Raw genomic sequence first — 72,089 nt, 5'->3', positions numbered from 1 at the left:
TTTCAAGAAAGAGTGTCCTAGGCTGTTGAGCGGGGCTCCAAAGCAGGGTTCTCGACCGACGACACCAGCACCATCAGTTACACCACCCGCCCTTCCATCTCGGGATGGGGGTCATGTAGCTAGGGGTTGCCCAAGAGGGGGAGGACAGTTAGGAGGCGAGCAGGCTCGATTCTATGCTTTTTATGCCAGACCAGATGTTGTTTCCTCAGACGCAGTGATCACATGTATTGTTTCAGTATGCCACATGGAGGCTTATATATTATTTGACCCTGGTTTCACTTATTCATATGTATCATCATATTATGCTCATTATCTGGATATGCCCTGTGAGTCCTTAGTTTCACCTGTTTGTGTATCTACACCGGTATGCGATATTATTACTCTAGATCGTGTGTATCAGTCGTGTGTGGTAACTATTGGGGAACTGGAGACTAGAGTTGATCTCTTATTACTCGGTATGGTTGATTTTGATGTAATCCTGGGTATGGATTGGTTGTCTCCGTGTCATGCTATTCTGGACTGTCACGCAAAAATTGTGACGTTGACGATGCCGAGGTTGCCAAAAGTTGAATGGAGGGGTTCTCTAGATCTTGTTCCTAGGAGGGTAGTTTCTTATTTGAAGGCCCAACATATGGTTGGAAAGGGACGCTTGTCATATTTGGCCTTTGTGAGAGATGTTGATGCAGATACTCCTATTATTGATTCAGTATCGGTCGTGCGAGACTTTCCGGATGTATTTCCTGCAGACCTGCCGGGTATGCCACCCGACAGAGATATTGATTTTGGTATTGACTTGGTACAGGGAACTCAGCCCATTTCTATTCCACCATATCGTATGGCACTAGTTGAGTTAAAAGAACAGTAAGGGAAACTTCAGGAACTCCTTGAAAAGGGGTTTATTAGATCTAGTGTGTCGCCTTGGGGTGCACCGGCTCTGTTTGTGAAAAAGAAAAATGGTACTATGCGGATGTGGATTGATTATAGGTAGTTGAACAAAGTTATAATCAAGAATAAATATCCATTGCCGCATATTGAAGATTTATTTGACCAGCTTCTAGTCCTGAGGGTATGAAACCCCGAATTTTGGTATCATGCGATTATTTGGAGGTGACGCACATGTGGACGTGCACCGAGGGGATTTTGACTTGGTCCGTCCCGGGAAACTGTAAAGTTGAATAATTTTTTGTTAGCTATATGCTCTCTATGTGTTGATAAAATTTGACTGTAAATCATGTTAGAAATCATGCTTAGGCTATGTGATAGTACTGTTGGGACCCACAGAGGTAGTGTACTTGTTGAATTGCCTACTAAATGCTATATGTACTCAGTCTCAGCTTTTACTTGCATATTTTATCTCAGTCTCTGTTATTATTATTGATACATCATATCATTGTTGTTTGGGCTGATTTCATGATTATTAAGAGCCCAAGAGACTGGAGAGGTTTATGACTGAGTGAGGCCGAGGGCCTAATTGTGAGGATATTATTTTTGGGATCGGGCTGCACGCCGCAACAGGCCATGTTGGCTTTATATATATTATACTATAGCACGTGAGTTAGCCGTGCAGCACGTGAGTTGGCCGTGCAGATCCTTATATTATTATTACACGTGAGTTGGCCGTGCAACATGTGAGTTGGATCCTTATATTATACTATAGCACGTGAGTTGGCCCTGCAGCACGTGAGTTGGCCATGCGGATCCTTATATTATTCTATAGCACGTGAGTTGGCTGTGCAACACGTGAGTTGGCTGTGCGGATCCAGATATTTATATTACGGCACGTGAGTTATCCGTGTAGTTTATAGCGCTTGGGCTGTAGGAGCCCCTCCAGAGTATGTACACTCCCAGTGAGCGTGGGTACCCATTGAAAATGAGTGATGAGGGCTGGGAGCCCAGGGAGTGATGAGGGCTGGGAGCCCAGTGAGTGATTGTTGTCCTACGAGGTTGTACTTGATTTCCATTTGTTGTTGCACTTAGTTGCTATCTGTCATTTGTTGTGAAATCTCTGAAATATTGTTGACAAACGGATTACATGAACATGAACTGTATAAAAATTGATTTGACATTAAAAGTGCTAGATTTGATAGCATATCTATTCTTTGCTGGAATTACTGGAAATGAACCATAATTGTGTAGCTTGTTACTATCTTCAGTTCCTTATTTATTATTGTTACTTGCTGAGTTGGTTGTACTAATACTACACCGTGCACTTCGTGTGCAGATCCAGGTGTTCTCGGACATAGCGAGTGTTGATCCTTTCAAGTGGTTGATATTCAGGAGATTTTGAGGTAGCTGCCATGTTCCGCAGACCTTGTCTCTCCTTCTCTATCTCTTTGTTTACTGTAATTGGTCTCAGACTTTTATAGACTATATTTTCCTGACTTGTATTCATATTAGATGCTCATGTACTCAGTGACACCAGGTTTTTGGGAGTGTTCGTATTGTATTTAAGTATTATATTTTCAACCTTAAAGAGAAGTTTTGGTTTATTGAGATTATTGACTTGCCTAGTATCGAGATAGGCGCCATCACGACAGGTTGGGATTTTGGGTCGTGACAGCAACCTGATCCAAATAACATACCCGTGGCGGCGTGCCATCCGATCCACACATGATAATAAATAGGGAAGTATCCATCAAGCCAAAATGCTTATACCTACAAAATACCCGAATGCCAACCACATGCACGCCAAGTGCACAATACCAGCAGATAGTGCCATACACTACAAAACTCAAGCACGACTAAGGTGCAATAAATGACCTGCATCTCGAGATCCATCATGCCTATATCACCGCAAACTATACGGGATCTCAATGCGAGTGCAAATAATCAAACTGCCTCATAACCCACATGGCACAATAGAGACTATACGGAAGGGCTGACAATAGAAATAACATTGAAGGCCCGAAGACCACTCCGAAAACAACGTTATGCTGAAATAGACACATCCAGGCTGATATAGAGCCCAAATTCACATTTAGATCCATCCACGGACCTCAAGCCGATTCTTATCGTACCGCACTTGGCTAATAACCTTTCAAGGATCCACAATAGCCCTTTTTCCCATGACACAGAAGAAAACCGTCAAATCCGAAACAAACTTCCATAGTCCACAACCAAATGAATCGAGCGCCCTTCAGACATAAATTCTCACATTAGCGATAGTACCACAATCTCCATGCTTGGTTTTAAATCTTTAATCAATCAAGTGACTACATGTCACACTTATACAATCTTCCCGTGGGGTACGCTCCCATGACCTTCCGCACCAAGTAGCAAAGTCTGCACATCCAGACCACCAGTCATACAATGCTGTAAAGCGAATCGAAAGTCCTCAAATCAGTACACAAAGACTCTTACACATGGCACCGATCTCAGGTGATGCTGAACACAATACCAGTTTACCCTAAACATCTGAATTCTTTCCTGCTCATCTGAGCTAGTGAGATTCTTGTCGACACCAAACTGTAACCCTGATCCTCGACGTCCAATTCCCATGCCGCTCACTGCACCTAACATACCAATACATAAGAGTACAAGAATTTCATCATGACTCCTGATCCACTAATAGACTACACACTCCATCACATAGAAACCTTTTACTTAACTCATTTCAGGAGAACCATTGCAACACGCGACTGAATTCCCATAACCACAGAAAATACAACCCCAAGTAGTGGTCTAAACCACCATGACTCTTTCGGGATCTATCTAAACATAACATGCCATAATAACTCGAATGCCTCCAAGTAAAATCAATTATGGTGGCCGTCAATACTCGCACGTACCGCCACAACCACCTGTAAAACTTAACAAGTTAAAGGAATTGATCATTGCCACCATCATGCCTATTCAACCATTGCTAACCGATCTGACTGCTTCAAATTTACTCCGGACTTTCCTTAGGAAAAATAATAGCTCCATCCAAAATATGACAAACCCAATCTGCACTCATCGAGAAGGACCCCATTTCACGAAACCACGTTGTCTCAAAACCCACAAACCATCTCATACCCTCCTTGTGCGCACATTCGCATCCTTAACTGGTGCACCCATTCTGATATTTCCTTTATGAATTTGAAGTTATTTTCTCCCATTCCTCCCATTCTACACCGCAGACCGATAATAACATAGAACACTTCAAGCCCCTTTTTCGTAATACGCTGCAATGCTCAATTCTAAACCGTACTACGGACTCAAAGTCCTTAGGCACCACACTTTAAATTTTGAATCCACTAGGACTGTTGTTGAGAGTCACACACTATGACTTGTTCCCAAATATGATCAAACTCCAAGGCCCCGCTACCATATGGACACCTTCTCAAAGAAGCGCCCGACTGACTCGCTTTCCTTGTACATCACATCTACACGAAGCATAAACTCTGAGTCTTCCCAAATCCTGAACATGAATCAATAAGGCCAAATATAGCACACATTCCCCAAATCCTCTGCTCAAATTACCACTGATGTTTTCTTTCTTTAGTCGTAATAACCTGACATTACACCGATAACCAGAAACCTCATAAGTAGACAACCACATAATCAAATCGTAGACGGTGGGGATCTCCCATTTAGCTTGAAGATACCATTGAATAACCCTGGAACCCATCAAGACTCCCTATTCCCTATTGACATGATCTTGCACAACCAACCCGCCAAATTTCTCGCAACCTTTTCGTTAAACATTTCATGAGCACTTTGGATCACTAGCCACATTCACATATTCGATCCCTTACCGGATACCCGGTAAAATCTTTCGTAGAAGATCCATCAACACCACGCAATCGCTAACCTGCTTACAGGAGATAACTCACTTATGGAAGTCACATGCCGACCTCTCCCCACGACGCTGCACTGTGAACAATAAACCATTAAACCTTCTGAAGCCCGTGCTCATTCACCAGTTATTCAAGTCTGTTCACTCCCCATTGACATCAACTAAAGGTGCGACGATACATTCCAAACCAAAGTCATGTTGCATCCCTCTTCATATTAAGCAACTCCCTCCTGTCGTATCCAATCCTCCTCAGTATAGTAGCCAATATTCCAAATTAGTTAGTAGACCTAGTCACTGCCCACCATGAATCCCAAATCACTCCAAACTTTCCTCAATACGTGTGGTTATCCTACCACGTAACCTATATGCTACCTTGCCACTCTCCCACTTTGGTCAAACCCTTTTCTTTAAGCAACTACTCGACTTTTGTTTCTCATTCTTGACCTTCTAGGAACCTAACCACCACAAGACACCTCCCACATGTCCTTCCTCATCCTTCGATGTCGAGTTGTTGCCTTAAATCAAAATCTATCTCTGTAGCACTTGAACCAATCGGTCGCTACCAACTTTAAACCTTTCCGAGGATCATCTTTCTTGAGCCATCATTACTAGGAACACCGCTTCGGTCCTGAACCACTGCACATCGTGGTCTCTAACAGTCGCTTCCCTGACATCATTTCACAATACCCTACCCCAAGGGCGAATTGAAGAAGACCATAACACCAGCGAACTTAACACATTCCATCAAGGACGATGTCACCACATCACAGATGAAAATTCCACCGCACTCGAAAATACCAAGTCTTGTTATCCCATCGACCCAAACCTGAGCATTCGTAGTCCGATTTCCTGTCCTCCGTCGGAAATAAAATACCGAATCTCTAAATCATGCATGGTGTAAAACCTACTTTCAAGTCATTCACTGCCTCGACGCATAGACAAGCATCCTACCATTACACGAACACTGTGCGATATCAATGCACGAATTATCATAACGATCAACGCCAAATATCAAAACCTTGGGTAATACTGATATTGAGCTGAAACGACAGAGCGGCCTTCCGCAAGGCGATGACAATAGCCCAATCAAATATGCAGGGAGAAACATCCCGCATCACATCTGTAGTACCATTAAACTTCCTCGATTCCCAATTTATAACAAGAACTTCACGTCGCATAAGATTGAATAGCAAGGAAACGAAGGCATAAGACTCAAAGGAATCGAATCGCACGATGAGGAATCAAGAAGGGAAGTGCTCCTAACAACCCTGTAGCCTCTCGAAGATAAGTACAGACGTCTCCGTACCGATCCGCAAGACTCTACTAGACTTGCTCATGACTCGTGAGACCTAAGTGAACCTAGTGCTCTGATACCATGTTGTCACGATCCAAAATTCATTAAAGGTCGTGATGGCGTCTAACACCGCTGTTAGGTAAGCCGGTCATAATTAATTAACTTAATTACTCATTTTAGTATTTTTGAATCAAAATTATCTTCAATTAAATAGTAAAGATACAACTCATAGAGTAAGTGATAAATACTTTAGAAACTAAATTACTAAACAACCCATAACCACTCCCAAAACCCGGTGTCACATGTGAATGAGCATTAACTAGGGAGTAAAATAAAATACAACATCTGTCCGGAATACAAATTAGTCAGAAACAATATAAATAACTCTAAAGGAGACTCTGCTGGCTGCGGATCGTAATATAGAATGCAACTCACATAAGTCCTCGCATTTAACCACACCTCTATGCCTACAAGCCCGCTAGACATATCTGTACCTACACAAAAATGTGAAGCAAGTGTAGCATGAGTACGTAAACAACGTGTACCTAGTAAGTATCAAGCCTAATCTCGAAGAAGTAGTGACGAGAGGTCAACTTTGACACTCACTAAGGATCAATAATATTAAAATAGAAATATTTAAATCAACATGATTTATAGGAATAACAATAATTTATTTTAACCAGCAGAAATAATTAACTCTTTCAATTCCAATAATTTCCAATTTATCAGTTAGCTTCACAAGCTGCAATAAAATATTAAGATATCGGGTAATTATTATTATTAGGCACGATTTCCGTCGTGGTCATCCGGTCCGATCCAGAGTGTCGTGTACACTGCCTAGGGACATGCGGCACGATCCATAAATGCATCTATACTACTGAGGCATTCGGCCAGCTCCACAAGAAAGGAGGACATTTTCTTATGAACTTCCAGAATGAGAAGTTATTATAAATATAACACATAACGATGTGCAATTTCTTTTAACAATAAATTAATTTATACAAACATTCAAGTATATGAAATTTCGATCCTTCACTATTTCCCTTAACAATTTACAATATAATCCCAATATTTCAATTAAATAGAGGATGCAATTATCACAAGTATTTCATGATTTGAGTCTTAAACTACCCGTACATAGCATAATTAGTAGCTACACACAGACTCTCGTCACCTTGTGCGCACGTAGCCCCCACAATTTACAATAATTATTAGTTAAAATTACTTATGGGGTAGATTCCCTCTTACAAGGTTAGACAAGAGACTTACCTTGTCTCAAAGTCCACTTCTCAATCACCACATCGCATTAAATTCTCAATTCGATGCCGAAAAATCTGAAAATATCCAAATGTTATACAAAATAATTAATACATGCTCAATAATTCGAAATTAGACTCGGGCCCACGTGCCCAGATTTCGAAAACTTTTGGAGAAATCGTTATCCATAATCTCAATAACTCAAATGTACAATTTCCATCCAATTCTATAACCATTTTCGTGGTTAAAATCTCATTTTTATCAAAACCTAGGTATTTCATCTAAACCCTTGATTTCCATGATTTACAGGTTATAATCTTTCCATAATCTATGTAGTTAACTCAAAGTGTGTACAATTAACTTACCTTTAAATTGCTAGTTGGAATCCCCCCTCAAAAACCTCCAAAGATCGTCCAAGAAATGAAGAAATGAGCAAAAATGCTCAAACCTCCGTTTTAAACACTCACTGCCTAACGATCTTCACGTCCGCGATTGGAAACACCGCTCCTGCAATGATTTCTTTGCACCTGCGGTCTTCGCACCCGAAGCAAAACTCTCGCGCCTGCGATGGATTTTTCATGCCTACAGTCTTCGCACCCGCGGTGCCTAGCCAGCCCATGCATTTTCGCTTCTACGACTCTTGCCTCGCTTCCGCGAGCTCGCACCCGATGCCCAACTGCTTTAGCTCTTCCTCCAAATCCAAATTCGATCTGTTAAGCATCCGAAACTCATCCTAGGCCCACGGGACCCCATCCAAACATACCGACGAGTCTTAAAATATCATACGAACTTAGTCAAGCCTTTAAATCACATCAAACAACGCTAAAAACACGGATCACCCTCCAATTCAAACTTAATGAACTTTGAAACTTCAAACTTCTACAATCAATGTCGAAACCTATCAAATCACGTCTGATTTACCTCAAATTTGTCACACAAGACATAACTGACATTACGAATATACTCCATCTTTCGGAATCGGAATCCGACCCCGATATCAAAAAGTCCACTCCAGGTCAAACTTATCAAAAACCTTCAAATTTCTTACTTTCGCCAAATGACCCCAAAATGACCTACAGACCTCCAAATCCACATCCGGACGCTCTCCCAACACTAGAATCACCATACGGAGCCATTCCTAGACTCGGAATTCCAAACGGACGTCGATAACCTCAAAATGCACTTCCACCTAAATTTATGAAATCATTCCAAAATGCCAATCTCCACAATAGGCACTGAAACGTTCCTGGATCATCCATAGCCCTATCCGAACATACGCCCAAGTCCAAAATCATCATACGAACCTATTGGAACCGTAAAATCCAGATTCCGAGGTCGTTTTTTAAAAATATTGACCAAAGGCAAACTCACCCTTTTGAAAGCCAACTAAGGAACCAAGTGCTCCGATTTCAACCCGAACACTTTCAAATCCCGAACCAACCATCCCCGCAAGTCATAAATTGGTAAAAGTACATACGGGGAGTCTTATTTAGGGTAACAGGGTTCTAACAGTCAAAACGACCGGTTGGGTCGTTACACTTCTAATCATACACATAAAAGAAATTATACTATCAAGGCAATAATAAAGAGGAAGAGTGGACCTATTTTGCTAAATTTCTTTTCTGCCGCGTACAATGATATGGAAGCTCCCGAAGTAGAACTCTCGGAATGATCCATCAACCAGGACCTCGAACCGACAAACTCGAACATCACCTTACTCTAGCGATGGTTTCAGGACTAATAGAAATACCTTTAGCGTAGAAGAAAAAAAAGCAATTCTCTCAATTCCCTCCTCTCCTTTTTTCTCTGTTTTCTCCTCACATTTTCTCTACTATTGATAGAAAAAAAATTGGAATTTTGTTTTTCAGATTTGTTTTTATTTATTTAATTATATTTTTAATAAAAAAATTCCCACTTCTCATTTTTCTTCTTTTTAAAAAAATAAATAAATTCACCACTTTCATTTACTTTTATTTTTTAAAATTCCCAATTTTTTACTTTTATTATATTTAAATTCTCACATTTTGTTTTACTTTTTTTTATTTTTTTTATTTTCCACTTATTTTACTTTTATTTTTTTAATTTTCACTTTCTTTTCCTTTTTTAAAATTTTTTTTTTATCTATATTTACTTTTATGTTTTAATTCCAACTTTATTTTACCTTTTATTTTTAAAATTTCCACATTCTTTTACTTTTATGTTTTTAATTTTCCACTACCTTTTACTTTTTTTTATTAAACAATTTCCACCTACTTTTACTTTTACTTTTACTTTTACTTTAAATTTCATACTTCTACTTTTCCTATTTTTATATTCCCATCCAAAAATTTTAAAAAAATATTTAAAATTTTTTCGGTTTTTAAATTTATTTTATTTTAAAATAAAGATAAAAATAAAAATAAAAATAATATTAATAGTAATAATTGATCTTTGAAATTATTTTTTATTTTTACCCTATATAAAAAAAAGTGTAACAAAGCTAAAAAATGTATATTAAATTTCTAAAAATATTTACGTAATAGAACGTGATAAAAATTCAAATATAATAAACATTTAGGTGTTCACAGTTGCCCCTCTTTGCTTGGAAACATGAAGAGTTTTTAGGAAAATATTAGGTGAGCCAAGTGACTAATTTTTTACCAAAACATTATTCAAAAGAAAAGAGATAAAAGATAGGGTGCAACTGAGTCCTGGTTTGGATAACCTACATATCCCGTGTTATAGGGGAATTAGGTCGCGTGTAGTTCAAGGAGAATTGTGGAATGATAAGTTGAGGAGTCGAGTGAGGTTCCATCGAAGCTCCAGTCCGCGGTCCTACTATTATATCAAAATAAAAAAGAAACTAAACAAGTCTATCAGCTATGAGTTACAAGATTCCTATCTATGAGTCTTTTGAAACTTGATCTTGAGTCTTGACTGGTTCTTCATGCAGATTCTAATCTAAACCTTGATGCTCGCTAGCGGTAGGTGCTAGTTCATTATTCTATAGCTTCTTCTAATCAAAACGGGACTCCAATGCTCGTGGCTTCATTCATGTCTTGAGCATTCCACATCTTTTCAACTACATTTGCATTTTGGATTCACTTATATTTTTCTTTTCGTTTATTCTGAATTGAGACTTCCTTTTTTGGTCATCTCGAACCCTGTGCCTCGAGGTAAAACATACTCAGACACCAAAACAAACAAACGAATGAAATATTTCTACCCCAGTTTGTACTAGTAAAATTTTGTGAGTTATTGTAAAAAAATTCTAAACTACTTCTTTATTGAAAGCAATAAAAGGTCGGGAATGGTGCACCCCGAAAAGATCATGCTAATTTTTTTTTATTCTTTTATTGTCAAAAAATAATGTCTCAACTAAGAATTGGTATACCTTATGTTGGAAAAATATGGTCAGGGAATTGTATATCCTATATTGGGAATGATAGCAAGGTGTGGTGTACCCTGTGTTTAAGATCAAATCAACTAGGGAGTGGTGTACCATATGTTGGAAAAACACAGCTAGGGATCGGTATAACCTATACCGGTAACGAGATCAGGGAATGGCATACCCGACATTCAAATCAACTAGGGAGTAGAGACCCTATATTGGAAAAGAGACTAGGGACTGGAGATACTATATCTAAAATAACATCAACTAGGGAGTGGAGGCCCCATGTTGGAAAACAAGACTAGGGAGTGAGGTCCCTATGTCTAAAATAACATCAACTAGGAATTGGAGGCCCTATGTTGGAAAAGAAGATTAGGGAAAGGAGACCCTATGTCTAAAAAAAAATCAACTAGGGAGTGGAGACCCTATGATGGAAAAAGAAACTAGGGAGTGGAGACCCTATGTCTAAAATAAAATCAACTAGGGAGTGGAGATCCTATGTCTAAAATAATATCAACTAGGGAGTGAAGACACTATGTTGGAAAGGAGGTTAGGGAGTGGAGAACCTATGTCTAAAATAACATCAACTAGGGAGTGGAGACCCTATGTTGGAAAGGAGATTAGGGAGTGGAGATCCTATGTCTAAAATAAAATCAACTACGGAGTGGAGACCCTATATTGTAAAAGAGACTAGGGAGTGGAGACCCAATGCCTAAAATTACATCAACTAGGGAGTGGAGACCCTATGTTGGAAAAGAGACCAAGGAATGGAGACATTATGTCTAAACTAAAATCAACTAGGGAGTGGAGACCATATGTTGGAGAAGAGACTAGGGAGTGGAGACCCTATGTCCAAAATAACATCAAATAGGGAGTGGAGACCCTATGTTGGAAAAGAGAATAGGGAGTGGAGAACCTATGTCTAAAATAACATTAACTAGGGAGTGGAGATCCTATGTCTAAAATAAAATCAACTACGGAGTGGAGAACCTATGTTGGAAAAGAGACTAGGGAGTGGAGACCCAATGCCGAAAATTACATCAACTAGGGAGTGGAGACCCTATGTTCGAAAAGAGACTAGGGAATGGAGACACTATGTCTAAACTAAAATCAACTAGGGAGTGGAGACCCTATGTTGGAAAAGAGACTAGGGAGTGAAGACCCTATGTCCAAAATAACACCAAATAGAGAGTGGAGACCTTATGTTGGAAAAAAGACTAGGGAAAGGAGACCCAATGTTTAAAATAACATTAACTAGGGAGTGGAGATACTATGTCTAAAATAACAACAACTACGGAGTTGAGACCCTATGTCTAAAATAACATCAACTAGGGAGTGGAGACCCAATGTTGGAAAGGAGACCAGGGAGTGGAGATCCTATGTCTAAAATAAAATCAACTAGGGAGTGGAGATCCTATGTTGGAAAAGAGACTAGGGAGTGGATACCCTATGTCTAAAAAGTTATTAGGAAGAGGAGACCCAATGTCTAAAATAAAATAAACTAGGGAGTGGAGACCCTACGTCTAAAATAACATCAACTAGGGAGTGGAGAACCTACGTTGAAAAGGCGACTAGGGAGTGCAGACCCAATGTCTAAAATAAAATCAACTAGGGAGTGGAGGCCCTATGTTGGAAAAGCGACTAGGGAGTGGAGACCCTATGTCTAAAATAAAATCAACTAGGAAGAAGAGACCCTATGTCTAAAATAAAATCAACTAGGGAGTGGAGACCCTATGTCTAAAATAAAATCAACTAGGGAGTGGAGAGCTTATGTTGGGAAATAAGACTAGTGAATGGAGACCCTATGTCTAAAATAACATAAACTAGGGAGTGAAGACCCTATGTTGGAAAGGAGACTAGGGAGTGGAGACCCTATGTCTAAAATAACATCAACTAGGGAGTGGAGACCCTATGTTGGAAAGGAGACTAGGGAGTGGAGATCCTATGTCTAAAATAAAATCAACTACGGAGTGGAGACCCTATGTTGGAAAAGAGACTAGGGAGTGGAGACCCTATGCCTAAAATTACATCAACTAGGGAGTGGAGACCCTATGTTGGAAAAGCGACCAGGGAGTGGAGATTCTATGTCTAAAATAAAATAAACTATGGAGTGGAGATCCTATATTGGAAAAGAGACTAGGGAGTGGAGACCCTATGTTAGAAAAGAGACTAGGGAGTGGAGACCCTATGTCCAAAATAACATCAAATAGGGAGTGGAGACCTTATGTTGGAAAAGAGACTAGGAAGTGGAGAACCTATGTCTAAAATAACATTAACTAGGGAGTTGAGATCCTATGTCTAAAATAAAATAAACTACGGAGTGGAGACCCTATGTTGGAAAAGAGACTAGGGAGTAGAGACCCTATACCGAATATTACATCAACTATGGAGTGGATACCCTATGTTGGAAAAGAGACTAGGGAATGGAGACATTATGTCTAAACTAAAATCAACTAGGGAGTGGAGACCCTATGTGGGAAAAGAGACTAGGGAGTGAAGACCCTATGTCCAAAATAACACCAAATAGGGAGTGGAGACCTTATGTTGGAAAAAAGACTAGGGAATGGAGACCCTATGTTTAAAATAACATTAACTAGGGAGTGGAGACCCTATGTCTAAAATAACAACAACTACGGAGTTGAGACCCTATGTCTAAAATAACATCAACTAGGGAGTGGAGACCCAATGTTGGAAAGGAGATCAGGGAGTGGAGATTCTATGTCTAAAATAAAATCAACCAGGGAGTGGAGATCCTATGTTGGAAAAGAGACTAGGGAGTGGATACCCTATGTCTAAAAGGTTATTAGGAAGGGGAGACCCTATGTCTAAAATAAAATAAACTAGGGAGTGGAGACCCTATGTATAAAATAACATCAACTAGGGAGTGGAGAACCTACGTTGAAAAGGAGACTAGGGAGTGGAGACCCAATGTCTAAAATAAAATCAACTAGGGAGTGAAGGCCTTATGTTGGAAAAGCGACTAGGGAGTGGAGACCCTATGTCTAAAATAAAATCAACTAGGAAGTGGAGACCCTATGTCTAAAATAAAATCAACTAGGGAGTGGAGACCCTATGTCTAAAATAAAATCAACTAGGGAGTGGAGAGCTTATGTTGGGAAAGAAGACTAGTGAATGGAGACCCTATGTCTAAAATAACATAAACTAGGGAGTGAAGACCCTATGTTGGAAAGGAGACTAGGGAGTGGAGACCCTATGTCTAAAATAACATCAACTAGGGAGTGGAGACCCTATGTTGGAAAAGAGACTAGGGAGTGGATACCCTATGTTGGAAAAGAGACTAGGGAGTGGAGAACCTATGTCTAAAATAACATTAACTAGGGAGTGGAGATTCTATGTCTAAAATAAAATCAACTACGGAGTGGAGACCCTATGTTGGAAAAGAGACTAGGGAGTGGAGACCCTATGCCTAAAATTACATCAACTAGGGAGTGGAGACCCTATGTTGGAAAAGCGACCAGGGAGTGGAGATTCTATGTCTAAAATAAAATAAACTATGGAGTGGAGATCCTATATTGGAAAAGAGACTAGGGAGTGGAGACCCTATGTTAGAAAAGAGACTAGGGAGTGGAGACCCTATGTCCAAAATAATATCAAATAGGGAGTGGAGACCTTATGTTGGAAAAGAGACTAGGAAGTGGAGAACCTATGTCTAAAATAACATTAACTAGGGAGTTGAGATCCTATGTCTAAAATAAAATAAACTACGGAGTGGAGACCCTATGTTGGAAAAGAGACTAGGGAGTAGAGACCCTATACCGAATATTACATCAACTATGGAGTGGATACCCTATGTTGGAAAAGAGACTAGGGAATGGAGACATTATGTCTAAACTAAAATCAACTAGTGAGTGGAGACCCTATGTTGGAAAAGAGACTAGGGAGTGAAGACCCTATGTCCAAAATAACACCAAATAGAGAGTGGAGACCTTATGTTGGAAAAAAGACTAGGGAAAGGAGACCCAATGTTTAAAATAACATTAACTAGGGAGTGGAGATACTATGTCTAAAATAACAACAACTACGGAGTTGAGACCCTATGTCTAAAATAACATCAACTAGGGAGTGGAGACCCAATGTTGGAAAGGAGACCAGGGAGTGGAGATCCTATGTCTAAAATAAAATCAACTAGGGAGTGGAGATCCTATGTTGGAAAAGAGACTAGGGAGTGGATACCCTATGTCTAAAAAGTTATTAGGAAGAGGAGACCCAATGTCTAAAATAAAATAAACTAGGGAGTGGAGACCCTACGTCTAAAATAACATCAACTAGGGAGTGGAGAACCTACGTTGAAAAGGCGACTAGGGAGTGCAGACCCAATGTCTAAAATAAAATCAACTAGGGAGTGGAGGCCCTATGTTGGAAAAGCGACTAGGGAGTGGAGACCCTATGTCTAAAATAAAATCAACTAGGAAGAAGAGACCCTATGTCTAAAATAAAATCAACTAGGGAGTGGAGACCCTATGTCTAAAATAAAATCAACTAGGGAGTGGAGAGCTTATGTTGGGAAATAAGACTAGTGAATGGAGACCCTATGTCTAAAATAACATAAACTAGGGAGTGAAGACCCTATGTTGGAAAGGAGACTAGGGAGTGGAGACCCTATGTCTAAAATAACATCAACTAGGGAGTGGAGACCCTATGTTGGAAAGGAGACTAGGGAGTGGAGATCCTATGTCTAAAATAAAATCAACTACGGAGTGGAGACCCTATGTTGGAAAAGAGACTAGGGAGTGGAGACCCTATGCCTAAAATTACATCAACTAGGGAGTGGAGACCCTATGTTGGAAAAGCGACCAGGGAGTGGAGATTCTATGTCTAAAATAAAATAAACTATGGAGTGGAGATCCTATATTGGAAAAGAGACTAGGGAGTGGAGACCCTATGTCCAAAATAACATCAAATAGGGAGTGGAGACCTTATGTTGGAAAAGAGACTAGGAAGTGGAGAACCTATGTCTAAAATAACATTAACTAGGGAGTTGAGATCCTATGTCTAAAATAAAATAAACTACGGAGTGGAGACCCTATGTTGGAAAAGAAACTAGGGAGTAGAGACCCTATACCGAATATTACATCAACTATGGAGTGGATACCCTATGTTGGAAAAGAGACTAGGGAATGGAGACATTATGTCTAAACTAAAATCAACTAGGGAGTGGAGACCCTATGTTGGAAAAGAGACTAGGGAGTGAAGACCCTATGTCCAAAATAACACCAAATAGGGAGTGGAGACCTTATGTTGGAAAAAAGACTAGGGAATGGAGACCCTATGTTTAAAATAACATTAACTAGGGAGTGGAGACCCTATGTCTAAAATAACAACAACTACGGAGTTGAGACCCTATGTCTAAAATAACATCAACTAGGGAGTGGAGACCCAATGTTGGAAAGGAGATCAGGGAGTGGAGATTCTATGTCTAAAATAAAATCAACCAGGGAGTGGAGATCCTATGTTGGAAAAGAGACTAGGGAGTGGATACCCTATGTCTAAAAGGTTATTAGGAAGGGGAGACCCTATGTCTAAAATAAAATAAACTAGGGAGTGGAGACCCTATGTATAAAATAACATCAACTAGGGAGTGGAGAACCTACGTTGAAAAGGAGACTAGGGAGTGGAGACCCAATGTCTAAAATAAAATCAACTAGGGAGTGAAGGCCTTATGTTGGAAAAGCGACTAGGGAGTGGAGACCCTATGTCTAAAATAAAATCAACTAGGAAGTGGAGACCCTATGTCTAAAATAAAATCAACTAGGGAGTGGAGACCCTATGTCTAAAATAAAATCAACTAGGGAGTGGAGAGCTTATGTTGGGAAAGAAGACTAGTGAATGGAGACCCTATGTCTAAAATAACATAAACTAGGGAGTGAAGACCCTATGTTGGAAAGGAGACTAGGGAGTGGAGACCCTATGTCTAAAATAACATCAACTAGGGAGTGGAGACCCTATGTTGGAAAAGAGACTAGGGAGTGGATACCCTATGTTGGAAAAGAGACTAGGGAGTGGAGAACCTATGTCTAAAATAACATTAACTAGGGAGTGGAGATTCTATGTCTAAAATAAAATAAACTATGGAGTGGAGACCCTATGTTGGAAAAGAGACTAGGGAGTGGAGACCCTATACCGAATATTACATCAACTATGGAGTGGAGACCCTATGTTGGAAAAGACACTAGGGAATGGAGACACTATGTCTAAACTAAAATCAACTAGGGAGTGGAGACCCTATGCTGGAAAAGAGACTAGGGAGTGAAGACCCTATGTCCAAAATAACACCAAATAGGGAGTGGAGACCTAATGTTAGAAAAAAGACTAGGGAATGGAGACCCTATGTTTAAAATAACATTAACTAGGGAGTGGGGACCATATGTTGGAAAAGACACTAGGGAATGGAGACACTATGTCTAAACTAAAATCAACTAGGGAGTGGAGACCCTATGTTGGAAAAGAGACTAGGGAGTGAAGACCTTATGTCCAAAATAACACCAAATAGGGAGTGGAGACCTAATGTTAGAAAAAAGACTAGGGAATGGAGACCCTATGTTTAAAATAACATGAACTAGGGAGTGGAGACCATATGTCTAAAATAACAACAACTACAGAGTTGAAACCCTATGTGTAAAATAATATCAACTAGGGAGTGGAGACCCAATGTTGGAAATGAGACCAGGGAGTGGAGATCCTATGTCTAAAATAAAATCAACTAGGGAGTGGAGATCCTATGTTGGAAAAGAGACTAGGGAGTGGATACCCTATGTCTAAAACGTTATTAGGAAGGGAAGACCCTATGTCTAAAATAAAATAAACTAGGGAGTGGAGACCCTATGTCTAAAATAACATCAACTAGGGAGTGGAGAACCTACGTTGAAAAGGCAACTAGGGAGTGGAGATCCTATGTCTAAAATAAAATCAACTACGGAGTGGAGACCCTATGTTGGAAAAGAGATTAGGGAGTGGAAACCCTGTGCCTAACATTACATCAACTAGGGAGTGAAGACCCTATGTTGGAAAAGAGATTAGGGAATGGAGACACTATGTCTAAACTAAAATCAACTAGGGAGTGGAGACCCTAAGTTGGAAAAGAGTCTAGGGAGTGGAGACCCTATGTCCAAACTAACATCAAATATGGAGTGGAGACCCTATGTTGGAAAACAGACTAGGGAGTGGAGAACCTATGTCTAAAATAACATTAACTAGGGAATGGAGACCCTATGTCTAAAATAACATCAACTAGAAAGTGGAGACTCTATGTTGGAAAGGAGACTAGGGAGTCGAGATCCTATGTCTAAAATAAAATCAGCTAGGGAGTGGAGACCCTATATTGGAAAAAAGACTAGGGAGTGGATACCCTATGTCAAACAAGTTACTAGGGAGTGGAGACCCTATGTCTAAAATAGAATCGACTAGAAAGTGGAGACCCTATGTCTAAAATAACATTAACAAGGGAGTGGAGATCCTATGTTGGAAAAGAGACTAGGAAGTGGAGATCCTATATCTAAAATAACATCAACTAGGGAGTGGAGACCCTATGTTGGAAAAGAGACTGGGGAGTGGAGACCCTATGTCTAAAATAAAATCAACTAGGGAGTGGAGAGCCTATGTTGGAAAAGATACTAGGGATTGGAGAGCCTATGTATAAAATAAACATCAACTAGGGAGTGGAGTTCCTATGTTGGAAACGAAACTAGGAAGTGGAGATCCTATGTCTAAAACAACATCAATTAGGGAGTGGAGACCCTATGTTGGAAAGGAGACTAAGGAGTAGAGACCCTATGTCTAAAATAACATCAACTAGGGAGTGGAGACCCTATGTTGGAAAGGAGACTAGGGAGTAGAAATCCTATGTCTAAAATAAAATCAACTACGGAGTGGAGACCCTATGTTGGAAAAGAGACTAGGGAGTGGAGACCCTGTGCCTAACATTACATCAACTAGGGAGTGGAGACCCTATGTTGGAAAATAGATTAGGGAATGGAGACACTATGTCTAAACTAAAATCAACTAGGGAGTGGAGACCCTAAGTTGGAAAAGAGACTAGGGAGTGGAAACCCTATGTCAAAAATAACATCAAATAGGGAGTGGAGACCCTATGTTGGAAAACAGACTAGTGAGTGGAGAACCTATGTCTAAAATAACATTAACTAGGGAGTGTAGATTCTATGTCTAAAATAAAATAAACTATGGAGTGGAGATCCTATATTGGAAAAGAGACTAGGGAGTGGAGACCCTATGTCAAATAGAAAAATTAATCTTTGTTTGAAAAAAATAGGAAACATGTGCAATCCAAAGGAACCTTGGAAGAAGCAGGTGCAGCCAAAAAGAAACCACGCGGAGACTAAAATAGCTCTACAGCAGCAATAACTTCAAAAGGGAAGTATTCTCCAAATTCTTTCCCACATTTTAATCATTCTCTTAAAATATAAAAAATATAAGAAAAAGAAGAAAGAAAGTCCAAAATCATGGTACTATAGGGTCTCCAATCCCTAGCTGCATTTTCCAATATAGGGTCTCCAGTCCCTAGTTGAAATTATTTTAGACATAGGGTCTCCAGTCCCCAGTTGCAATTATTTTAGATATAGGGTCTCCACTCCCTAGTTGATTTCATTTTAGATACAGGGTCTCCACTCCCTAGTATTCTTTTCCAACATAGGATCTCGACTCCCTAGTATTCTTTTCCAACATAGGATCTCCACTCCCTAGTTGATGTTTATTTTAGACATAGGTTCTTCACTCCCTAGTCTCTTTTCCAACATAGGGTCTCCACTCTCTAGTTGATTTTATTTCAAACATAGGGTCTCCACTCCCCAGTATCTTTTCCAACAAAGGGTCTCCACTCCCTTGTTTATGTTATTTTAGACATAGGGTCTCCATTCCCTAGTTTTCTTTTCCAACATAAGCTCTCCACTCTCTAGTTTATTTTATTTTAGACATAGGGTCTCCACTCCCTAGTTGATTTTATTTTAGACATAAGGTCTCCACTCCCTAGTCATTTTTTAGACATATGGTCTCCACTCACTAGTCGCATTTCTAACATTGGGTCTCCACTCCATAATTGATTTTATTTTAGACTTAGGGTCTCCAGTCCCTAGTCCCTTTTCCAACATAGGGCCTCAACTCCCTAGTTGATTTTATTTTAGACATAGGGTCTCCACTCCCTAGTCGCCTTCTCAACGTAGGTTCTCCATTCCCTAGTTGATGTTATTTTAGACATAGGGTCTCCACTCGCTAGTTGATTTTTTTTCAGACATAGGGTCTCCACTCTCCGGTCTCTTTTCCAACATAGGGTCTCCACTCCCTAGTTGATGTTATTTTAGAAATAGGGTCTCCATTCCCTTGTCTTCTTTTCCAACATAGACTCTCCACTCCCTAGTTGATTTTATTTTAGACATAGGGTCTCCACTCCCTAGTTGATTTTATTTTAGACATAGGGTCTCCACTCCCTAGTCATTTTTTAGACATAGGGTCTCTACTCCCTAGTCTCTTTTCCAACATAGGGTCTCCACTCCCTAGTTTATTTTATTTTAGACATAGGATCTCCACTCCCTAGTCTCCTTTCCAACATAGGGTCTCCACACCCTAGTTGATGTTGTTTTAGACATAGGGTCTCAACTCCTTAGTTGATGTTATTTTAGACATAGAGTCTCCACTCCATAGTTAATGTTATTTTAGTCATAGGTTCTCCACTCCCTAGTCATTTTTCCAACATAGGGTCTCCACTCCCTATTTGATGTTATTTTGGACATAGGGTCTCCACTCCCTAGTCTCTTTTCCAACATAGGGTCTCCACTCCCTAGTTGATTTTAGTTTAGACATAGTATCTCCATTCCCTAGTATCTTTTCCAACATAGGGTCTCCACTCCCTAGTTGATTTAATTTTATGCATAGGGTCTCCACTCCCTAGTCTCTTTTCTAACATAGGGTCTCCACTACGTAGTTGATTTTATTTTAGACAATGGATCTCCAATCCCTAGTCTCCTTTCTAACATAGGGTCTCCACTCCATAGTTGATGTTATTTTAGACATAGGGTCTCCACTCCTTAGTCTTTTTTCCAACATAGGGTCTCCACTCCCTAGTTGATGTTATTTTAGACATAGGATCTCCACTTCCTAGTCTCTTTTCTAACATAGGGTCTCCACTCCCTAGTTGATGTTATTTTAGATATAAGGTCTCCACTCCCTACTCGATTCTATTTTAGACATAGGGTCTCCACTCCCTAATAACCAACAACCATTTCAAACAGAAAAATTAATCTTTGTTTGAAAAAAACAGGAAACATGTGCAATCCAAAGGAACCTTGGAAGAAGCAGGTGCAGCCAAAAAGAAACCACGCGGAGACAAAAATAGCTCTATAGCAGCAATAACTTCAAAAGGGAAGTCTTCTCCAAATTCTTTCCCACATTTTACTCATTCTCTTAAAATATAAAAAATATAAGAAAAAGTAGAAAGAAAGTCCAAAATCATGGTACTATAGGGTCTCCAATCCCTAGCTGCGTTTTCCAACATAGAGTCTCCAGTCCCTAGTTGAAATTATTTTAGACATAGGGTCTCCAGTCCCCAGTTGAAATTATTTTAGACATAGGGTCTCCACTCCTTAGTTGATTTCATTTTAGAAATAGGGTCTCCACTCCCTAGTATTCTTTTCCAACATAGGATCTCTACTCCCTAGTTGATGTTTATTTTAGACTTAGGTTCTCCACTCCCTAGTCTATATTCCAACATAGGGTCTCCACTCTCTAGTTGATTTTATTTCAAACATAGGGTTTCCACTCCCCAGTCTCGTTTCCAACAAAGGGTCTCCACTCCCTAGTTTATGTTATTTTAGACATAGGGTCTCCATTCCCTAGTCTTCTTTTCCTATATAAGCTTTCCATTCTCTAGTTGATTTTATTTTAGATATAGGGTCTCCACTCCCTAGTTGATTTTATTTTAGATATAGGGTCTCCATTCCCTAGTCATTTTTTAGATATAGGGTCTCCACTCACTAGTCGCTTTTCCAACATAGGGTCTCCACTCCCTAATTTATTTTATTTTAGACATAGGGTCACCAGTCCCTAGTCCCTTTTCCAACTTAGGGCCTCCATTCCCAAGTTGATTTTATTTTAGACATAGGGTCTCCACTCCTTAGTTGCCTTTTCAACGTAGGTTATCCACTCCCTAGTTGATGTTATTTTAGACATAGGGTCTCCACTCCATAGTTGATTTTATTTCAGACATCGGGTCTCCACTCCCCGGTCTCTTTTCCAACATATGGTCTCCACTCCCTAGTTGATGTTATTTTAGAAATAGGGTCTCCATTCCCTAGTCTTCTTTTCCAACATAGGCTCTCCACTCCCTAGTTGATTTTATTTTAGGCATAGGGTCTCCACTCCCTATTTGATTTTATTTTAGACATAAGGTCTCCACTCCCTAGTCATTTTTTAGACATAGGGTCTCCACTCCCTAGTCGTTTTTACAACATAGGGTCTCTCTCCCTAATTGATTTTATTTTTGACATAGGGTCACTACTCCCTAGTAGCTTTTCCAACATAAGGCCTCCACTCCCTAGTTGATTTTATTTTAGACATAGGGTCTCCACTCCCTAGTCGCCTTTTCAACGTCGGTTCTCCACTCCCTTGTTGATGTTATTTTAGACATAGGGTCTCCACTCCCTAGTTGATTTTATTTTAGACATAGTGTCTCCACTCCCTAGTAACGTTTTAGACATAGGGTGTCCACTCCCTAGTCTCTTTTCAAACATAGGGTCTCCACTCCCTAGTTTATTTTATTTTATACATAGGATCTCCACTCCCTAGTCTCCTTTCCAACATAGGGTCTCCACACCCTAGTTGATGTTGTTTTAGACATAGGGTCTCAACTCCTTAGTTGATGTTATTTTAGAGATAGAGTCTCCACTCCATAGTTAATGTTATTTTAGTCATAGGTTCTCCACTCCCTAGTCATTTTTCCAACATAGGGTCTCCACTCCCTATTTGATGTTATTTTGGACATAGGTTCTCCACTCCCTAGTCTCTCTTCCAACATAGGGTCTCCACTCCCTAGTTGATTTTAGTTTAGACATAGTGTCTCCATTCCCTAGTCTCTTTTCCAACATAGGGTCGCCACTCCCTAGTTGAAGTAATTTTATGTATAGGGTCTCCACTCCCTAGTCTCTTTTCTAACATAGGGTCTCCACTCTGTAGTTGATTTTATTTTAGACATAGGATCTCCAATCCCTAGTCTCCTATCCAACATAGGGTCTCCACTCCTTAGTTGAAGTTATTTTAGACATAGGGTCTCCTCTCCCTAGTCTTCTTTCCAACGTAGGGTCTTCACTCCCTAGTTAATGTTATTTTAAACATAGTATCTCCACTTCCTAGTCTCTTTTCCAACATAGGGTCTCCACTTCCTAGTTGATGTTATTTTAGACATAAGGTCTCCACTCCCTACTCGATTCTATTTTAGACATAGGGTCTCCACTCCCTAATAACCAACAACCATTTCAAACAGAAAAATTAATTTTTGTTTGAAAAAAACAGGAAACATGTGCAATCCAAAGGAACCTTGGAAGAAGCAGGTGCAGCCAAAAAGAAACCACGCGGAGACTAAAATAGCTCTACAGCAGCAATAACTTCAAAAGGGAAGTCTTCTCCAAATTCTTTCCCACATTTTATTCATTCTCTTAAAATATAAAAAATATAAGAAAAAGAAGAAAGAAAGTCCAAAATCATGGTACTATAGGGTCTCCAATCCCTAGCTGCGTTTTCCAATATAGGGTCTCCAGTCCCTAGGTGAAATTATTTTAGACATAGGGTCTCCAGTCCCCAGTTGAAATTATTTTAGACATAGGGTCTCCACTCCCTAGTTGATTTCATTTTAGATATAGGGTCTCCACTTTCTATTATTCTTTTCCAACATAGGATCTCGACTCCCTAGTATTCTTTTCCAACATAGGATCTCCACTACCTAGTTGATGTTTATTTTAGACATAGGTTCTTCACTCCCTAGTCTCTTTTCCAACATAGGGTCTCCACTCTCTAGTTGATTTTATTTCAAACATAGGGTCTCCACTCCCCAGTATCTTTTCCAACAAAGGGTCTCCACTCCCTTGTTTATGTTATTTTAGACATAGGGTCTCCATTCCCTAGTTTTCTTTTCCAACATAAGCTCTCCACTCTCTAGTTGATTTTATTTTAGATATAGGGTCTCCACTCCCTAGTTGATTTTATTTTAGACATAAGGTCTCCACTCCCTAGTCATTTTTTAGACATATGGTCTCCACTCATAGTCGCATTTCTAACATTGGGTCTCCACTCCCTAATTAATTTCATTTTAGATATAGGGTCTCCACTCCCTAGTCGCCTTCTCAACGTAGGTTCTCCATTCCCTAGTTGATGTTATTTTAGACATAGGGTCTCCACTCGCTAGTTGATTTTATTTCAGACATAGGGTATCCACTCTCCGGTCTCTTTTCCAACATAGGGTCTCCACTCCCTAGTTGATGTTATTTTAGAAATAGGGTCTCCATTCCCTAGTCTTCTTTTCCAACATAGGCTCTCCACCCTCTAGTTGATTTTATTTTAGACATTGGGTCTCCACTCTCTAGTTGATTTTATTTTAGACATAGGGTCTCCACTCCCTAGTCATTTTTTAGACATAGGGTCTCCACTCCCTAGTCGCTTTTCCAACATAGGGTCTCCACTCCCTAATTGATTTTATTTTAGACATAGGGTCGCTACTCCCTAGTCGCTTATCCAACATTAGGCCTCCACTCCCTAGTTGATTTTATTTTAGACATAAGGTCTCCACTCCCTAGTCGCCTTTTCAACGTAGGTTCTCCACTCCCTTGTTGATGTTATTTTAGACATAGGGTCTCCACTCCCTAGTGGATTTTATTTTAGACATTAGGTCTCCACTCCCTAGTAACGTTTTAGGCATAGGGTGTCCACTCCCTAGTCTCTTTTCCAATATAGGGTCTCCACTACCTAGTTGATTTTATATTAGTCATAAGATCTCCACTCCCTAGTCTCCTTTCCAACATAGGGTCTCCACACCCTAGTTGATTTTGTTTTAGACATAGGGTCTCAACTCCTTAGTTGATGTTATTTTAGACATAGGGTCTCCACTCCCTAGTTAATGTTATTTTAGACATAGGTTCTACACTCCCTTGTTGATGTTATTTTAGACATAAGGTCTCCACTCCCTAGTTGATTTTATTTTAGACATAGGGTCTCCACTCCCTAGTAATGTTTTAGACATAGGGTGTCCACTCCCTAGTCTCTTTTCAAACATAGGGTCTCCACTCCCTAGTTGATTTTATTTTAGATTATAGGATCTCCACTCCTTAGTCTCCTTTCCAACATAGGGTCTCCACACCCTAGTTGATGTTATTTTAGACATAGGGTCTCAACTCCTTAGTTGATGTTGTTTTAGACATAGGGTCTCAACTCCGTAGTTGATGTTATTTTAGACATAGGGTCTCCAATCCCTAGTTGATGTTATTTTAGTCATAGGTTCTCCACTCCCTAGTCATTTTTCCAACATAGGGTCTCCACTCCCTATTTGATGTTATTTTGGACATAGGGTTTCCACTCCCTAGTCTCTTTTCCAACATAGGGTCTCCACTCCCTAGTTGATTTTAGTTTAGACATAGGGTCACTGCTCCCTAGTAGCTTTTCCAACATAGGGTCTCCACTCCCTAGTTGATTTTATTTTAGACATAGGGTCTCCACTCCCTACTCGATTCTATTTTAGACATAGGGTCTCCACTCCCTACTCGATTCTATTCTAGACATATGTGCAATCCAAAGGAACCTTGGAAGAAGCAGGTGCAGCCAAAAAGAAACCACGCGGAGACTAAAATAGCTCTACAGCAGCAATAACTTCAAAAGGGAAGTCTTCTCCAAATTCTTTCCCACATTTTACTCATTCTCTTAAAATATAAAAAATATAAGAAAAAGAAGAAAGAAAGTCCAAAATCATGGTACTATAGGGTCTCCAATCCCTAGCTGCGTTTTCTAATATAGGGTCTCCAGTCCCTAGTTGAAATTATTTTAGACATAGGGTCTCCAGTCCCCAGTTGAAATTATTTTAGACATAGGGTCTCCACTCCCTAGTTGATTTCATTTTAGATACAGGGTCTCCACTCCCTAGTATTCTTTTCCAACATAGGATCTCGACTCCCTAGTATTCTTTTCCAACATAGGATCTCCACTCCCTAGTTGATGTTTATTTTAGACATAGGTTCTTCACTCCCTAGTCTCTTTTCCAACATAGGGTCTCCACTCTCTAGTTAATTTTATTTCAAACATAGGGTCTCCACTCCCCAGTATCTTTTCCAACAAAGGGTCTCCACTCCCTTGTTTATGTTATTTTAGACATAGGGTCTCCATTCCCTAGTTTTCTTTTCCAACATAAGCTCTCCACACTCTAGTTGATTTTATTTTAGACATAGGGTCTCCAATCCCTAGTTGATTTTATTTTAGACATAAGGTCTCCACTCCCTAGTCATTTTTTAGACATATGGTCTCCACTCACTAGTCGCATTTCTAACATTGGGTCTCCACTCCCTAATTGATTTTATTTTAGACATAGGGTCTCCAGTCCCTAGTCCCTTTTCCAACATAGGGCCTCTACTCCCTAGTTGATTTTATTTTAGACATAGGGTCTCCACTCCCTAGTCGCCTTCTCAACGTAGGTTCTCCATTGCCTAGTTGATGTTATTTTAGACATAGGGTCTCCACTCGCTAGTTGATTTTATTTAAGACATAGTGTCTCCACTCTCCGGTCTCTTTTCCAACATAGGGTCTCCACTCCCTAGTTGATGTTATTTTATAAATAGGGTCTCCATTACCTAGTCTTCTTTTCCAACATAGGCTCTCCACTCCCTAGTTGATTTTATTTTAGACATTGGGTCTCCACTCCCTAGTTGATTTTATTTTAGACATAGGGTCTCCACTCCCTAGTCATTTTTTAGACATAGGATCTCCACTCCCTAGTCGCTTTTCCAACATAGGGTCTCCACTCCCTAATTGATTTTATTTTAGACATAGGGTCGCTACTCCCTAGTCGCTTATCCAACATAAGGCCTCCATTCCCTAGTTGATTTTATTTTAGACATAGGGTCTCCACTCCCTAGTCTCCTTTTCAACGTAGGTTCTCCACTACCTTGTTGATGTTATTTTAGACATAGGGTCTCCACTCCCTAGTGGATTTTATTTTAGACATAGGGTCTCCACTCCCTAGTAACGTTTTAGACATAGGGTGTCCACTCCCTAGTCTCTTTTCCAACATAGGGTCTCCACTACCTAGTTGATTTTATTTTAGTCATAGGATCTCCACTCCCTAGTCTCCTTTCCAACATAGGGTCTCCACACCCTAGTTGATGTTGTTTTAGACATAGGGTCTCAGCTCCTTAGTTGATGTTATTTTAGACATAGGGTCTCCACTCCCTAGTTAATGTTATTTTAGACATAGGTTCTACACTCCCTTGTTGATGTTATTTTAGACATAGGGTCTCCACTCCCTAGTTGATTTTATTTTAGACATAGGGTCTCCACTCCCTAATAACGTTTTAGACATAGGGTGTCCACTCCCTAGTCTCTTTTCAAACATAGGGTCTCCACTCCCTAGTTGATTTTATTTTAGATTATAGGATCTCCACTCCCTAGTCTCCTTTCCAACATAGGGTCTCCTCACCCTAGTTGATGTTGTTTTAGACATAGGGTCTCAACTCCTTAGTTGATGTTATTTTAGACATAGGGTCTCCACTCCCTAGTTAATGTTATTTTAGTCATAGGTTCTTCACTCCCAAGTCGTTTTTCCAACATAGGGTCTCCACTCCCTAGTTGAAGTTATTTTAGATATAGGGTCTCCACTCCCTAGTCTTCTTTCCAACGTAGGGTCTTCACTCCCTAGTTGATGTTATTTTAGACATAGTATCTCCACTTCCTAGTCTCTTTTCCAACATAGGGTCTCCACTTCCGAGTTGATATTATTTTAGACATAAGGTCTCTACTCCCTACTCGATTCTATTTTATACATAGGGTCTCCACTCCCTAATAACCAACAACCATTTCAAACAGAAAAATTAATCTTTGTTTGAAAAAAACAGGAAACATGTGCAATCCAAAGGAACCTTGGAAGAAGCAGATGCAGCCAAAAAGAAACCACGCGGAGATAAAAATAGCTCTACAACAGCAATAACTTCAAAAGGGAAGTCTTCTCCAAATTCTTTCTCACATTTTACTCATTCTCTTAAAATATAAAAAATATAAGAAAAAGAAGAAAGAAAGCCCAAAATCATGGTACTATAGGGTCTCCAATCCCTAGCTGCGTTTTCCAATATAGGGTCTCCAGTCCCTAGTTGAAATTATTTTAGACATAGGGTCTCTAGTCCCCAGTTGAAATTATTTTAGACATAAGGTCTCCACTCCCTAGCTGATTTCATTTTAGATACAGGGTCCCCACCCCTAGTATTCTTTTCCAACATAGGATCTCCACTCCCTAGTATTCTTTTCCAACATAGGATATCCACTCCCTAGTTGATGTTTATTTTAGACATAGGTTCTTCACTCTCTAGTCTCTTTTCCAACATAGGGTCTCCACTCTCTAGTTGATTTTATTTCAAACATAGGGTCTCCACTCCCCAGTATCTTTTCCAACAAACGGTCTCCACACCCTTGTTTATGTTATTTTAGACATAGGGTCCCCATTCCCTAGTTTTCTTTTCCAACATAAGCTCTCCACTCTCTAGTTGATTTTATTTTAGACATAGGGTCTCCACTCCCTAGTTGATTTTATTTTAGACATAAGGTCTCCACTCCCTAGTCATTTTTTAGACATATGGTCTCCACTCATAGTCGCATTTCTAACATTGGGTCTCCACTCCCTAATTAATTTCATTTTAGACATAGGGTCTCTAGTCCCTAGTCCCTTTTCCAACATAGGGCCTCTACTCCCTAGTTGATTTTATTTTAGACATAGGGTCTCCACTCCCTAGTCACCTTCTCAATGTAGGTTCTCCTTTCCCTAGTTGATGTTATTTTAGACATAGGGTCTCCACTCGCTAGTTGATTTTATTTTATAAAAAGGGTCTCCATTCCCTAGTCTTCTTTTCCAACATAGGCTCTCCATTCCCTAGTTGATTTTATTTTAGACATTGGGTCTCCACTCCCTAGTTGATTTTATTTTAGACATAGGGTCTCCACTCCCTAGTCCTTTTTTTGACATAGGGTCTCCACTCCCTAGTCGCTTTTCCAACATAGGGTCTCCACTCCCTAATTGATTTTATTTTAGACATAGGGTCGCTACTCCCTAGTCGCTTATCCAACATAAGGCCTCCATTCCCTAGTTGATTTTATTTTAGACATAGGGTCTCCACTCCCTAGTCGCCTTTTCAACGTAGGTTCTCCACTCCCTTGTTGATGTTATTTTAGACATAGGGTCTCCACTCCCTAGTGGATTTTATTTTAGACATAGGGTCTCCACTCCCTAGTAACGTTTTAGACATAGGGTGTCCACTCCCTAGTCTCTTTTCCAACATAGGGTCTCCACTACCTAGTTGATTTTATTTTAGTCATAGTATCTCCACTCCCTAGTCTCCTTTCCAACATAGGGTCTTCACACCCTAGTTGATGTTGTTTTAGACATAGGGTCTCAACTCTTTAGTTGATGTTATTTTAGACATAGGGTCTCCACTACCTAGTTAATGTTATTTTAGACATAGGTTCTACACTCCCTTGTTGATGTTATTTTAGACATAGGGTCTCCACTCCCTAGTTGATTTTATTTTAGACATAGGGTCTCCACTCCCTAGTAACGTTTTAGACATAGGGTGTCCACTCCCTAGTCTCTTTTCAAACATAGGGTCTGCTGTAGAGCTATTTTAGTCTCCGCGTGGTTTCTTTTTGGCTGCACCTGCTTCTTCCAAGGTTCCTTTGGATTGCACATGTTTCCTGTTTTTTTCAAACAAATATTAATTTTTCTGTTTGAAATGGTTGTTGGTTATTAGGGAGTGGAGACCCTATGTCTAAAATAGAATCGAGTAGGGAGTAGAGACCTTATGTCTAAAATAACATCAACTAGGAAGTGGAGACCCTATGTTGGAAAAGAGACTAGGAAGTGGAGATACTATGTCTAAAATAACATCAACTAGGGAGTGAAGACCCTACGTTGGAAAGAAGACAAGGGAGTGGAGACCCTATATCTAAAATAACTTCAACTAGGGAGTGGAGACCCTATGTTGGAATAACGACTCGGGAGTGGAGAACCTATGACTAAAATAACATTAATTAGGGAGTGGAGACCCTATGTCTAAAATAACATCAACTAAGGAGTTGAGACCCTATGTCTAAAACAACATCAACTAGGGTGTGGAGACCCTATGTTGGAAAGGAGACTAGGGAGTGGAGATCCTATAATCTAAAATAAAATCAACTAGTGGTTATTAGGGAGTGGAGACCCTATGTCTAAAATAGAATCGAGTAGGGAGTGGAGACCTTATGTCTAAAATAGCGTCAACTAGGGAGTGGAGACCCTATGTTGGAAAAGAGACTACGAAGGGGAGATACTATATCTAAAATAACATCAACTATGGAGTGAAGACCCTATGTCTATGTTGGAAAAGAGACAAGGGAGTGGAGACCCTATGTCCAAACTAACATCAAATAGGGAGTGGAGACCCTATGTTGGAAAAACGACTAGGGAGTGGAGAACCTATGACTAAAATAACATTAACTAGGGAGTGGAGACCCTATGTCTAAAATAACATCAACTAAGGAGTTCAGACCCTATGTCTAAAACAACATCAACTAGGGTATGGAGACCCTATGTTGGAAAGGAGACTAGGTAGTGGAGATCCTATAATCTAAAATCAAATCAACTAGGAAGTGGAGACCCTATGTTTGAAAAGAGACTAGGGAGTGGACACCCTATGTCTAAAACGTTACTAGGGAGTGGAGACCCTATGTCTAAAATAAAATCAACTAGGGAGTGGAGACCCTATGTCTAAAATAACATCAACAAGGGAGTGTAGAACCTATGTCTAAAATAACATTAACTAGGGAGCGGAGACCCTATGTCTAAAATAACATCAACTAAGGAGTTGAGACCCTATGTCTAAAACAAAATCAACTAGGGTGTGGAGACCCTATGTTGGAAAAGAGACTAGGGAGTGGAGATCCTATGACTAAAATAAAATCAACTTGGTAGTGGAGACCCTATGTTAGAAAAGAGACTAGGGAGTGGACAACCTATGTCTAAAACGTTACTAGGGAGTGGAGACCCTATGTCTAAAATAAAATCCACTAGGGAGTGAAGACCCTATGTCTAAAATAACATCAACTAAGGAGTTCAGACCCTATGTCTAAAACAACATCAACTAGGGTGTGGAGACCCTATGTTGGAAAGGAGACTAGGGAGTGGAGATCCTATAATCTAAAATAAAATCAACTAGGGAGTGGAGACCCTATGTTTGAAAAGAGACTAGGGAGTGGACACCCTATGTCTAAAACGTTACTAGGGAGTGGAGACCCTATGTCTAAAATAACTAGGGAGTGGAGACCCTATGTCTAAAATAACATCAACAAGGGAGTGTAGAACCTATGTCTAAAATAACATTAACTAGGTAGTGGAGACCCTATGTCTAAAATAACATCAACTAAGGAGTTGAGACCCTATGTCTAAAACAAAATCAACTAGGGTGTGGAGACCCTATGTTGGAAAAAAGACTAGGGAGTGGAGATCCTATGACTAAAATAAAATCAACTAGGTAGTGGAGACCCTATGTTGGAAAAGAGACTCGGGAGTGGACACCCTATGTCTAAAACATTACTAGGGAGTGGAGACCCTATGTCTAAAATAAAATCCACTAGGGAGTGAAGACCCTATGTCTAAAATAACATCAACAAGAGAGTGGAGAACCTACGTTGAAAAGGCGACTAGGGAGTGGAGACCCTATGTCTAAAATAAAATCAACTAGGAAGTGGAGGCCTTATGTTGGATAAGCGACTAGGGAGTAGCGACCCTATGTCTAAAATAAAATCAATTAGGGAGTGGAGACCCTATGTTGGAAAAGCGACTAGGGAGTGGAGACCCTATGTCTAAAAAATGACTAGGGAGTGGAGACCCTATATCTAAAATAAAATCAACTAGGGAGTGGAGACCCAATGTCTAAAATAAAATCAACTAGGGAGTGGTGAGCCTATGTTGGAAAAGAAGACTAGGGAATGGAGACCCTATTTCTAAAATAACATCAACTAGGGAGTGGAGACCCTATGTTGGAAAAGAGACCAGAGAGTGGAGACCCTATGTCTGAAATAAAATCAACTAGCGAGTGGTGACCCTATGTCTAAAATAACATCAACTAGAGAATGGAGAACTTACGTTGAGAAGGCGACTAGGAAGTGGAGACCCTATGTCTAAAATAAAATCAACTAGGGAGTAGAGGCCCTATGTTGGAAAAGGGACTAGGGACTGGAGACCCTATGTCTAAAATAAAATCAATTAGGGAGTGGAGACCCAATGTTAGAAATGCGACTAGTGAGTGGAGACCATATGTCTAAAAAATGACTAGGGAGTGGAGATCTTATGTCTAAAATAAAATCAACTAGGGAGTAGAGACCCTATGGATAAAATAAAATCAACTAGAGAGTGGAGAGCTTATGTTGGAAAAGAAAACTAGGGAATGGAGACCCTATGTCTAAAATAACATAAATAAGGGAGTGGAGACCCTTTGTTGGAAAAGATACTGGGGAGTGGAGACCCTATGTTTGAAATAAAATCAACTAGAGAGTGGAGACCCTATGTTGGAAAAGAGACTAGGGAGTGAAGAACCTATGTCTAAAATAAACATCAACTAGGGAGTGGAGATCCTATGTTGGAAAAGAATACTAGGGAGTGGAGATCCTATGTTGGAAAAGAATACTAGGGAGTGGAGACCCTGTATCTAAAATGAAATCAACTAGGGAGTGGAGTCCCTATGTCTAAAATAATTTCAACTGGGGACTGGAGACCCTATGTCTAAAATAATTTCAACTAGGGACAGGAGACCCTATATTAGAAAACGCAGCTAGGGATTGGAGACCCTATAGTACCATGATTTTGGACTTTCTTTCTTCTTTTTCTTATATTTTTTATATTTTAAGAGAATGAGTAAAATGTGGGAAAGAATTTGGAGAAGACTTCCCTTTTGAAGTTATTGCTGTTGTAGAGCTATTTTAGTCTCCGCGTGGTTTCTTTTTGGTTGCACCTGCTTCTTCCAAGGTTCCTTTGCATTGCACATGTTTCCTATTTTTTTCAAACAAAGATTAATTTTTCAGTTTGAAATGGTTGTTGGTTATTAGGGAGTGGAGACCCTATGTCTAAAATAGAATCGAGTAGGGAGTAGAGACCTTATGTCTAAAATAACATCAACTAGGAAGTGGAAACCCTATGTTGGAAAAGAGACTAGGAAGTGGAGATACTATGTCTAAAATAACATCAACTAGGGAGTGAAGACCCTACGGTGGAAAGAATACTAGGGAGTGGAGATGCTATGTCTAAAATAACTTCAACTAGGGAGTGGAAACCCTATGTTGGAAAGGAGACTAGGGATTGGAGATCCTATGTCTAAAATAAAATCAACTACGGAGTGGAGACCCTATGTTGGAAAAGAGACTAGGGAGTGGAGACCCTATGCATAAAATTACATCAACTAGGGAGTGGCTACCCTATGTTCGAAAAGAGACTTGGGAATGGAGACACTATGTCTAAACTAAAATCAACTAGGGAGTGGAGACCCTATGTTGGAAAAGAGACTAGGGAGTGGAGACCCTATGTCCAAAATAACCTCAAATAGGGAGTGGAGACCCTATGTTGGAAAAATGACTAGGGAGTGGAGAACCTATGACTAAAATAACATTAACTATGGAGTGGAGACTCTATGTCTAAAATAACATCAACTAAGGAGTTGAGATCCTATGTCTAAAACAACATCAACTAGGGTGTGGAGACCCTATGTTGGAAAGGAGACTAGGGAGTGGAGATCCTATGTCTAAAATAAAATAAACTAGGGAGTGGAAACCCTATGTTTGAAAAGAGACTAGGGAGTGGACACCCTATGTCTAAAACGTTACTAGGGAGTGGAGACCCTATGTCTAAAATAAAATCAACTAGGAAGTGGAGACCCTATGTCTAAAATAACATCAACAAGGGAGTGGAGAACCTACGTTGAAAAGGCGACTTGGGAGTGGAGACCCTATATCTAAAATAAAATCAACTAGGGAGTGGAGGCCTTATGTTGGATAAGCGACTAGGGAGTAGCGACCCTATGTCTAAAATAAAACCAATTAGGGAGTGGAGACCCTATGTTGGAAAAGCGACTAGGGAGTGGAGACCCTATGTCTAAAAAATGACTAGGAAGTGGAGAACCTATGTCTAAAATAAAATCAACTAGGGAGTGGAGACCCAATGTCTAAAATAAAATCAACTAGAGGGTGGAGAGCCTATGTTGGAAAAGAAGACTAGGGCATGGAGACCCTATTTATAAAATAACATCAACTAGGGAGTGGAGACCCTATGTTGGAAAAGAGACCGGAGAGTGGAGACCCTATGTCTGAAATAAAATCAACTAGCGAGTGGAGACCCTATGTCTAAAAAATCATCAACTAGGGAATGGAGAACCTACGTTGAGAAGGCGACTAGGGAGTAGAGACCCTGTGTCTAAAATAAAATCAACTAGGGAGTGGAGGCCCTAAGTTGGAAAAGAGACTAGGGACTGGTGACCCTATGTCTAAAAAAAATAAATTAGGGAGTGGAGACCCTATGTTGGAAAAGCGACTAGTGAGTGGAGACCCTATGTCTAAAAAATGACTAGGGAGAGGAGACCCTATGTCTAAAATAAAATCAACTAGGGAGTGGAGACCCTATGTCTAAAATAAAATCAACTACGGAGTGGAGACCCTATATCTAAAATAAAATCAACTAGAGAATGGAGAGCTAATATTGGACAAAAAGACTAGGGAATGGAGACCATATGTCTAAAATAACATAAACTAGGGAGTGGAGACCCTTTGTTGGAAAAGCGACTGGGGAGTGGAGACCCTATGTTTGAAATAAAATCAACTAGAGAGTGGAGACCCTATATTGGAAAACAGACTAGGGAGTGGAAAACCAATGTCTAAAATAAACATCAACTAGGGAGTGAAAATCCTATGTTGGAAAAGAATACTAGGGAGTGGAGACCCTATTTCTAAAATGAAATCAACTAGGGAGTGGAGACCCTACGTCTAAAATAATTTCAACTGGGGACTGGAGACCCTATGTCTAAAATAATTTCAACTAGGGACTGGAGACCCTATGTTGGAAAACGCAGCTAGGGATTGGAGACCCTATAGTACCATGATTTTGGACTTTCTTTCTTCTTTCTCTTATATTTTTTATATTATAAGAGAATGAGTAAAATGTGGGAAAGAATTTGGAGAAGACTTCCCTTTTGAAGTTATTGCTGGTGTAGAGCTATTTTTGTCTCCGCGTGGTTTCTTTTTGGTTGCACCTGCTTCTTCCAAGGACCTTTGGATTTCAAAGATTAATTTTTCTGTTTGAAATGATTGTTGGTTATTAGGGAGTGGAGACCCTATGTCTAAAAAAGAATCGAGTAGGGAGTGGAGACCTTATGTCTAAAATAACATCAACTAGGGACTGGAGACCCTATGTTGGAAAAGAGACCGGAGAGTGGAGACCCTATGTCTAAAATAAAATCAACTAGGGAGTGGAGACCCTTTGTCTAAAATAACATCAACAAGGGAGTGGAGAACCTACGTTGAAAAGGTGACTAGGGAGTGGAGACCCTATGTCTAAAATAAAATCAACTAGGGAGTGGAGGCCTTATGTTGGAAAAGCTACTTGGGAGTAGTGACCCTATGTCTAAACTAAAATCAACTAGGGAGTGGAGACCCTATGTTGGAAAAGAGACTAGGGAGTGGTAACCCTATGTCCAAAATAACATCAAATAGGGAGTGGAGACCCTATGTTGGAAAAATGACTATGGAGTGGAAAACCTATGACTAAAATAACATTAACTATGGAGTGGAGACTCTATGCCTAAAATAACATCAACTAAGGAGTTGAGACCCTATGTCTAAAACAACATCAACTAGGGTGTGGAGACCCTATGTTGGAAAGGAGACTAGGGAGTGGAGATCCTATGTCTAAAATAAACTAAACTAGGGAGTGGAGACCCTATGTTTGAAAAGAGACTAGGGAGTGGACACCCTATGTCTAAAACGTTACTAGGGAGTGGAGACCCTATGTCTAAAATAAAATCAACTAGGGAGTGGAGACCCTATGTCTAAAATAACATCAACAAGGGAGTGGAGAACCTACGTTGAAAAGGCGACTAGGGAGTGGAGACCCTATGTCTAAAATAAAATCAACTAGGGAGTGGAGGCCTTATGTTGGAAAAGCTACTAGGGAGTAGTGACCCTATGTCAAAAATAAAATCAATTAGGGAGTGGAGACCCTATGTTGGAAAAGCGACTAGGGAGTGGAGACCCTATGTCTAAAAAATTACTAGGGAGTGGAGACCTTATGTCTAAAATAAAATCAAATAGGGAGTGGAGACCCTATGTCTAAAATAAAATCAACTAGGGAGTGGAGAGCCTATGTTGGAAAAGAAGACTAGGGAATGGAGACCCTATTTCTAAAATAACATCAACTAGGGAGTGGAGACCCTATGTTGGAAAAACGACCGGGGAGTGGAGACCCTATGTCTGAAATAATATCAACTATGGAGTGGAGACACTATGTCTAAAATAACATCAACTAGTGAGTGGATAACCTACGTTGAAAAGGCGACTAAGGAGTGGAGACCCTATGTCTAAAATAAAATCAACTTGGGAGTGGAGGCCCTATGTTGGAAAAAGGACTAGGGACTGGTGACCCTATGTCTAAAATAAAATAAATTAGGGGGTGGAGACCCTATGTTGGAAAAGCGACTAGTGAGTGGAGACCCTATGTCTGAAAAATGACTAGGGAGTGGAGACCCTATGTCTAAAATAAAATCAACTAAAGAGTGGAGACCCTATATCTAAAATAAAATCAACTAGAGAATGGAGAGCTTATATTGGAAAGGAAGACTAGAGAATGGAGACCCTATGTCTAAAATAACATAAACTAGGGAGTGGAGACCCTTTGATGGAAAAGAGACTGGGGAGTGGAGACCCTATGTTTGAAATAAAATCAACTAAAGAGTGGAGACCCTATGTTGGAAAACAGACTAGGGAGTGGCGAACCTATATCTAAAATAAAAATCAACTAGGGAGTGGAGATCCTATGTTGGAAAAAGAATACTAGGGAGTGGATACCCTATTTCTAAAATGAAATCAACTAGGGAGTGGAGACCCTATGTCTAAAATAATTTCAACTGGGGACTGGAGACCCTATGTCTAAAATAATTTCAATTAGGGACTGGAGTCCCTATGTTGGAAAACGCAGCTAGGGATTGGAGACCCTATAGTACCATGATTTTGGACTTTCTTTCTTCTTTTTCTTATATTTTTTATATTTTAAGAAAATGAGTTAAATGTGGGAAAGAATTTGTAGAAGACTTCCCTTTTGAAGTTATTGCTGTTGTAGAGCTATTTTTGTCTCCGCGTGGTTTCTTTTTGGCTGCACCTGCTTCTTCCAAGGTTCCTTTGGATTGCACATATTTCCTATTTTTTTTCAAACAAAGATTAATTTTTCAGTTTGAAATGGTTGTTGGTTATTATGGAGTGGAGACCCTATGTCTAAAACAGAATCAAGTAGGGAGTGGAGACCTTATGTCTGAAATAACATCAACTAGGGAGTGGAGACCCTATGTTGGAAAAGAGACTAGGAAGTGGAGATCTTATGTCTAAAATAATATCAACTAGGGAGTGGAGACCCTATTTTGGAAAAAAGACTAGGGAGTGGAGACCCTATATCTAAAATAACATCAACTAGGGAGTGGAGACCCTATGTTAGATAGGAGACTAGGGATTGGATATCCATTGTCTAAAATAAAATCAACTACGTAGTGGAGACCCTATGTTAGAAAAGAGACTAGGGAGTGGAGACCCTATGCATAAAATTACATCAACTAGGGAATGGAGACCCTATGTTGGAAAAGAGACTAGGGAATGGAGATACTATGTCTAAACTAAAATCAACTAGGGAGTGGAGACCCTATGCTGGAAAAGAGACTAGGGAGAGGAGACCCTATGTCCAAAATAACATCAAATAGGCAGTGGAGACCCTATGTTGGAAAAATGACTAGGGAGTGGAGAACCTATGACTAAAATAACATTAACTATGGAGTGGAGACTCTATGTCTAAAATAACATCAACTAAGGAGTTGAGACCCTATGTCTAAAACAACATCAACTAGGGTGTGGAGACCCTATGTTGGAAAGCAGACTAGGGAGTGGAGATCCTATGTCTAAAATAAAATAAACTAGGGAGTGGATAGCCTATGTTTGAAAAGAGACTAGGGAGTGGAGACCCTATGTTGGAAAAGAGACTAGGGAGTGGAGACCCTATCTCCAAAATAACATCAAATAGGGAGTAGAGACCCTATATTGGAAAAACGACTAGGGAGTGAAGAACCTTTGTCTAAAATAACATTAACTAGGGAGTGGAGACCCTATGTCTAAAATAACATTCAACTAAGGAGTTGAGACCCTATGTCTAAAACAACATCAACTAGGGTGTGGAGACCCTATGTTGGAAAGCAGACTAGGGAGTGGAGATCCTATGTCTAAAATAAAATAAACTAGGGAGTGGAGACCCTATGTTTGAAAAGAGACTAGGGAGTGGAGACCCTATGTTGGAAAAGAGACTAGGGAGTGGAGACCCTATCTCCAAAATAACATCAAATAGGGAGTGGAGACCCTATGTTGGAAAGAAGACTAGGGAGTGGAGATCCTATGTTTAAAATAAAATCAACTAGGGAGTGGAGACCCTCTATTGGAAAAGATACTAGGGAGTGGACACCCTATGTCTAAAACGTTACTAGGGAGTGGAGACTCTATGTCTAAAATAAAATCAACTAAGGAGTGGAGACCCTATGTCTAAAATAACATCAACAAGGGAGTGGAGAACCTACGTTGAAAAGGAGACTAGGGAGTGGAGATCCTATGTCTAAAATAAAATCAACTAGGGAGTGGAGGCCTTATGTTGGAAAAGCGACTAGGGAGTAGCGACCCTATGTCTAAAATAAAATCAATTAGGGAGTGGAGACCCTATGTTGGAAAAGCGACTGGGGAGTGGAGACCCTATGTCTAAAACATGACTAGGGAGTGGAGACCCTATGTCTAAAATATAATCAACTAGGGTGTGAAGACCCTATGTCTAATATAAAATCAACTAGGGAGTGAAGACCCTATGTTGGAAAAGAGACCGGGGAGTGGAGACCCTATGTCTGAAATAAAATCAACTTGGGAGTGGAGACCATATGTCTAAAATAACATCAACTAGGGAGTGGATAACCTACGTTGAAAAGGCGACTAGGGAGTGGAGACCCTATGTCTAAAATAAAATCAACTTGGGAGTAGAGGCCCTATGTTGGAAAAGGGACTAGGGACTGGTGACCCTATGTCTAAAATAAAATAAATTAGGGAGTGGAGACCCTATGTTGGAAAACCGACTAGTGAGTGGAGACCCTATGTCTCAAAAATGACTAGGGAGTGGAGACCCTATGTCTAAAATAAAATCAACTAGAGAGTGGAGACCCTATATCTAAAATAAAATCAACTAGAGAGTGGAGAGCTTATATTGGAAAAAAAGACTAGAGAATGGAGACCCTATGTCTAAAATAACATAAACTAGGGAGTGGAGACCCTTTGTTGGAAAAGAGACTGGGGAGTGGAGACCCTATGTTTGAAATAAAATCAACTAGAGAGTGGAGACCCTATGTTGGAAAAGATACTAGGGAGTGGAGAACCTATGTCTAAAATAAACATCAACTGAGGAGTGGAGATCCTATGTTGGAAAAGATTACTAGGGAGTGGAGATCCTATGTTGGAAAAGAATACTAGGGAGTGGAGATCCTATATCTAAAATGAAATCAACTAGGGAGTGGAGACCCTATGTCTAAAATAATTTTAACTGGGGATTGGAGGCCCTATGTCTAAAATAATTTTAACTAGGGACTGGAGACCCTATGTTGGATTACAGAGGTAACAAATTAATCGAAATTAGTATTAATTAAAAACTTGTATGTGCAAGTGAAAAGCAATTTACAAAGAGTTGACGTGGACAAGTAAAAAAGAGTTTTACAAATACTTTATATGAGTTGTACCATCAGAATAGTGTTGACTCGCCTATCAATTTACCTTCCTATTCGTCCATGGATAAAATATTTTGTCCTTATTAAGAAATAAAGATAATTCACGACAAAAAAAGTATCATAAACGTGAAGTTCCAATTTGATGGATGCATTCGTTCATTTCCTCCAGTAGATCATTTGTCAAATAATTTTACCCAAAGTAAAGAGAATATTAAATGAAATGCCATAAAAAGAGAACTCTAAAAGAATACATAAATGGATATTAATATATCAAGTAAATAAACAATTGGGGGGAGATGAAAAGTTTGAAACAATAATAGAGCATATAAATGATCGTTAAAATATATAATAAATAAATATAGAGAGGAGAAAAGTTGAATAATTGTAGACTTTAGACTTCTAAAAGTTAGATAAATGAGAAAAAAAAAGTTAGTATTATAAGAAAAATTAAATTATGGTGGATGTCTACTCTTCCTCCATGATCTTCTCAAATGCTTAATGACATATTCAATGATATATTTTTATGCTTAATGGCATATTCAATGACATATTTTTCTTCACTTTTCATGCTTATATAAAGGCCTTGTAATAGATAGGAAAATACACACAATTGAAGAAGAAATACTCTTCCTTCTCTCTATCTCTATTTCTTGTTCATATTTTACTAAATTGCTTTTATTTCATAACTTGTTCTTGTTCATGTTTTATTAAATTGCTTTTATTTCATAACTTGTTCTTGTTCATATTTTACTAAATTGCTTTTATTTCATAACTTGTTCTTGTTCATGTTTTACTAAATTTCTTTTATTTCATAACTTGTTCTTGTTCATGTTTTACTAAATTGCTTTTATTTCATAACACGTTATCAGCACGACTGTGCTCCCATTTTCGTACACCTCCATATAGGCATAGACTGTGCTTTGTGTTTGCTATCCTTATACCAACAATTCTGTGGTTATCAAACAAAATAAAGATGGAAGCCAATGGGCCGGATACTAATACAAGATAAGTTTTCATCTTTCTAGCTTATTCATATTTTTATTTTTATCTTCCACTAATCTCAAAAAATTTCTATTTTGCCATGATAACTTACAATAAGCTTTCAGTATTTTATTTCCATTTTGTTATAGCTTGAAAGTGTGCGAGCCCTGCATTGGCAAGTATAGTTTTTGCTTATTTTTTCTTGACGTCTGATATGAATTTTTAGTTATCGTTTGGCTATTTTTCAAGGGATCTATTCATGAACCAAATCAAAATGCATGAATATATATTTTGTAATTAATTTTTGAAACAGGTACTCTCTACTCAATTCTTTAACTTATATTTAACGTGCTGAATAGTGCTTACATATATGTGCGCGGATATCAGACAACCAATGTGCCCTTTACCCTTTTCATGCTAAGATGAATGTTACTATGACAATATTTAATGAATAGAACTAAACTGGTACTATTCCTGCATAGTTGGTTAAATGTATGTATAAATAAACATAATATTGTGGCAGGATAGTTGTAAACATAATAGATATTCTGATTTACAGTAAATCTTAGCCTTTTACTATCATCTATAATCCTTATATTGTGATGTGAATTGGATCGCATATGTAGATACTGGAAGTACTTCAGGAATTATATATATGCTTCCAAGTCCTAGTCTTTATTCTTACTTTATTGATTTGGTTTATCGTTTACAAAATTGGTAAGTGTTCTAACAGATTATCTAGTATTTATTTAAATGCACTTCTATTTGAATTCACGTAAATCTAAAGTGATAACACTTAGACGTTTTCGTCCTACAACCTTAAAAAGTGGTTATATTTTCAAATCTTGTTATAACTAATTTTGTTTATGTTTCTGACAACAAGATTGATAATTTAATCTTGTACTTTGGCTTATTATGCAACTAGTTAAGACATATTTAAGTTCTGGTGCACTATAATGATAAGAGTTGGGTTTGAGTCCCAACATATTTTGCCTAACATGCCTTTATATGGGTAAGGCATTGGATTTGAGTCACAATGCACAGTATCGATGAAAGAATCATAAAGCCCGCCCTACTTGATATGCTCCATTCAGTAAAGCGAATATGGCAACAATATATGATAAGTTTGAAAAACGACAAAATAATTTTTCATGACTGTATGAATGAACGAAGAACAATAAGGGTTCTCGATGTAATCCTTCAAAAAGGTGAAGGAAATATTTACCATCAAAATAGTATGAAAAACTTATAAAGCATGTCACAATAATTATACTCCATTTTTTTTTAAGAGAATATGACTTGTGATAAGCATTGAGAATGTAGACTCATTCCTGAAGGTGAATATAGCAGTATGTAATAAAAGTAATGAATAAAGACGTGCAATGCATGATTGTATACATACCACAACTCACCTCTAAGGGAGGTTTCAGACAAATAAAGATAATGAATATTACTGTGTAGTTACATGATTATATCATTGGTCGCATACAGGTGATACGCCAAAAATATTTTGTCATGCCTTATGAAAGTTATTAAAAGCAAATTAAAGCAAGAAATTATTTTGCTTATGATGATTTTGAACATGATAATTATTATGATATGATTCTCTTTGTGAAGGAGACATTCATTATATAGATGGTATGACAAAAGATTTTATAGTACAAAAGCAGTTAAGAGCTCTGAAAGAACTAATTTGTTACTACCAGGATGAATCAAATTGTTCATGACATTAATATTGTAGTAAGTCTCAAAAGAAATATTTTGATTTACAAATATATTAGCCAAAGTGGTTGGCATATTGAGACTATAAATGAAAAGAAGATTGAATATCTTTATATTACTATAATCATACCGGGTAAATATAAAAGGTTACCTGACTTTTTTTCTATTTGTACTACACAAAAATAAGCATGATGATGCAATTACAAGCCACAAGTAAAGTAGAGGTTTACTGAAATAAATATTAGTTGGCATGACCGGTTGACCATCTCGGTTCAATTATGATGCGAAAAATTAATTGAAAATTACATTGTCATATATTGAAGAAATATAAGATTCGTCAACAATTGTACTGCTTATTCTCATGATATACCAGTTAAGGTTGAGATTGAATCTCTTGATTTCTGGAACAAATAAAAGGTGATAAATATATGGGCCCAGTTACCTTCCATGTGGATCGTTTACTATTATATGATTTTAATAGATGCATCTATTCCATGGTAACATGTGCATTTGTTATCAACTTGCAATTTGGCTTTTGCAAGATTGATTGCTCAAATTATTAGAGCACAGTTCCAGAATATAAATTATGATGATTTATCTTGATAATACTGATTTAAATCCAAGTTGGTTTAGCAGAAATTGTATGCCTCCAATTATATCTAAACCATTGGTTATAAGAACAAAACTGCCAAACTAAAATTTGGTATGTGATGTATTATTTAATATACTACAGCACTTGTACGCATCTAGCCAAGTTATGATAAGTTCTCCCTATCACAATAGGTTCAGGGTCAGGAACCAAATAATTTTCATCTAGAAATATGAATGTGCTATATGATTTAATTGTTCCATCACAATGCACAAAGATGGATCCTCAAATAAGGCTAGAGATATGTGTTGGTGATCCCAAGAATAGGGGAGAAAATGGGCAGCTGAAAAAGTAATGCATGTAATGAATTATTATGAGTACATCTAGATCCTCGTATGAGAAAATGTGAACTTGAAGTTCAAGTGATAATTCATTTGCAAAATATTGCCAGGCGTATTTGCTGACCCAAAGCTAAATATCATATTCAGCTGCTAATGCTCCAAATAAAATAAAGTTCATAATGAATAGAGTCTATGGCATGCATGAAGCATAATAGACTAATCGGTTCCAAAGATAAAACTCCTTGAAGAAGGAGAGGAGCAAATGTTCAAGATGGTCATAATAAGGAGGCAAGTGCTCTAAAAGAGCACCACGACATAACACTTCATAAGACCTCATGGGAGAGGCTCAGGTACCTGAAAATAATAAGATAAAGAGATCTCAATAAGTTATGTCTTTATTGGGTAATAGTAGAACCGATATAAAATGATCGTCGACGATATTGTTAATATAATGTAGCGCTCAATATTATTAATATTGACGAGGATCTTGAGCTCAAATCTGTCATGAAATTTGGACAGTTTGGCCAAATGAAAAATACGCAATGAAAATTGATTTCACCTGAAAAATATGAAGTTAGACGGATAGTCCCAACACCTGAAAGTATAAAGCCAGTGGAGGTATAAATGTGTTCTTGTGCGAAAAAAAAGGTCAAGTCGATAGACATAAAGACGATTTGTGTCACAAGAAGATTTGTAAATATCCTGGCGTTGATTATATAGAGACATGTTCTCCTATGGTGGATGTCGCCATTTCAGGTTTTAATCTGGCAATACAAGAAAAACTGATATGCGTATAATGGAAATCATTGAAGGATTAAATTGTTCCGAAGCATATTAAGGTTCCCAAGAAATGTATTAAATAAAGCTTCAAAAATTCTTATACGGATTGAAACAATCAAGGCGCATATGGTATAATCGCCTGAGTGAGTACCTGCTGAAAGAAGGGTATAAGAATGATTCAATTTGTCCTTGTGTCCTTATAAAAAGATATGGATCTAAATTTATTATAATCACCGTATATGCTGATGATTTAAATATCATTGGAACTCGTAGGGAGCTTCCTAAAGCAGTAGAGCTTCCTAAAGCAGTAAACTATTTAAAGAAAGAATTTTAAATGAAAGATCTTGGAAAGACAAAATTTTGTCTTGGTCTAGAAATTGAGTATATGAAAGATGAATTTTTTGTTCATCAATCAGCATACACTAAAAAGATTTTAAAGCGATTCTATATGGATAAAGCATATCCATTCCGACCTCATGAAAATAATGAAGAGTTTCTTGGTCCCGAAGTACTATATCTTAGTGCAATTGGTGCACTAAATATATATTTCTAACATTACAAGGTTTGACATAACTTTTTCAGTTAATGTCTTAACAAGATATAGCTCTGCTCCTACAAGGAGACATTGGAATGGAATCAAACACATATTGCGGTATCTAAAAGGGACTACCGATATGGGATTATTTTATGGCAATGATTGCAGTCCCGATCTTATTGGTTATACCGATGCTGGGTATTTATCTGACCCATACAAGGCTCGATCTCAAACAGGCTATGTGTTTACATATGGAGGCACTGCCATATCTTGGCGATCGACTAAGTAATCAATCGTGGCTACGTCATCTAATCATGTTGAGATAATTGCTATTCATGAAGCAAGTCGAGAATGTGTATGGTTGAGGTCTATAATACACCTTATTCGAGACAAATGTGGTTTGAAGTGTGACAAACTACCCACAATTTTGTATGAAGACAATGCAGCATGCATAGCCCAATTGAAGGTAGGATTCATAAAAGGGGATAGGACAAAGCAAATTTCACCGGAGTTATTTTTCATGCATGATCTTCAAAAGAATGGTGATATCAATATGCAACAGATCCGTTCAAGCGATAATATGGCTGATTTGTTCACCAAATCTCTACCGACGTCAACCTTCAAGAAACTAGTGTACAAGATTGGGATGCGAAGGCTCAAGGATGTGAATTGATGCTCTCATTAGGGGGAGTTAATACATGTTATACTCTTTTTCTCTTACAAGGTTTTGTCCCACTAGGTGTTTCTTGCAAGGTTTTTAACGAGGCAACCAAAAGGCGTATTTCTAAACATGTGTACTCTTTTTCCTTCACTAGGATTTTTTTTCCATAGGATTTTTTTCCTAATAAGATTTTAACGAGGCACATTATCTATGGACATCCAAGAGGGAGTATTATAAGAAAAATCAAATTATGGTGGATGTCTACTCTTCCTCCATGATCTTCTCAAATGCTAAATGACATATTCAATGACATATTTTTATGCTTAATGACATATTCAATGACATATTTTTTTTCACTTTTCATGCTTATATAAAGACCTTGTAATAGATAGGAAAATACACACAATTGAAGAAGAAATACTCTTCCTTCTCTCTATCTCTATTTCTTGTTCATGTTTTACTAAATTGCTTTTATTTCATAACTTGTTCTTGTTTATGTTTTACTAAATTGCTTTTATTTCATAACATTTAGCTGTTTTTGTTTAATTATATCAACAAAGTAATATACATTTAGGGGGGGGCTCATTGAGCAGCCATCCCTTTTTTCCCTTCCCAATGTATGTCATCTTGTTCATGAAAAGAAATATCACATGTTCCTGTAAGTATTCCAAATTCACATCCAGTCTAAAAGAACAATCACCTAAACACGGATTTCTCTCCTCATTTTATACTTCCATTTATCTATAAAAAAAATACTTTTTATAACTAAAATTGGACTTTCACAAGCGCGGAATCAAGACGCAACAACTTTACATATTCATAAGAAGATAATTGTCAAATAGTTATACTCAAAGACAATAAAATAAAAGTTACATAAAATCTTCTAAAGACAAATGATTATGTGATTTTTCTTCTATTATTAAACGACGTAAGATTCAAACTCAAAATGAGAAAAGTCTCACGAAGAAGAAGAAGAAAAAGACAATGATTTTTCCCTTATAAGTCACAAAAAAGTGTAATTTCACCCTCTACCCCTCCCCCCTCCTCCCCGCTCCATATCAATAACCAGCAGGGAAAGATAATCCTATAAATATTACCAAATATTATTAACTTTACAAGTATTCCTTTTTCCATATATATGCATAACCATTCGCAGAAGACCAACATAATACGAATACCAAAAGAAGCAAGTGCACACTAAACCTAGGAAAAAAAAGGATATGAACAAATATATTTTTAAAAATGTATGATAAGAAAAAGGAAAATAAGAAAACTTCAAATCCTACACATAAAAATATATATTCAGATCTCTAAAGTATGAGAAAACTTCACGTCATACACAATTTTTGGCCGAATATTAACGTAGTATTTGTCGTCGGTTTGCCTTCGAATGTTTGAACTTCTGTTGTATGATAATCTATCAAACACAAAAGAACAAAATTAATCGAAACCATCAGTAATATCAATATCTTAACTACATATAATTAAACATCCTAATTTAAAATTTAAAATTTAAAATTATATAGCAAAAATCTCCAGTGACGGACTCAAGTGGTGGCTAGCGGGTTCAACTAAACCCGCTTCACAAAAAAATAATATTGTGTATATGTATAAATTAGAATTAAAGCTGTGTAAATTTTGCATAAATATTTTTTTTGAACCCACTTGACAACTACTATTTTATGACTAAATTTGTATACTTCTAAAATTGAACCCGCTTGCACAAAATCCTGGGTCCGCCACTGAAAATCTCTACGAAAGATTCTACACTACCGGACATACTGAAAGGGATGAAATAAATGGGCAAACATAGGACATTTGAAAACGATTAAAATTGGGAGATGTGGATATGCTTTTAGGTCCTTTTTTTCTTTTCTTCTTTTTTTTAAAACTTTGTTTTTTGGGTGATGAGACTTTTGGGCTTTATTGTTGATGTCGCACCTCCTTTTTCCCGAAGGATAGGGGAGTTTTTAATTAAAGTGGCATAAATCGAAATGAGATTATTTATTTAATTAGAGTCGCCACTTGAAATAATTTGTGGTGTCCCAAGTCACCGGTTTTGTTTTAAATCCCAAATCGAGAAAATTTGACTCTTATTTATGGTCCGCGAATACAGAAGACCGAATAAGGAATTCTGTTAACCCGGGAGAAGGTGTGAGGCACTCCCGAGTTCCGTGGTTTTAGCACGGTCGCTCAACTATTAATAATTGGCCTAATTATCTGATTTAATACATATTTGAAACCTACTGTGCATTTTTTACTTTAAAACTGCTTTTAATTAATTTAATCGCTTTTTAGTGCTTATGGAATTATTGCTGGAACAAGTTATGATGTCGTACACTTATCGTTTTGGTACATATTGCAAATCGCGCTACGTAAAATGCACCCGCGATGCACATCCGAACTTTGCTTTATGTATCGCTACTATGCCACGGGAACCGTACCCATAGTCGCGAGAAATTATTATTAATCGTGTCTAAAGTAAGCTACCATATTCATTAACTATTTACTAAAGCTAATTAGAGATTATTGTAAGGCATGAGAATTATGGAAGGAGCTATTACTCTACCTTTAAAATTATGAGACATTTATCTTAATCTATTGACTAAAATCAATGAGGTCCAGAGATTAAACTTGTTAAGCCCAAGAACATTGTTAAAGATCACTGTCACATTATTAAAAGCAGTAACCGCCCAACTGAAACTCAAATGAAGATAGTTGAATTACCCAAGAATTTTCATTATCACCTCCTCGTAATCGAGATCCTCAATAATGAAACTAATTCAAGAGACTACTAGAGGAAGCATAGCACATTCATAAATCACAACGTCACTTACTAATGTGACCGGAGAAAGTCACATTTTCATACCTGAAACCAACCAAAATCATATGTAAATGAAAATAGACTTTTTGTTATTGTATTCTAACCTTTTTGCTGCATACAAAGCAAGCTAGCACCAAAGAAATAGCAACGCTCAAACGAGGTATTAACTGGAACCCCGGACCGGCAACGCAACCTCGAACAGAAAATTGAAACTCGAGTCGTCGGAAAATCGCAAGACCGGCTAAATCTGAACAGTTTCAGGCCGAAATCTGGTGGTGTTCGAACCTGAACTTTTGTATAGAGATGTTCTGGTTTTGCCGATCTGCTAAAATTCGACTCACAATGTTTTTTTTTTAACTTGCTGAAAATATCATCACCAAACTACAACTTTTCTTTTTTTCAGAGAGAGTGACGATGGAGATCTCTCTATATTTGGGAGGTGCGGCTGATTTTAGGTGTGGCTGTTTTTTTTTTTTTGAAGAAGGGGTGACTGCGGGAGTCTTTTGTGTCTGAAGTGGGGGAATTAACTTAGGGTTTTGGGGTGTTAATTTGGTTTTTATATGGTAATGGGGAGTGAGTATTGGCCCTCGGATGAAAGTAGATCAATGGTTATGATTAAGGGAGGAGGGGTTTGATGGATGATAAAAGGGTTTGGGCTAAAATGGATTGGGAAGAATAGATCTTTGTCTTGGTAGGCCACTAAAATCCGAAAATGAACTCCCAATAGGCCCAAATTAAATTTTTTCTCATTGAATAAAAATAAAAATAAAAATACTACCAAAATATACTAATTAATCTTAGTTAATAAGAATACATCATTAAAGTGAACTATATATTAAAATGAAAATATTTTTGGTATTTTTTTAAAATGTTATAAATATTATAAAATAATAATAAGCTAAAAAAACGTTATAAAACTATTTTTGTGTTTTCAAACTTATGTTTTACAATTAAACCTAAAAGTTGACTAGAAATCCTATTAAAAATAAAAATAAGCAAATATTTTTAAAATACTACTTTTAAAAGTTACGCGAATTAAAAATTATGTGCTTACAGTTGATATTTGATAGATAAATGTGTGTGAGGCTTTTGAAATTCCACTAGAAAGAAACGGTTCTTTATTTATGAGGCGTTTCAATTTTGAATTGGTGGAAACAGCTGTTTATTTGATAATGAATTGAAGCTTTTATACATTAAATTGGACATAAAGAATAAGAGAGAAAAAGGCAAAAAATTCAGATAAAAGATAAATATGAATGTTGGGCAATGAGATGCGCCACATCATTTTTTTTTTGCCCAGCTTTATATATATATATATATATATATATATTAGTAAATTTGTCCGCGGTTCGCGCGGTTATAAAAAAACCATATATCAATATGACCACAACATTTTAACTAATGTTTTCTTTTGCTCCTATCTGTATTTCCTTTACACTCTTCTTATAAACAGAGAAAAGTAACTCACCATCTTCCCTTTCCTTGCCTAAAAAAAATATCTCCATATAAGCAAATAAACAGAAAAGGAGAAGAAAAAAAATAAAGCGATTTCAAATAGAGAAGACTCCTTTTATTTTTCCTACAAGAACACTTGCAATACTTCCCCCCACATAATTAGTTTCAAAAAAGAAAGAACAATAGTTTTATGGAGCATTTAAAAGAGCAATATATGTCAAGAGTCATTAAAGGGAACATAATCAAATAGGGTAAGTAAATATATTAATTGTCACACGTAAAATCGCTTGTGAAATCTTATTTAAATAGCAGCGGGCTTCACAGTATAAAGCGCAACATCTATCAAGATCTAAAACTTTTAAATGGAATTTGATCTATGTACACTTTCAATATTAGAAAAAGTGAATGTGAAAGCATAACATTTCTACTCTTGTGACAACTTTGAAGTACTGACAACTTTGAAGTTACTGACTACTTTGAAAAGTTTAAATTCTTGATCTTTCACCCTCAAACACCTACAATCAGATTTTGTAACTATTGCGTGACCTAAAAATTAAAGGGAAAAAACATAAGAAAATATATTGTAAAAGTTTAACTAAACATACCTTGATTAACAATGTGATTTGTTAGTCTTAATGTTAAGAGTGACTTCCATATTTGCATCTGACTTTCTACGTCAAGAATGATATTATTTTGTTATGGAATTGTAACGACCCGACTTGTCATTTTAAGAATTTACGTCCCGTTCAGTGACTTAAGGTTTCGAGCAGCCTCGCGATATGTATTATGACCCGCGTGTGTAGTCAAGTTTAAATTTCGGATGATTCAGAGTGATTTGGGACACTTAGTTCCTAAAAAGGGAGTTTAAGTTTTAAGATTTTGACCGTAGTCGGAATTATATGAAGACGACTCCGGAATGGAGTTCTGTCAGTTCCGTTAGCTCCGTATGATGATTTTGGACTTAGGAGCGTGTCCGGAAAATTATTTGGAGGTCCGTAGTGGAAATAAGCTTGAAATGGCGAAACTCAAAATTTTGGAAAGTTTTGACCAGGGGGTTGACTTTTTGATATCGAGGCCGGAATGCGATTCCGAGAGTTGGAACAGTTCCGTTATATTATTTGGGACTTGCCTGCAAAATTTGACATTATTCCGGGTTGGTTTGATAGGTTTCGGCACGAGTTTTAGAAGTTGGAAGTTTTAGAAGTTCATAAGTTCGATTTGTAGTGCGATTTGTATTTTCGGCGTAATTTGATATGATTTGAAACCTCGAGCGAGTCCGTAATATGTTATGGGACTGGTTAGCATGATTGGACGGAGTCCCGAGGGGCTCGGGTGTGTTTCGGAGTGGTTTCGGACCAAATTGGAGCTGTTTGGACTGTTGTTGCTAAAGTCTGGTTTCCTTCTTCGCGAACGCGAAGGAAGTCCCGCGTTCGCGAAGAGGAGTTTGAGGGGCTGATGATTTGTCCTTTGCGAACGCGAAGTTGCGAACGCGAAGAAGGAATAGGGGAAGCCTTCGCGAACGCGGCCCAAGCAACGCGAAGAAGAAAAGGAAGATAGGGGCATGGGGTCGTTTGGCCTTCGCGAACACGAAGCTTGGAACCCGAACGCGAAGGAGTTAGTCAGCAGGTCATCGCGAATGCCACGAGGGGTTCGTGAACGCGAAGAGGAAATGATAGGGCAGAAATAATTGGCATTTGCGAACGCGACGGGGAGGTCGTGAACGCGATGAAAGATTTGAGGCAGTTGGGTTTTGGCCTTCGCGAACGCGAGGTAATGGTCGCGAACGCGAAGAAAGCCTATCTGGCAGAATTAAAAGTCCCAAAAATGGGGGTTTGAGTTCATAACTCAAAATCAAAGTTGGAGCTCGGTAGAAGGCGATTTTTGGAGAGATTCTTGCGTGGGTGTTTGGGGTAAGTGATTCTTATCTAGTTTTGATTAATTTTCATGATTATGTCTTTGAATCCATCGTTTAATTCGGATTTAATGGAAGAAAAATCAAGATTTTTGTAAAATCTTCCCAAAATGAAAATTTAAGATTTGGAGGTCGATTTGTTATTGGAATTCGATAAAATTGGTATGGTTGAACTCATATCTGAATGGGTGTTCGAATTTCATGAAAATTATGTCGGGTTTCGAGAGGCGGGTCCCGCATTGACTTTTGTTGACTTTTTGGAATAAATTTTTAAGTCGACGTATTATTATCCGGAATTGTTTCCGATGAATTTTAATGAAGTTGTATAATTAATTTGGATAGATTTGAACGGCTCGAAGGTCAATTCAAGCAAGAAGGCGATTTTGGAATATCGGCAAAACTTCAAAAAGGTAAGTGTCTTGCTTAACCTCGAGTGAGGGAAATTTCCCTTAGGCATTGAGTCTTATGTGCAACTTGGGTAATTGAAAACCATGTACGCGAGGTGACGAGTACGTACTTGGTTTATATGTGCAAATTTTATTGAGTTAAAAGTCTTGAGCATATTGTGGAGTAAATTGGATAATTGTTGGTATGTATTTAATCATCTACTTGTCGTGCCTAAACCCTTGTTGTTGACTCTGTTGTTATATGACAATGTGATGTGATTGTTAATTGATTATTTATGAAATTTCGTGAATTTGCTAGTTTGATAATGTCACGACCCAAAACTAACCCCTGTCGTGATGGCGCCTATCGTGGAACTAGGCAAGCCGACTCATTTCAAAAACAAAATGATATTTTCATTTCAAAGATAATTTCAAGGTTATTTAACATAAAACCTCCATTTAAAGAGTTCAAATCAAAGAAAAATAGAAGTGCGGAAAAGAAAAGCCCGACATCGAGGTGTCACTAGTCATGAGCATATACTACAATTTATCTAACAATATCAAGGCTAACTCAGCCCGAAAAATAGCTAAATACAACTAGAGGAAGATAAGAGGGAGAAGAGCAGGGGCTGCGATCGCCAAACAGCTACCTTGCTATCTCCAAGAAAATCTGCAACCAGAACACTCAGTAACCGCTACCGTGTCCAGCTATACCTGAATCTGCACACAAGGTGTAGGGAGTAATGTGAGTACACCAACTCAGTAAGTAACAACAATAAATAAAGACTGAGCAGTAGTGATGAGCAATAAAGCATAAAACGTTCATATCAGGAAATCTCAGTAAAATACCACATGCTTTAAAAATCAGGATTTGAATCAAACATCTCGTTTAAACCCAGTTCCAGTAAAAATTATTTAAAGATATTTTTCCAACAGTTTTTCTAATGAAGGCTCAATGCAAAGGTGAGCAAAAATGATGAAATCATAAACAGACCCTCGGGCAAAACATCACTCATATACAGCCCCTCGGGCAAACCGCACAGTCACTCGTGCCACTCGGGCATACCTCACAATCACTCTTGCCACTCGGGCATACCTCACTATCACTCTTGCCACTCGGGCATACCTCACTATCACTCTTGCCTCCCAGTCACTCAGCACTCGGCACTCGCACTCAGTAGGTACCTGCGCTCACTGGGGGTGTGTACAGACTCCGGAGGGGCTCCTTCAGCCCAAGCGCCATAATAATAAAGTATGCTGCAGGAGGGCAACCCCGATCCACACTCATCCTCACAAATCAGGCCCTCGGCCTCACTCAGTCATAAAGTATGCTGTAGGCGGGCAGCCCCGATCCACACTCATCCTCACAAATCAGGCCCTCGGGCATTTCAGTAAAACAGGGCATTCGGCCCAAAACATTTATATGCATCAAAATAGAGCCATTAAATTGAGTTATGAGGTAAATAAATATAAACATGACTGAGTCTAGATTTTCAATCGAAAACAGTGAGAGGATGGTAAGAAACAACCCCTAAGGGTCTAAACAGCATTGGCGCAAGGCCCAAACATGGCATTCAGCCCAATTTATAGAAATTCTTTCTAAAACATATAAGTATCAAATGGTTTCAACAAAGGATGCAACTTTACAGTTGCTACGGGATGGACCAATCATAAATCCCCAACAGTGCACGCCCACACGCCCGTCACCTAGCATGTACGTCACTTCAAAATAATAGAATAATACGAAATCCGGGGTTTCATACCCTCAGGACTAGATTTACAATCGTTACTTACCTCAAACCGGTCAAATCTCTACCCCGCAATGCTCTGGACTCTGCCTTCAAATGCTCCAAATCTATTCACAATCAGTATAATTCCATCAATATACGCTAATGGAATGAATTCCACAAGAAAAGCTTCAAAATTAGACCAAAACCCGAAATTGGCTAAAAACTCGATTGTGGGGTCCATGTCTCGGAACCCGAAAAAATTAATAAAATCAGAAAGCCCATTCAACCACGAGTCTACCCATACCAATTTTACCAAAATCCGACCTCAACTCGACCCTCAAATCTACAAATCTTATTTCCAAACTTCTAAGTTCCAATCTCTGATTTACACCTCAAAATCATGTAATCTAGTCGGATTATTCGATGATAATTCAATATTATGGAGTAGAAATGATCACAAGGGACTTACCTCAAGTTTTCCTTGAAAATATATCAAAAAGCGCCTCTTCTCAAGCTCCAATTTGTCAAAAATGGCAAATGGGACGAAGTCCCTGTTTTTATAATTCTGCCCAGACATCCTCGATTCTGCCTCGATCTTGGCCCTCGATCTTGGCCTTCGATCGAGGTCCTAGATCCTGGTCCACGGTCCTGCCCCTTGATCCTGGCCCTCGATTATGTCTTCGACCCGGCCTTCGACCGTGACCCTCGACCCCGGGCTCGATCATGCCTTCGATCGTGGCCCTCGACTCTGGGCTCGATCATGGCTTCGATCGTGGCCCTTAACCCTGAGCTTGATCTGGGCTTCGATCGTGGCCCTCGACCCTAAGCTCGATCTGGGCTCACATCTGGGCTCGATTTTCGGGCAGAAGCAATTTCCAACAGAAGGAAATTGCAGCGGCTGTTCTAGTTCAATTTTTGATCCGTTAACTATCCGAAACTCACCCGAGGCCCTCGGGACCTCAAGCAAATATACCAACAAGTCCTAAAACATTATACGAACTTAGTCGAATCCTCAAATCACCTCAAATAATGCTAAAACCATGAATTACACCCCAATTCAAGCCTAATGAACGTTGAAATTTCTAATTTCTACAAACAACTCCGGAACCTATAAAATCACGTCAGATTGCCCTCACATTTTGCACACAAGTCCTAAATGACATAACATAGGTATTCCAATTTGCAGAATACGATTCCGACACCGATATCAAAAAGTCAACCCCCCGGTCAAACTTCTCAAAAATAAAACTTTCGGCATTTCAACCTTAATTCCTCTACGGACTTTCAAATAATATTTCGGACACGCTCCTAAGACCAAAATCACCATACGGAGCTATTGGAATCATCAAAATTCAAATCCGAGGTTGTTTACATATAGGTCCATATCCGGTCCACTTTTCTAACTTAAAATTTTCAATTATGAGACTAAGTGTCTCATTTCACTCCGAGTTCCTTCCGGACTCGAACCAACTAACCCGATATAACATAATATAGCTGAATAACATAAAAAGAAGTAGGAATGGGGAAAAGAAGGTTATAACTCTCGAAATGACCGGCCGGGTCGTTACATCCTCCCCCTCTTAAACATTCGTTCGTCCTCGAACAGGTCTAGAAACATACTTGGAGTCTCGAATAGGCGTGGATATCTGCTCCGCATCTCCCGTTCGGTCTCCCAGGTGGCCTCCTGCACAGGCTGACCTCTCCATTACACCTTCACTAAAGCTATATCCTTTGATCTCAACCTTCGGACCTGCCGATCCAAAATAGCCACCGGCTCCACATCATAAGTCATATCACCCTCTAACTGAACCGTGCTGAAATCCAAAACATGGGACGGATCTCCAATATACTTTCGGAGCATGGAAACATGAAACACTAGATGCACACTCGACAAGCTGGGTGGCAAGGCAAGCTTATAAGTCACCTCTCCTATCCTCTGAAGCACCTCGAAAGGCCCAATGAACCGGGGGCTCAACTTGCCCCTCTTCCCATACAAAGCTTCGTACGGAGCCATCTGAATACTCGACTGATAACTGTTGTTATATGCAAACTCCGCGAGTGGCAGAATCTGGTCTCATGAACCCCCAAAGTCAATGAAACAAGCACGCAACATGTCCTCCAATATCTGAAGAGTGCGCTCGGACTGCCCGTCCGTCTGAGGGTGAAAAGTCGTGCTTAACTCAACCTGAGTACCCAACTCTCGCTGCACGGACCTCTAAAACTGCGATGTGAACTGAGTACCTCTATCTGAAATGATGGAAACTGGGACACCATGCAGGCGATCAATCTCTCGGATGTAAATTTCAGCCAACCGCTCTGAAGAGTAAGTAATACCAAATGGAATGAAGTGCGCGGACTTGGTCAGCCGATCCATAATAACCCAAATAGCGTCGAACTTCCTCGAAGTCCGTGGGAGCCCAACTACAAAGTCCATAGTGATCCGCTCCCACTTGCACTCTGGGATCTCTAACCTCTGAAGCAAGCCACCCGATCTCTGATGCTCATTCTTAACCTGCTGGCAGTTTAGACACCGAGCCCCAAACCCAACTATATTCTTCTTTATCCGCCTCCACCAATAGTGCTGCCTCAAATCCTGGTACATCTTCGCGGCACCCGGATGGATGGAATACCGCGAGCTGTGGGCTTCCTCAAGAATCAGCTCTCGAAGCCTATCTACATTAGGCACACATATCCGGCCCTGCATTCTCAGCACCCCGTCATCACCAATAGTCACATCCCTAGCATCACCTCTCCGAACCCTGTCCTGAAGAACGAGCAAGTGAGGGTCATCATACTGACGCTCCCTGATACGGTCATAAAGAGAAGACCTGGAGACCACATAAGCCAATACCTGACTAGGCTCCGAAATATCCAATCTAACAAGATGGCCTGCCAAGGTCCTAACATCTAATGCCAAAGGTCTCTCTGCTGCTGGAAGATATGCTAAACTCCCCAAACTCTCTGCCCGGCGACTCAAAGCATCGGCCACCACATTGGCCTTCCCCAGATGGTACAAGATAGTGATATCATAGTCCTTAAGAAGCTCCAACCATCACCGCTGACGCAAATTAAGCTCCTTCTGCTTTAACAGATACTGCAGACTTCGGTGATCAGTATAGATCTCACAATGAACCCCATACAAATAATGACGCCAAATCTTCAAGGCATGAACAATAGCTGCTAACTCAAGATCATGGATAGGATAGTTCTTCTCATGGGTCTTCAACTGGCGCGAGGCATAGGCAATCACCCTACCCTCCTGCATCAAAACACAACCAATGCCTATCCTTGAGGCATCACAATACACGGTGTAAGAACCTGAAGCTGATGGCAAAACTAACACTGGAGCTGTGGTCAAAGCAGTCTTGAGCTTCTGAAAGCTCTCCTCACATTCATCCGACCACCTAAATGGAGCACCCTTTTGGGTCAATTTGGTCAAGGGCGATACAATAGATAAAAATCTCTCCACAAAGCGACGGTAGTAACCCGCCAAACCAAGAAAACTCCTAATCTCCATGGCTGAGGACGGTCTGGGCCAACTCTGCACCGCCTCTATCTTCTTCGGATCCACCTGAATACCCTCACTGGACACCACGTGCCCCAAGAATGCTACTGAACTGAGCCAAAACTCACATTTAGAGAACTTTGCATAAAGCTTCTCCTCCCTCAATCTCTGCAATACAACCCTCAAATGCTGAGCGTGCTCTTCCTAGCTACGAGAGTACATCAGGATGTCGTCAATGAATACAACGACGAATGAGTCCAAATAGGGCTAGAATACACTATTCATCAGATGCATGAACATTGCTGGGGCATTGGTCAGCCCAAAAGACATCACCAAGAACTCATAATGGCCATATCGGGTTCTGAAAGGTGTCTTGAGAAAATCTGAATCCCGAATCTTCAGCTGGTGATAACCGGACCTCAAATCAATCTTGGAGAACACCCTCGCTCCCTGAAGCTGGTCGAATAAATCATCAATGCCAGGCAAAGGATACTTGTTCTTGACTGTGACCTTGTTCAACTGCCTATAATCAATACATATTCTCATGGAACCATCCTTCTTTTTCACAAATAGAACCGATGCACCCTAAGGTGACACACTAGCCGAATAAACCCCTTATCAAGGAGTTCCTAAAGCTGTTCTTTCAATTCCTTCAACTCCGCCAGTGCCATACGATACGGTGGAATAGAAATGGGCTGAGTGCCCGGTACCAAATCAATACCAAAGTCAATATCCCTGTGACATGGCAAGCCCAGTAGGTCTGCAGGAAATACTTCCAGAAAATCACGTACCACCGGAATAGAATAAATGACAGGAGTCTCTGCACTAACATCCCTCACAAAAGCCAAATAAGATAGGAAACCCTTCTCAACTATGCGCTGAGCCTTCAAATATGAAATCACCCTACTTGGTACATAATCTACAGAACCGCTCCACTCAACCCTCGGAATTCCCGGCATAGCCAACGTCACCATCTTAGTGTGACAATCTAGAACATCATGACATGGAGATAACCAATCCATACCCAATATCACATTAAAGTCAACTATACTGAGCAACAATAGATCTACTCGGGTCTCCACACCCCCAATAGTCACCACACATGACCGATATACGCGGTCCACAATAATAGTATCACCCACAGGAATAGATACATGTACAGATGAAACTAAGGACTCACGGGGCATATCCAGAAAATGGGAGAAATATGAGGAAACATATGAATACGTGGAACCAGGGTCAAATAATACTGAGGCATCTCTGTGGCAAACTGAGACAATACCTGTAATCACAGCATCTAAAGCAATAGCATCTGGTCTGGCAGGGAAAGCATAGAAATGGGCCTGACCACCCCCTGATCTGCCTCCCCCTCTAGGGCGACCCCTAGCTGACTGACCTCCACCCTAAGCTGACTGGGCGGATGGTGAGGTAGTTGGTGCTGTAGTCGGAGGCTGACTCCTCTGCTGAGATAGACCTCCATGACGATGAGGACACTGCCTCAGCATATGCCCAAGCTCCCCACACTCAAAACAACTCCCTGGTGTTGGCGGCGGAAACTAAAGGGAACCCCTAGCACCGGGATGACTGGTAGAAGAACCTGGCATGGAAGAGCCCTGAACAGGTGGAGCACGGGACAAACTCTGAACTGGAAGGGCACTAAGTGATGAGTGGCCCTGATGAGAACTGTGAGAACCATGTCCAGATGATACACCCCGATGAAATGGCCGAGCTGACTGAGCATGTCTGAAATGACGACCTCTACCGTGCTGGAACTGACCCCCAACAGGAGCACCGCTGAATCCACCCTGACCACGAGGCCTCTTGGCCTCCCGCTCAACCCTCTCCTGATCGCGAACCATCTCAATCTGCCGAGCAATGTCGAGAACCTCATCAAAAGTAGCACCCGAAGCCCGCTCCCTAGTCATGAGCAACTGTAGCTGATAAGTGAGGCCATCAATAAACCTCATGATCCTCTCTCTGTCCGTGGGAACCAACCAGATAGCATAACGGTCCAAATCGGAGAACCGCATCTCATATTGCATCACAGACATATCACCCTGGCGTAGCCGCTCAAACTGTCTACGCAGCTCCTCTCTGCGGGATTGAGGCACGAACTTCTCCAAAAAGACCACGGAGAACTGCTGCCAAGTAAGGGGTGTTGCGCCAATAGGCCTACGCCTCTCGTAAGTCTCCCACCATCTGAGTGCAGCCCCAGAAAACTGAAAGGTAGTGAATGAGACCCCACAAGTCTCCAAAATACCAGCAGTACGGAGTATCCTCTGACACCTGTCCAAAAAGTCCTGAGCATCCTTTCTCTTTGTGCCACTGAAAGGTGGTGGCTCAAGTCTCCCAAACCTCTCTAACCTACGCTGATCATCCTCAGGCATAGCAGGAACCACATAATCCTGAGCAACAGCAACCGGATGGGCTGGTGGTGTCTCTGGTGTCTGAAGTCCCTGAATAACCTGCTCGGGTGTGCGAGCGACGGGAGTCTGAGTGCCTCCCCTGGCCTGAGAAGTGGTTGCGGCCGTCGAAATAGAGACCGCCTGAGCAAGGCCAGTACACGCTGTTAGAATCTGAGCTAGGGCCTCCTGAAGGCCTGGAATCACAATAGGCATAGGTGGTGCTTGAACTGGTGCATCAACAACTAGAACTTGGTCCTGATCTGGGACAACCGGTGGATCTGTAGGTACTGCCCCAACTGTTGTACAGGCTGCACCTCTGCCCCTACCACGGCCTCTACCGCGGCCTCGGCCTCTCGCGGCCCTGGCTGGTGGTACTGGTAGCTTGCCCTCCTGACCGGTAGCACGAATCCTCACCATCTGTAAGAGAATGAAACAACAGATGTTTAGTTACTAGAATCAACAGATTCGCACGGCAAGAATTCAAGAATGTGGAGTTTCCTAAAGGTTCTGCAGCCTCCTGAAGATAAGTACAGACGTCTCTATACCGATCCACAAGACTCTACTAAACCCGCTCATGACTCGTGAGACCTATGTAACCTACACTCTAATACCAATATGTCAAGACCCAAAACTAACCCCTGTCGTGATGGCGCCTATCGTGGAACTAGGAAAGCCGACTCATTTCCAAAAAAAATGATATTTTCATTTCAAAGATAATTTCAAGGTTATTTAACATAAAACCTCCATTTAAAGAGTTCAAATCAAAGAAAAATATAAGTGCGGAAAAGAAAAGCCCGACATCGGGGTGTCACTAGTCATGAGCATATACTACAATCTATCTAACAATATCAACGCTAACGCAGTCCGAAAAATAGCTAAATACAACTAGAGGAAGATAAGAGGGAGAAGAGCAGGGGCTGCGATCGCCAAACAACTACCTTGATATCTCCAAGAAAATCTGCAACCAAAACACTCAGTAACCGCTACCGTGTCCAGCTATACCTGAATCTGCACACAAGGTGCAATGAGTAACGTGAGTATGCCAACTCAGTAAGTAACAACAATAAATAAAGACTGAGCAGTAGTGACGAGCAATAAAGCATATAACGTTCATATCAGGAAATCTTAGTAAAATACCACATGCTTTAAAAATCAGGATTTGAATCAAACATCTTGTTTAAACCCAGTTCCAGTAAAAATCATTTAAAGATATTTTTCCAATAGTTTTTCTAACGAAGGCTCAATGCAAAAGTGAGAAAAATGATGAAATCATAAACAGCCCCTCGGGAAAAACATCACTCATATACAGCCCCTCGAGCAAACCTCACAGTCACTCGTGCCACTTGGGCATACCTCACATTAACTCTTGCCACTCGGGCATACCTCACAATCACTCTTGCCACTCGGGCATACCTCACAATCACTCTTGCCTCCCAGTCACTCAGCACTCGGCACTCGCACTCAGTAGGAACCTGTGCTCACTGGGGGTGTGTACAGACTCCGGAGGGGCTCCTTCATCCCAAGCGCTATAATCTGCACGGACAACTCACGTGCGATAATAATAAAGTATGCTGCAGGCGGGCAGCCCCGATCCACACTCATCCTTACAAATCAGGCCCTCTGCCTCACTCAGTCATAAAGTATGTTGCAGGCGGGCAGCCCCGATCCACACTCATCCTCACAAATCAGGCCCTCGGGCAATTCAATAAAACAGGGCATTCGGACCAAAACATTTATATGCATCAAAATAGAGTCATAAAACTGAGTTATGCGGTAAACAAATATAAACATGACTGACTATAGATTTTCAATCGAAAACAGTGAGATGATGGTAAACAGCCCCTAAGGGTCCAAACAGCATTGGCGCAAGGCCCAAACATGACATTCAGCCCAATTTACAGAAATTCTTTCTAAAACATATAAGTATTAAATGGTTTCAACAAAGTATGGAACTTTACAGTTGCTACGGGACGAACTAAGTCACAAATCCCCAACAGTGCATGCCCACACGCCCGTCACCTAGCATGTACGTCACTTCAAAATAATACAATGATGCAAAATCCAGGGTTTCATACCCTCAGGACTAGATTTACAATCGTTACTTACCTCAAACCGGTCAAATCTCTACCCCGCAATGCTCTTGCCTCTGGACTCTGCCTCCAAATGCTTGAAATCTATTCACAATCAGTATAATACCATCAATATACGCTAATAGAATGAATTCCACAAGAAAAGCTTCAAAATTAGACCAAAACCCGAAATTGGCTCAAAAATCGCCTGTGGGGCCCACGTCTCAGAACCCGTCAAAAGTTATAAAATCCGAAAGCCCATTCAATCACGAGTCTACCCATACCAATTTTACCAAAATCCGACCTCAACTCGACCCTCAAATCTATAAATCTTATTTCCAAATTTCTAAGTTCCAATCTCTGATTTACACCTCAAAATCATGTAATCTAGTCGGATTATTCGATGATAATTCAATATTATGGAGTAGAAATGATCACAAGGGACTTACCTCAAGTTTTCCTTGAAAATATATCAAAAATTACCTCTCCCCAAGCTCTAATTTGTCAAAAATGGCAAATGGGACGAAGTCCCTATTTTTATAATTCTGCCCAGACATCCTCGGTTCTGCCTCGATCTTGGCCCTCGATCTTGGCCTTCGATATAGGTCCTCGGTCCTGCCCCTCGATCCTGGTTCTCTATCCTGGCCCTCGATTATGTTTTCGACCCGGCCTTCGACCGTGACCCTCGACCCTGGGCTTGATCATGCCTTCGATCGTGGCCCTCGACTCTGGGCTCGATCATGGCTTCGATCGTGGCCCTCGACCCTGAGCTCGATCTGGGCTTCGATCGTGGCCCTCGACCCTGAGCTCGATCTGGGCTCACATCTGGGCTCGATTTCTGGGCAGAAGCAATTTCCAACAGAAGGAAATTGCAGCAGTTGTTCTAGTTCAATTTTTGATCCGTTAACCATCCGAAACTCACCCGAGGCCCTCGGGACCTCAACCAAATATACCAACAAGTCCTAAAACATCATACAAACTTAGTCGATTCCTCAAATCACCTCAAACAACGCTAAAATTATGAATTACACCCCAATTCAAGCCTAATGAACGTTGAAATTTCTAATTTCTACAAACAACTCCGGAACCTATCAAATAACGTCCGATTGACCTCAAATTTTGCACACAAGTCCTAAATGACATAACAGAGGTATTCCAATTTTCAGAATCGGATTCCGACTCCGATATCAAAAAGTCAACCCCCGGTCAAACTTCTCAAAAATAAAACTTTCGGCATTTCAAGCCTAATTCCTCTACGGACTTCCAAATAATATTCCAGACATGCTCCTAAGCCCAAAATCACCATACGGAGCTATTGAAATCATCAAAATTCAAATCCGAAGTCGTTTACATATAGGTCCATATCCGGTCCACTTTTCTAACTTAAAATTTTTAATTATGAGACTAAGTGTGTCATTTCACTCCGAGTTCCTTCCGTACTCAAACCAACTAACCCGATATAACATAATATAGCTGAATAACATAAAAAGAAGCAGGAATGGGGAAAACAGGGTTATAACTCTCGAAACGACCGGTCGGGTCGTTACAGATAATTATTGGAATTTAATTTCATTTTGGATTTTTTTCTCTATAAATAATTAATTAAATGAGCTTAAGAAGAGATGTTTATATAATTATTGAAAATTTGATCTTTTATGAAGACTTTGGTTTATTTTGAGTAATTTCTATCTCTATTAATTATTTTTGGGTGTTGTACACATTGTGTGAAGCATTTGGCTATTTGCTGTGAAATAAATTGACCTGATTGTAACTTTGAAATTTGGTTGTGGCCATTGGGCAAATTGTGAAATGAATTAATTTCTCTTATATTGTCGTGATAATTTTTCGTGTAAATTATTGTGTTGTGTGAGTTGTTATTTTGGGGAGATAAGAGTGGCATTTCACCGTTGATATTATGTGGTTATAGGGGTGGCATTTCACTGTTGTGTTTGTTGGCTATTGATATTATCTGGGCGGAGCGATAAGGGTGGCTATAGGAGCGATAAGGGTGGCAATAGAAGTGATAAGGGTGGCTATTGATATTGTCTGGGCGGAGCGATAAGGGTGGCTATAGGAGCGATAAGGGTGGCAATATGAGCGATAAGGGTGGCTATTGTCAGGGACGATATGTGATGATGTGAGGTTGTGGCGTTGACAATTTTCATGTGATGTTGTGATTTTCTTGTGTTTATTTTTATACCTTGTGCAACTTGTCTTCTTGTTAGTAAATTGATAATAATCTGATTTATGTTGAAATTGGGAGCCTGTGGCTATTGCCAGGCAGTTTATAAAATAAAATGTGGGCACGAGGTGCCGTGAATTGTGATATAAAATGGGGATATTGGCACGTGAATTGTCCGTGCAGTTGTGATATAATATGTGGGCACGAAATGCTGTGATGAAATGATAATTATATTCGACACGTGAATTGTCCGTGCAATTGTGATATGAAATGAGGGCACGAGGTGCCAGGCAAATATGATGATTTAATTATGGGCACGAGGTGCCGTGGAAATATGAAAATGGGCTGAGACCCGTATTTTGATGATTTTGAAATGAGGTGTCACATGGTGACTTTTTAATTGAAAGAATTATATTCAAAATATTTATTTGAAAGGAGTTTTACTTAGAAAGTATCATATAAAAGAATTGTATTTTGAAAGATATTTATTTGAGGAAATTGTATTTGAAAAGATTTATTGAAAGAATTATATTTGAAAAATAATTATTTGAGAGAATTATATTTGAAAGAGACTGGAAGAACTATGTGAAAGACATTTATTTGAAGAGCTTGATTTAATTGGGTGTAATTGTGTTTATTAATTGTTGAATGATATTAATGGTGTTCTTGTTGTCTGTTGTGCATATCACTGGTTGTTTTACCCTCCCTTTATTATTATTATTATTATTATTATTATTATTATTATTATTATTATTATTATTATTTATTTCCTATTATTTTGTATATTATATTGCACATGTTATTAGACTAGTGAGTGTCTTGACTGTACCTCGTCTCTACTCCATTGAGGTTAGTCTTGATACTTACTGGGCACCGCTGTGGTGTGCTCACTTTACACTTCTGCACATTTTTTGTGCAGAGCCAGGTATTGAAGATATCGGACTTGAGCAGAGTTAAAGCGCGATCATAAGGATTCAAGGTGGAGCTGCTTGGCCGTCGCAGTCCCTTGGAGTCTTTTCATTTCATTGTACTGTTAATTTGTAATCAAACAATATTGTATATTCGGTTCTCGTGATCATTCCATGTATTCAGTTAGAGTTCGTGACTCAGTACTACCAATCATGGGAGGTTGTGTATTGTAATTATTTCCGCTGTTAGATTTTTTTTTTATTTTAAATATGGCTTCAAAATGTAATAGAAATCGGCTAACCTAGTCTTAGAGACTAGGTGCCATCACGACTCCTGCGATGAAATTATTTTGGGTCGTGACAGAAATCCACGGAAATAGAGAGACGTCACCATATATTAAACATTGATACTTTCCCAATGATAATAAAAATAATAATAAAAGGATGAATACCAAGAGATATGGAAATATTTAAATAGACCGGTTTCACCAATCAGTAGAGCAACATATATGTTGTTTCAGAAAAGCTATCAAATTAATACAGTTGAATGAATAAATGCTTATAACCCGAATGAAAACATTGCAAGGAAAAGAATATTATTACCACAACAAAAAATAACTTGCCTCTAAAGAATATCCCCTTGAGTTACAGTTTCATAGTCAAGATGTCAAGAAAAGAGGAGTTGTACATACATTTTGTTTTTGTGATGTAATAACGCTGGGCAAGAACCAATCTTGACTTCTGAGAATTGAGATTTTGGATTACAAATGGTATAATATAGATATTTGACCCTTTGTTAGCAAATTACACACATTTAATAGTGACCTTAAATGGGAAGGGAGAAAGAACCAAATTGATTTGGGAATTGATCTGATTGGTAGTTGAAACTGTTGAAATCTGTTTTTCATCTAAACATAATTGCTAAAAATTTACGTTAACCGTTGTTAGTGTGCGCCTCCGCACCATTATTGTCATTAATTAATAATTTATTTATTTTCTATTGATGTGTAACTGTTGCCCCCGTCGTGTACCTTCGTAGATAGATATTTAAGATTTAAGATGATAAAGCAGTTTTTTAGTAGGAAAAGGTGGGAAAAAGTCAAAAAAATGAGAATGAATAAAGATAAATGGTAAAGCTGGACAAAGAGATATGCCAACACACTCTTTTTTTATCCAACTTTTTTTAATAATATATATATATATATATATATATATATATATATATATATATATATATATATATATATATATATATATAGATATATAAATGTTTAAGTAAGATGCGCCTATTTACAAGGTCAAAGACATGCACCCTTTACCTCATTAGTCGCAAATATATTAATATCACCATTTAGAACGTTCATAATTGTTCAATTTGAGCTCTTCCATATATATATATATGTGCGCGCGCGTGTGTGTGCGTGCGTGCGTTTGGTTCAAAATAGTGTGAATCGAAAATGGAAAAAAAAAATGTGAATTTTCCTTTACAAAGGAACATTGTCCCATATTGAAGGAAAGTTAATTTGTTTGGTATATATATAAATGCACTTCTATGAACTCTTAAAGAGTTGAGAAGAAGTCAAGCATCGTGTCAGTCGTTGCTCGCTTGACTTTGACTTCGGATTTAATATTTATTTTTTAATCCAAATCAACTGTAACGGTAATTTAATGTTTCCTCCCATTTTATTTTCCCATTAAAATTCAAAATCGACAATTTTAGTAAATAGCCTTTTTGAGCTACAACCTTAAAGGAAGAGCTGCAACTCTTCAGTTTGAACTCAACCTGTTGGATATAAATACCATGTCATTCTCTTAGATTTTTCTGACGAAAATTATGAATTCTCCTTCTCTGCATTATTTTCTAACAGAAAGTAAATAAAAGTTAGTGTGATTTGCTACCAATCTTTGAATTCATTGGTCACTGGGATTTGAAGTACCACTACACCAGTGAGGGTAATAACTTCTATTCTGGAAGGAAACAATCATAAACCTCGGATACTAAGAGGCTATTAAGTTGCTTAAGAAAATACTGTGAATTCCGTGGGCTTTGATTAATTTCTGCTTCTTCTACATTTTCGTTTTTCATTATTGCTGTTTCCAAAATAAATTTTCGAATACACAATTCATAAATTATATGGAGTTCTTATAATTTATAAATTCATATACAATACATCTTTAAGGAAAACAGGGTTCCCAAAAAGTTGGAGGCCCAAACGTTTGCTTTACTGTCTTATAGTGGAGCCACCCATAGTTTGGTATTGCATTAAATTATACCGTTGACAAGCTAAGTAATATATTAAGGTTTTACACGTCTATCTCAAAATAGAACATAAATTGAATGTGACAAATAGCGACATAATATACACATAATTATTTAACCTGCTACTTGTTATTGTGTTAAGTGCTAAATTTCAACACTTAGCATAACCTATAACCTATTACTTGTACCGTAGGAAGTGAACTAACTATAAAAGTCATCATCTTTACTATTAAAACATTGATATTATATTTGAAATTTGGAGATAAAGAAAAGTACGCAATTAAATAAGTAAGGAAAACAGAAGCACTCTTATGAAATTAAAGCAATTTAGTAAAACATGAACAAGAAGTGTTGTTATGAAATAAAAGCAATTTAGTAAAACATGAACAAGAAATAGAGATAGAGAGAAGGAAGAGATTCTTATTTCTTCTTCAATTGTGTGTATTTTCTTATCTATTACAATGCCTTTATATAGGCATGAAAAGTGAATAATCACTATTGCAAAATATGTCATTGAACATATCATTAAGCATTTGAGAGGAAGATCATGGAGGAGGTCATGGGGTTACAATCATAACTCCATAATTATTAGAGTATTGGGAGTTATGGAGATAATGGAGAAGAGTAGACGTCCACCATAATTTAATTTTCTTATAACACTCCCCCTTGGATGTCCATAGATAATATGCCTCGTTAAAACCTTATTAGGAAAAAATCCTATGGGAAAAAAATCCAATAAAGGAAAAAGAGTACACATGTTTAGAAATACGCCTTTTGGTTGCCTCGTTAAAAACCTTGCAAGAAAAACCCTGTGGGACAAAACCTTGTAAGGGAAAAAGAGTACAACACGTATTAACTCCCCGTGATGAGAGTATTAATTCACATCCCCGAGCCTTCACATCCCAATCTTGTAGTGTTAGCAAGATACATTAGTGCACCAATTGCACTAAGATATGGTACTTCGGGATCAAGAAGCTCTTCATTATTTTCATGAGGTCGGAATAGATCTTTATTTATATCAAGTGATCCCACAACCATCGGGGTACTCAATGGATGTGCTTTATCCATATAGAATCGCTTTAAAATCTTTTCAGTGTATGCTAATTGATGGACAAAAATTCTATCTTTCATATACTCAATTTGTAGACCAAGACAAAAGTTTGTCTTTCCAAGATCTTTCATTTCAAATTCTTTCTTAAACAGTCTACTGCTTTAGGAAGCTCTCCACGAGTTCCAATGATATTTAAATCATCAACATACACGGTGATTATAACATATTCAGATCCAGATCTTTTTATAAAGATACAAGGACAAATTGAATCATTCTAGCACCCTTCTCTCAACAGGTACTCACTCAGGCGATTATATCACATGCGCCCTGATTGTTTTAATCCGTAAAAGGATTTTTGAAACTTTATTTAATAAATTTCTTGGAAACCTTAATATGATTCAGAACAATTTAAATCCTTCAATGATTTCCATTATATGCATATCAAGTTTTTCATGTATTGCCAAATTAAAACCTGAAATGACTACATCCACCACAGGAGAACATGTCTCTATATAATCAATGCCAGAATATTTAAAATATTCTTGCGACACAAGTCGTGTTTATGTCTATCGACTTGATTTTTTTTCGAACAAGAACACATTTATACCTCCACTGGCTTTATACTTTCAGTTGTTGGGACTATCCGTCCAACTTTATATTTTTCAGGTGAAATCAATTGTCGTTGCGTATTTTTCATTTGGCCAATCATTTATCTGTCAAAATTTTATGACAGATTTGAGCTCAAGATCCTCGTCAATATTAATAATATTGAGCGCTACATTATATTAACAATATCGTCGACGGTCATTTTATATCGGTTCTACTATTACGCAATAAAGACATGACTTATTGAGATCTCTTTATCTTATTTTTTTCAGGTACCCGAGCATCTCCCATGAGGTCTTATGAAGTGTTATGTCATGGTGCGTTTCTAGAGCACTTGCCTCCTTATTATGACCATCTTGAACATTTGCTGCTCTCCTTCTTCAAGGAATTTTATCTTTGGAACCGATTAGTCTATTATGCTTCATGCATGCCATAGACGTTATTCATTATGAACTTTTATTTGGAGTATTAGCAGCTGAATATGACATTTAGCTTTGGGTCAGCAAATATGTCTGGTAATATTTTGCAAATGAATTATCACTTGAACTTCAAGTTCACATTTTATCGTACGAGGATCTAGATGTACTCATAATAATTCATTACATGCATTACTTTTTCAGCTACCCATTTTCTCCCCCTATTGTTGGGATCACCAACACATATCCCTGGCCTTATTTGGGGATCCATCTTTGTGCATTATAGTGGAACAATTAAATCATATAGCACATTCATATTTCTATATAGAAATTATTTGGTTCCTGACCCTGAACCGATTGTGATAGGGAGAACTTATCATAACTTGGCTAGATGCATACAGATGTTGTTATATATTAAATAATACATCACATACCAAATTTTATTTTGGCAGTTTTGTTCTCATAACCAATGATTTAGATATAATTGGAGGCATACAATTTCTACTAAACCAACTTGGATTTAAACCAGTATTATCAAGATAAATTATCATAATTTATATTCTGGAACTGTGCTCTAATAATTTGAGCAATCAATATTGCAAAAGCCAAACTGCAAGTTGATAACAAATGCACATGTGACCATAGAATAGATGTATCTATTAAAATTATATAATAGTAAACGGTCCACGTGGAAGGTGACTAGGCCCATATATTTATCATCTTTTATTCGTTCCAGAAATCAAGGGATTCAATCCCAACCTTAACTGGTATATCATGAGAATAAGCAGCACAAGAGAATTTTTGAAGAATCTTACATTTCTTCAATATATGCCAATGTAATTTTCAATTAATTTTTCGCATCATAATTGAACCGAGATGGTCAACCGGTCATACCAACTAATATTTGTTTCAGTAAACCTCTAGTTTACTTGTGACATATGATTCCATCATCATGCTTATATTTTTGTAGTACAAATAGAAAATAAATCGGGTAATCTTTCATATTTACCCGTTATGATTATAGAAATATGAAGATATTCAATATTCCTGTCATTTATAGTCTCAATATGCCAACCACTTTAACTTATACATTTGAAATTCAAAAAGTTTCTTTTGAGACTTTAAAATATCAATGTCGTGAATAATTTTATTCATCCGGATAGTAATAAATTAATTTTTCCGGAGCTCTTAATAACTTTTGTACTACAAGATCTTTTATCACACCATTCATATGGTAAATGTCTCCTTTACGGAGAAAATTATATCATAATAAATTGTCATGGTCAAAATCATCATAAGCAAAACCATTTCTTGCTTTAATTTTTGCCTTTAATAACCTTTATTAGGCACAACAAAATACTTTTTTGGCGTATCACATGTACGCGACCAATGACATATTCATGTAACTACACAATAATATTTATTCTCTTTATTTCACTCAAACCTCCCTTAGATGTGAGTTGTGCGGTATTCATCTAATCATGCATTGCATGTATTTATTCATTATTTTTATCACATATTGTCACATTCACCTTTAGGAATGGGTCTGCATTCTCAATACTTATCACAAGTCACATTCTCTTCAAGGAATGGATCATAATCAGCGGCGTGCTTTATTATTTTTCATACCAATTTGATGGTAAATATTGCCTTTACATTTTGAATGACTATTTTGAGAACCCTTATTGTTCTTCTCATAGTGATAATTATTATTATTTTGATCTTTGAAACGCCCATGTTCATTATTCAACCACTTGTCTTCATTTAGACTAATTATGCGCCACTACCACATCCACTTTAAGAATGGAGTAAATCAAGTGGGACACATTTCATAATTTTTATCAAAAAAATATTGTTCCCCTCAGTCATCATTGTATCACCAGTTTGGTACAGTGGGACTTGAACCCAATATCTTATCCTCATAAAGGCGTGTTAGGCTTTATTGTGTTAGGACTTGAACTCAACATCTTATCATCATGATACACCAGGACATGAACCCAATATCCTGGAGCCTCTTTCGGGGTATATTGCTACTTAAATTAAGAGAACGTTGGAAGCATCAAATATTATTATTATAATTATCATATGTGGTATTATTGCACACGTGATGTGTATGTTGGTTCTTGAACCATTCAGAAGGATCTGTCTCTTGCGTATTGCTCTGGGTTGGTCCTTGTGTAAACCCGCATCTTCTCTTGCTTTTGGAAAAACAATTTAGGTTCATATAAGCAGTAACAGTAATATGCACCTGTCTTCCTTGATGTCTTTCAATCGTACAATTTTACACTTATGCTTATTTGACTATGCTTATGTATCCATAAAGAAGTCAACATCTCATGTTCTAGAAATCAGAGATCATAATATGCTCTAACTATGAATTAGCTGCACTAAGAAAAGTAGCAAGTTTGTGTTAGCTGGAATGAATAACATTCTCTAAGTATTCACTTGATAGATCTTTGTTGGCTAGCTTCTTTAGCCTCTCTGGGTTTTTTTCTTTTTAAATCTCTATTTTATATTCTTTTTATAAATAATCAAGATAAGGAATATATTTTCAGCTATGAAGAACTTGACAAATAGGCTAATCATAATGAATAGGTATGAAATTTAAGTTTTGCCGGAAAACAGATAAATGACATACATATCTTAATTTTAAGTTTATGATGAAATAAAAAGAGTATCTACAGTAAGTCTTACTTAACATGTCCCTTCTACCATCTTAAATAAAATAACAATAAAGGCTTTTATGGCCATATAACTTTGAACACTACTAAAATACTGCTACTCCAATATTACG

The 72,089-nt window shown here is 38.7% G+C and overlaps 1 long non-coding RNA gene across 1 annotated transcript; it reads right to left on the bottom strand.

Moving 5' to 3' along the window:
* Positions 1 to 46,659: 46,659 nt before the first annotated feature.
* Positions 46,660 to 49,025, bottom strand: LOC117280392 (uncharacterized). Its single transcript, XR_004510930.2, has 2 exons — positions 48,515 to 49,025; positions 46,660 to 47,003 (listed from the first exon to the last, which is right to left on the bottom strand). It is a non-coding gene; the product is annotated as an uncharacterized lncRNA (long non-coding RNA).
* Between the last annotated feature and the right edge of the window lie 23,064 nt (positions 49,026 to 72,089).

Source organism: Nicotiana tomentosiformis, chromosome 4 (genome assembly GCF_000390325.3).
Source record: "Nicotiana tomentosiformis chromosome 4, ASM39032v3, whole genome shotgun sequence".
Classification (NCBI taxonomy): Eukaryota; Viridiplantae; Streptophyta; class Magnoliopsida; order Solanales; family Solanaceae; genus Nicotiana; species Nicotiana tomentosiformis.
The sequence above is the reverse complement of the archived record's forward strand: the minus strand, read 5'-3'. Positions and strand labels throughout refer to the sequence as shown.